Here is a 71,776-nt window from a genome sequence, read left to right on the forward strand (position 1 = left end):
GCTTTGCTCACCACCTCCAGTCCCTGCACTGGGTCACGAGTCCTCCTCTCTGTGTGAGCACCAGCAAAAGCACACATTGTCATGGGCACAAACAGCTCTTGGAGCGTCTGCAAGGCTCCTGTCAGTGCCGGCAGGTGGGTTCCAGAGGCATGCTATAATTAGCAGTTACCTGGACGCAGGGTTTGCTACTGATCCGTGGGGTAAAACACTTCCAGGTCTTCAGGATCAGCGTCAGCCTCTGTCCCCAGCTCCTTCCCACTGTCATCTTTTATGTCGCTCTCTTCTATTTTTGTAAGGGCAAACTCCTTTTGGAGAGAAGAGATTCAGCTCATTAGCAATTGGATCTGGGTAATTTAGTGCTGGCTGAGAATACAAAATTTTTTCCCTCACCAGCAGATTTTTTTTTTTTTGACATCTGAGATTCTTTCCACATGGTTAAATTTAGATTTAAAGTATATTAAAGGTTAAACATGCATAACTAGCATGACATTTGTGCTGAACAAAGCAACGCAGCTTATTTCCTATTCCAGAGCAGGTTGCAGGTTTCAAACCAGCTCTCACAGAGCCTTACCTGTATTTCCTCCTGTCAGAGGCAGGAGCCCTGGCTATTATTAGGGCTATATAACATTGTAAGACCCCATTTTCCCTTGCCTAAAAATATGTCAAACTTTTAACTTTTTCAGCTGAAATTTTCCACACAAGTGGAATGCCTCAAGGCTTGTTGGTTGGTTTGGGGTTTGGTGGGTTTTTTTCGGTTTTGTTGGGTTGTTTTTATTTTTTCTTTTTCTTAAATGCACTTATTTCAGGCTTGGAGAAGATTTCAGCTAAAATAGTTCAGCTGTTTCCAAAATAGGACACGGGAAAAAACACACTGAGCTGCCCACATGATACAAATGTGAGGATCCTCTTCTCCACCCTCTTCCAGTGTTCTCCAAGGCTTTTAAAACAATGAGGCAGGGATTAAATCACCACCTCCATGGCAAGCGCAGCACGAGGCTGGCAGAGGTGTGGGAGAGCAGCCAGCACGAGCGGCTCGATGTTACACCAAGGGAAGAACAGCAGGGAAAAAAATCCTTGCTGTGAGGGAAACCTTGGTGTTCAATGGAAAGCCTCCCTAGGGAGCTGGTGGGAGTCACAAAAAACTCTGGAGAGTGCACAGAAATGACCTGTACTCTCACACCTGGCACTGATTCTGGGTCTGGGCTGTTCTGGTTCCAGTAGGAACAGATGAACTGGTCCAGGCTCATCATCCCCACAGCTCAGTGCCTGCTGAAGGGAATATTTTCAGCTTCTGAGATCACCAATTCAGTCACCACTGAGGAATTTGAGTTAACCACCCTACAAGGAACGATTAGTCCTAATTGTTGGCAATTAAGATGGAGTTACAGTTCACTTCATGAAGTGTTTGGTTCTTAATCCTTAGGATGTTTTCACTGGGAAAAATGTAAGTAAATTCAGAGGTTAACTGGGAAATTCTGGGACACATTCTGCCTTCAGTTCTTCCACTCTTTGGGAAAAAATGCATGCACATTTTCTGTCAGAGTTTGGATGCTCTGCATATAAATATCTGTTTCCAGCCTAGAAGAGTCTTTCTGAGCAACAGAAATGTCAACCTGAGCAAAACACGCAGAGTAGCAACAACAGTGTGGATGTGGCACTTGGGGACGTGGGCTGTGGTGGCCTTGGCAGCACTGGGTTAAAGGCTGTACTCAATGATCACAAAGGTCTCTCCCAACCTACACAATTGCACAATTCCATGATTGTGGTAACACACAAAGAAGGCTGACAAACCCATAGAATGTTTTTATTTCAGCTATGGAAAGCGACTGCGATTTCAGAAATGCACGAGGAACCAGATCTTAACTCCTGCTTTTGCTGAGTGCATCAGGGGCTTGGAATTGTTTAAATTGTAACAAATGGTTAAAGCTCAGGAACAATCACAGCCATAAAAGCCCAGGTTCTGCAGATGAAAATCAATGTTACCATTTTCTGAGCCAAGACTCAACAGGACTAAAAAAGAGTGAGTGGAGCAGTTATTACTTAACTGATTTCCACAGCTCTGTGATTATCCAAGAGGGAGTTAGTGATACAGGCTATTGTAAATTTACCACCAGGCCTCCCAGTGCTGGATCTGTTCAAACACATAACGGAGACAGCTGATGTTTACCAGCTCTGCTCAGGAAAAGTGTGGGGTTTAAACGCTCAGTAAGGATAAAAGGATGTGACTTGGTTCATTTAAGTGCTGCTGTCACTGCCTGGCCACAGTTGCTTTGCAATACCCCATTTTCATTAGCATTTCTAGCAAAAACGGGCAGCACCACACAAGCGATTCTTCATTTACACAGAAATCAGCAGAACCCTTTCTGGTTTGTTTTCATAATTCAAGCAGGAGAAAGACATTTCCTAAAGAATAATGGGCATTTCCTTAAAGGCAAAAATCATCTGTGTTTTATCAGTCTGAAGTCAAGTGGAGCAGCCAAAACTTACAGACACTCTCTGTCCCAGGCTGGAGCAGGAGAGGAGCACAGAGCCCAGCAGCAGCAGCAGGCTGACCCTGGAGGTGCTGGAGAGGAGCCTGGCCCAAGGAGACATTGCCACCAGCCTGAAATGCAAAGCAAAACAAACCCAACAGTATTTTTTTTTCCATTTTTGCAGGTTTCAGGACTCTTTACACAACACTTTGCCACACAGCGTGGGATCAGGGGTGTGACATGGCAGGAGGCACAACACCTCGAGGTGTGAGCACAGGGACTCGTGGGGCTCACTGCTAATGGGGTTTGTGACAGGAAATGCCAAGAACTCATACTGACCCCACAGGGGATGATATCTCTCCTGGAAAATATGAGGAGACCTGCAAGACTTGTTTAAAATCTCTGTGTCAGTGCCATGGATGACAACTGGAGGGAAAAATAAAAAGCTGTGCAATCCCTAGGTGAAGGCTTTTTATGCCTGTGCCTCATTTTAAGCACTGAAGTAGCTGCGTTAATTCAAATTAAACAAAACAACCAGCTGTCCAAGGAGCAGGGGTTCATCTAATCCATATGTAGGTTTTTCTTGAGGAAAACAACATTTTGCAGAGGTCAGCAAGGTTTACTCAGTGGTTCCTACAGCACAAGGCTTTCCCTGCTGCTCAGAGCAGAGGCTCAGCCCAGCCATGGGGCCAGGAGCTGGCTCTGACCATGCTCAGGTGTTCCAGGGAGCAGAGCCATGGCACAGACCCACTCTGATGGGGCACAGAGCCACCCTGATGGAGCACAGAGCCACCCTAATGGGGTACAGAGCCACCCTGATGGGTATAGAGTCACCCTGATGGGGTACAGAGCCACCCTGATGGAGCACAGAGCCACCCTGATGGAGGACAGAGCCACCCTAATGGAGCACAGAGCCACCCTGATGGGGCACAGAGCCATCCTGGTGGGGCACAGAGCCACCCTGATGGGGCACAGAACCACCCTGATGGGTACAGACCCACCCTGATGGGTACAGAGCCACCCTGATGGGGCACAGAACCACCCTGATGGGTACAGAGCCACCCTGATGGGTACAGAGCCATGGCACAGACCCACCCTAATGGAGCACAGAGCCACCCTAATGGGGTACAGAGCCACCCTGATGGGTACAGAGCCACCCTGATGGGGCACAGAACCACCCTGATGGGCACAGAGCCACCCTGATGGGTACAGAGCCACTCTGATGGGGCACAGAGCACATCACGGGGAAATGAGGGCTGCTGCTGCTGCTGTGGGTGCCAGTGCCCGGGCACAGAGCAGTTGTGCCCACCCTGCGTGTGAGCACACACACGTGAGCCCCCAGTGCCTCACACGAGGCTCGGGATCCACCTGCAGCCTTCAGCTCTCTGCTGGGCTAGGGAGTGCAGCAGCCTGCCAGCACACAGGCTGCACAAGTATTTCCTTTGATTGGCTCTAAATTTACATGCTGCTAAATTAAACTAAATGAGGTCTTTTGAAAGAAGATAGGACTGATTAGTTCCATTCAAACACTCCTTCATTACTCATCCCTCCATCAAGTCTGCTCCTACTCCTATCCAGGTTTTAAAGAAGTTCCTCCCCTACACACAGTCCAAAATTGCTTTGCTGTCCATCAGGGTGGCACATCAGATAGCAGAGCTCTCCCTCACTGAAGCAACCACTTTGCGTCCCACAAAGCAGAAAACCTGCTCACAGCAGCACCCACCACCAGCTCCTGGCACCAAAGAGCCTCTGCCCCCAGAAGCCTTCAGGGACGTGGAGGGAAGCCTCCTCTCCTTCCACCCTTTCACTGGTACCTTGTCCCTACACTCCACTTTGTTATTTCTTCCTCTCCCTGCTTGGTTTTTGCCAGAAAAGGAAGAGGAAACCAGGAGAGGGACAGAGCAGAGGTAACAGTGCACCTGATGTACTTCTGCAGCCTCCAAAAACTCCTGAGCCAGGGTCTTCCTGAGCAGCAGCCTCTTCCTTTGAGCCACCTCGACCACATCAACTGGATTTTTCTCATTAATTGGTTTTGGAACAGATCTGGATTTCTGACACCCACAGCATGCCTGAGCAATGAGCATCCCCCTGCTTAACTCACACAGTTCAGGAAAGCATCACCTCCCAGTTCCTACTTCAGTGTCTCCTCTTTCCTAAAGGGTCAAAGAATCACCTCAAGGGCCCACAAGCCCTTATTAAACCACAGCTGGAGTAAAAGAAAAGCTCCCTGTTTTCATAAGCCAACCTGTGGCCAGAGCCTCCAGCTCTCTCCTGGGACATGGCCAAGCAAATCCAGGCTACAGCCAACACCCAGGCTCCTGAGCTGGCACACCCAGAGCACAATGCACAGCCTCAAACTCCCTCTGCTCCCAGATCTTGATCCTTGTGCCCTTCTGGACAGTCCCACGGTCCTGACCTCAGTCCAGTGTGACCACAACACACAATTAATTCCCTCTCACCTCAGAACAAACTAAAGCTTTTTACACAGGAACAGGTTTCTTGGTTGGATTGAGGTTTTCCAATTATAAAACAAGCAGCAAAACTGGAATAATGAAAAATAGATGTATCCCTCAAACTTTATCTGCAAGCCTGGAAATAAAAAGAGAAAAAAAAAAAAAAAAAAAAAAAAAAAAAAAAAAAAGAGAAATTCAACAAAGCAGTGGCTGAAAGCGAACGCACACTCCCAATAAAAATAGAGCTCATGTGTACCGAGGAGGCTGCTAGCAAATGACAGCACAGCCTCTTCCAAGCCTCCAGCCTCCTGCCTGCCTGGCAGATGACATCTGCACAACAATTAGCACTTTGCTCAGTCCCAGGTAGGCAGGAGGAGCCGACATGTGCAACAGGGGCTCTGGAGCTCCTGGAGAGGAGCTTCTGCACAGGCTGACATCTCCTTACAGACAGACACACATAGAGAGCAGGAGAGGATTTCCACACAGAATGTTCTGTGGATACAATGAGAGCAGGAGAGGATTTCCACACAGAATGTTCTGTGGATACAATGACAGCAGGAGAGGATTTCCACACAGAATGTTCTGTGGATACAGTGGATTTCCAGAAACAACTCTCACAGCCTGTGAAGCAGAAAGGGTGGTCGTGGTGACCCCACCTGCACACGGAATGTTTGCTTGGATTTGAGGGCATCTTTGGGGATCCAGCACGTACAGCAGCCAGGCAGCAGCAAAACTGGACTAGGAAGGTCACAAATTCCCCTTGTGCAGAGTGGAGGGGCTGGTTTTTTCTCAATAATCCTTTTTTCAAACAAAATCAGGCACTAGGGAAAGAGCAAAGGGTCAGACTCTGAGAAGTCTCCTCTGCTGGCAGTAACCCTCCTGTCAGAGATGGGGATGTTGCTGGCTGGGAGGTTCTGCTCCACAGCTCCAGAAATCCTGGTCTGCACCAACAGCAGCAGAAACAGCCCAGAGCTGTGCTCCCCATTAGCAGGGACATTCCAGTGAGGGCAGAGCTGTGCACAGGGGGCTGCACAGCCCCGGGAATGCAGCTCCCACAGCCACAGGTGACAGCCCCAAGGCAGCCAGAGAGAGGAGCACATGTCATTGATGCCTCCTGCTGCTGGCAGCACTGCCCCCACAGCCCAGCACAGAGCCCACACTGCCCGTCCTGTGCCACTCCAACAAATCCTCCAGGAGCCTCATCTGAGCCCTGACATGCTGCTCCAGGAGAGCACACAGACATCCCAGAGCCCCTCAGCCCCAGCATCAGCCTCTGGCTTTGCAGCCAGCTGGAAGCAGAATTCCAGAATCACTGAGCTTGGAAGAGACTGCCAGGACCACTGAGTCCAAGTTGTGCCTGATCCCCACCTCGTCCCCTGCCCAGAGCACTCAGTGCCACCTCCAGCCCTTCCTGGGCGCCTCCAGGGATGGGAACTCCAAACCCTCCTGGGCAGCCCCTCCCAATCCCTGAGCCCCCTTTCCATGGGGAAATTCCTGCTGTGCCCACCCTGAGCCTGTAGGCAATTTCCTCTTGTCTTGTCCCTCATTCCCTGGGAGCAGAGCCTGACTCCAACCTGGCTCCTCCCTCCTGGAAAAGGTTCCCCTGAGCCTCCTTTTCTCCAGGCTGAGCCCCTTTCCCAGCTGCTCCTCACCGTTCCATACACTGCTGGGACTCTCCAGCCCCTTCCCAGCTCTGTTCCCTTCCCCGGACATGTTCCAGCCCCTCCATGTTTTTCTTGCCATGAGAGCTCAGAACTGGACACAAGACTGGAGGTCCCTCAGCAGGGCCAGCACAGGGGACAGGCACTGTCCTGCTCCTGCTGCCACCCCAGTGCTGATACAAAAACACCAATTATCTCCAAGAATATGCAATACCAATAAGCTAATCCTTGTTTTCACCTAGGGATGACCTGAGGGAGCAGGACTGGTATTATAGCCTTACAAACTGTCTGCAGGTTAACTCAGGACAGGTTTCTGTCCAGCCAGCCTCACTGAGATGGCAAGGGGAGCACCAGCAGCACACTGTGCCATCCAGCACAAAGCACCAACAGAGCTCCCTCGGTGAGAGCAGGGCAGGGATGGGAACCCCCAGGCACCTCCAGCTGAAGCAGGGCACAAAGCCCTGGCGGCACTCACAGCCTCTGAGGCTGAAGGAGAAGTTTCCTGCAACAGCAGCTCAGGGAATGAGCTCCAGCCAGCCGTGCACGGGGGCTGTGGGACTGGAGAGGCTCTCAGGACACAGAGTGCACTCACAGCGAGCTGAGATCCCCTTCACACACAATGTCCTTCCAATGGTGGCATCCAGGGCCGAGCCCCTGTGACAGGCTGAGTGATGTGCAGTGCCACAGACAAAGAGAAGGAAATGCAGCTGACCTGACCTGCAATTTCCCTCCTCTGAGCAAGAGGGTCCCCAGGTCTGTGAGGAGCACTCATGTTTGCTGGTGTGCTACAGACACCTGGGGAGCACCCTGTGGCCAGCTGTCCCTCCTGCTTGCCAACCGCACAGCTACACCAGCAGGAGAAAGAGGAGGCTTGGAGCTGAAATTCAGCCTATGCCTAGGACAGGAAACAGCTGGACGGCAAAGAGAGGATTATTGGGAGGCCACAGAGGATTACTGGGAGGCCACACTCTAATGCCCTTCCCCAGCCACTAGCTGGGTGTGCACAACCCTGTGCTTTCACACAGGACAACCTGCACACACCATCACCCGAGGCCAATGCCCAGGATGATCCCAGCAGCTCTGCTCCTCCAGGCATCCTGTCCTCAGGAAAGCACCCCTGTGCCTCCAGTGGGTGTCCCAGCCCCACTGCAGTGAGAGCCCCCAGCCCTGCCAGAGGGTCCCACCTGGGCACAAAGCCCCAGCCAGGTAGGGCAGCCCAGGGAGCAGCAGTTGTTTTCCAGCCCACTCACACCTCCAGGATCCCAGTGGAGAGGGTGTAGCTGCCACACAGACCATTCCATTCATGTCGCTTATGAAATGGCTTTAAAAAAACATTTATTCTTCTCGCCTGCTCCTCATCATTTACTCCTACTAGGACTCTGCTCTGGCATGTTAAAAACACTCCTACACAAAGGGAAAAGTTGTGGGAACACCTTCTTGCTGCCTACAGAGAACCCACACAGCAAGGAAGCCACACTTTGAGGCTGGTAGGAATAAACTGGGCTGGCTGGGCCCAGCCTGAGCAGGGGCAGCAGGTCCTGCTCCAAACTTGAACTGGCCCACAGGAGGGAATTGTAACACGGGCACAGGATGGCAGGGGCAGGATAACCATGGCACAAACACATGTTTACAGAGCTTGGCATGTACTGAGCACTGATGCAACCTTTGTAACCGCTGCTAACAAATAATAACAATAAATATCAATAACCCCTCCAGGCTACCTGTGCAGCCATCAGCTCACATCAGCCCCTCGAGCAGCAGCTTGGCCATGGCACCACCCAACACAGCTCTGACAGCCCTGCCAGGTGCCAGGAGCAGGACAGGGATGTGTCCAGCAGCAGGAGACAGCCCAGCAGTGCCTGGGCACGGTGGGGGCAGCTCCTGGCACCAGCAGCTTCACCAGCACTGCCACAGCTCCCCCAAGAGCAAGGGAGGCGTTGTTGTGTGTTGGATAAAGCCAGAACCGCCCCTTCTACGCTGCCACAGCAACCCTGACCCTGCTGTTTATACAGCTCGCACAGTTTAACACTAAGCATCGTTTAGTCTATCATTTAAATTGACTTCATTCATTCATTCAGCAAGCTGCATTCACACAAAACGCTGCTCTCCAGAGGGCAGGAGCACAGCTTTGAGCGGGGGTGGTGTGAAGGCTGAGCAAGGCTGCCCTCACCCTCGTTAGCGGCCGTGGCACAGGGGCCACGCTCATTAGTGCTGCTGGCAGAAGGGGCCACGCTCCACCGGGGCTCAGCACGACCCCAATTCCATGAGCTGCCTTCCCCAGACCCTCCACGCCAGAGACAGACTGCTGAGTCCAGCACGGGGAATCTTCTCTGCCAGCATGGAACATGCAGAAGCAGAGCGTGCCTCGGAGATCAGAGGCTGAATTTATCATTTATTATTTATAAGCAGCGCATCTCTCTGAATTTCTGGCAGCTGCTCTCGCAGGGCTCTGCTCTGCCTGCACACCACATGACACTGACTCCTCAGAGCTCTGGGGTTGGCAGGGACCTCTGGGCCCACATCACAGCACTGGTGCTGATTTGCTCCAATTTAGGACTTCAGGACTTGCCTGGAGATGAGAGTGCACAGGGACCTTCAGGACAAACATCTTTCTAAAAGCTGTCACACTGCCTGACCTCCACCACATGAAACAGCTTTTCCCTTCCTCTTCGCCTCCCCACCACCCCGAATCCCAGCCAAAACACCTCTCATCCTACCCATACCTATTCCCTTCTCCCACTCCTTGCTGCAATTTCCCATGCACAGCACAGACAATAAGTGATGTTTTCTCCCCCCCTCAGATCTATCCTTTCCACCAGTTCCTATTTGCAAGGTGACACGTTGCCTCACACTATCCCAGAAACCTCCTGCTGATGTGGAACACTCTGCCCGAGCTTCCCCACATACACTCTGTACTTGATTACCCCACGCTTGCTGGGAGAAGAGGAACAAAATGCACTCCAGAGCCACTTACTGATTCCTGATTTGAATACGACCATGGCAGCAACACCATTTTTCCCTCCCTCTCCAAGGCTGGCACATGCCATGTCCAGTTCCCAGAGACAGGAACCTCACACCCAGCCCTTCTGTTCTGTCACCCTCAGGAGGGCCCATCTGGAGGAGCCATCACACACTAGGTACCAACACAGTATTCAAAACTACATGCAGAACTTGCAGAAGCACTTCGATCACCCACGGCTCCTGCTGGAAATTTTCCACAGTGTAAGAGTTTATTTTGTGGGCAGGAAGAGAGCAAGAAAATTAATTAAGGCAGAGTAAGAAGAAAAAACTCCTCCTGAAGTGAGTTAAATACACTAAAGCAGCAGTTGTGAGCAGGCCAAGTCCATTTTAAGGGCTATACATTTTCACTTCCACAGTCTTGAAAAGGAAAATAAAGAGACTTAGTTCTGTATGCATATTGTCCACCATTTGTTATTGTCTGTCTATTGATGCTCAGTTGAAAAACAAAATTCAATTAAACCCCACAGTACTGCATTGCCTGCCTTTGAAATATGCCTGCATTAGTGGATCATTACAGTAAATGAAATACAGCTTCATATCGGATTTTTCAAATGACGTCCTAAAACTGTTACAAATTAAATAATACTCCTGCAGAGAGAAATTAAGAAACAGTGTTTTTAGCAAGGGCAAAGAGATGTTTACAGATGAAGTCTGGAATAAGACATGGAGGCAATGAGGCAGAGTTGCCACAGGGCCCTTCCAGACCTTGTTGGGAGGGTTCTGTGTACCAGAAACTAGAAAGGAAAGAGTGTGCCAGGGGCAGGCACAGAGAAAGGGCAGTGTCCCCAACCCCCCAAGAATGTCTGCATGACCAGAACAGGGTTTTGGGGTGTGCTCAGCCCAGAGAGGTGTTTCTGCATGGGGGAGAACTCACCGCAGCCACACACCCTCCACGTCCTCCCCAAACCCGGCCAAAGCAGCAGCAGCCATGGGAGGTGAAGCCTTGTAACCACTCAAAGCATTGAAAGCCTGGACACTCAGTGGGCAAGGAAAGGGATTCAGGAAGGTACTGTTGTGGCAGGATGACAAATACCTACACAGGGAGGAGAAAAGCAACAGGAGCTTTGTTATCTCAGGGTAAGTAAAAGCACAAGTGGGTCAGTGAGTCAGCATTGGGCACAGCAGCAATGCCTGATGTGGAACACAGCAAAGCAGGTGAATATTGTATGAGCCTTACAGCTCTGGCTTCAAGAGATCTTCTCCTTAATAGCACCTGAGCTGATGCCAAGTGTTCTTTGACAATTTATTTACTCCAAGAAATCATTTTCCCTAAATAAGAGGAGCCCGTTACCGCATCCTTCTTCACGTGAGCCTGGAAAAGGCTGCGCCCTGCAGCTCCTGTGGCCTCATCTCCATGGTGATGCACCAACAAACACACACACACTGACTCCAGCAAGAAGGCAAACCTCCCCAAAGGAAAGGCTGAACCTGCTCAAGGGAGAGGCTGAACAGCCCCCAGGGAAAGGCTGCAGGTGGCAGAGCTCTCAGCAGCACCAGGCCTGGCACAAGGTGTGCTGCAGGTGTTGGCAGGCAGGGCTTCCCTGAGAAGCAGAGCAGGTCAGCCTATCAACAGGCTGGAAATAAAACCTAGCAAGGGCACCTCTGGATCCATTTTATAGGAAAACAGCACATTTCCAGCTGCTGTCCATGCCAGGGAGCAGCAACTGAGAGACAAGTTCCTAAAGCTCTCATCAGCCTGTGAATCAATTATTTATAGGAAGAAGGTTCAGCATATAATCATTGAAAGCTGTCAACTTCCAGCCCACACAGAGCTTCCTCTGTGGAAAGGCTGCTGGTCTGTGAGCCAGGGACTCCTCACCCCTCATGTCACAGGATTAAATGAGCAGCTGTGACACGAGGGGATCCATTACACTACAGCCACAATGAGCACTGGCACCTCAAGGCACTAACAGCACTCAGCAACATCGGGCAAAAACCACAGGAACACAGTAAATGCAGCCCAGCATCCTTCCTAAAGGAAAAATAGTGGTGAAAGGGCATTGGGAGTGATGTAACAGGGCTGGCACATGGAGCAGCTGGGGAAGGAGACTCTGACAAGGCTCTGTGGGGCCAGCCTGTCGAAGGCAAGGCAAGCACAGCACTCAAGCACCAGCCCAGTGCTCTGCTACCCCCACAGCAAAGCCTCTGTAGGGATCAACAACTCTCAGCCACTCACCTGCACACCCCCAGTGCTCTCCATCAGGAGACTCTGGCTTTGTGCTTCCCAGGCTGTGGCAAAGCCACCCCTAATGGTTAAGAGCAGCACAAGCAGCTTGCAGAGAGGATGGAGATTGCTGAGGCTCTGCAGCTTCCGAGGGTGGGAGCAATCCTCGAGTGCCACAATCATCAGGCTGTGGGAGCACGCCAGGAGCAGGGCAGACAGAGGCTGAACACGAGCAGGCTTCACACTCCCAGGTACTGCAGGAAACCTGCTCATCCTCAGCTCACCAGCACTCTTTGAGCACAGCCGAATGAGGTCTGAACATTAAAAACACACCAGAGTGCTGCTCCCAGTCTGCTGGAGGAAATAGAGGGAGGGGGATGTCTGATGGGGAGGAGAGGGCGCAGCACAGGCACCTCTGGAAGAGCCCTGCCTCTGCAGTTCAAGGTTAAACACCTCCTTTGCACTCATCTCTGAATCTGCCTCTCTTTAAAGCTGCGCCAGGTAATTAGAATCATTATAACTATTATTAGACCATAATATTATTATAGCATTTTTGCTACACTTGACATCTGTTGGCTGATAGATTTAACTGGTACATAAGAAATAACTGTGCAGAGATTTCTTGAAAATGAGCACCAACACGGAAGACATTAAAGCATTCTGCATTCAAAAAGTTAATTTTATGGAAGGACACTTGAAATAAAAATTCTAAAATTAGGTTAAACCTTTAAAACCTGCCGTTAAACGAATTATTTGGGCTTTAAGTAGGCAACCATTTAAAAAATCCTGACTTTTATTTAGATGCTGGAAGACATATATGTGGCTTGGTATCTCCTTCAGATCAACATATGCATCTTTTTCCCATCTACTCCAGAGATTTCTAAATCATCCTTCCATCTTCCTTTCCCTCTCTCTGCAGCAGGCACTTGAATTATTTGGGCAGAGTCTGACTGCACAGGGAACCAGTATAATCAGGGCTTTTACAACCTGCTGTCTGCAAATCCTATAGAATTATCAGCAAACACACATCCAGAATAAAATACAGCTTCCTGCAGCCCATGAAGCCCAAAGGGCTTTGCAAACTAGACTTGGGATGCAATTTATCCACCACTGAGATTCAGCTATAATCCAGAGTGGAACACAACCTTTCCATCCATATTTAACTACAGCACACAGCCCCCTGGAGAAAAGTGAGGAAGAATCCAACAGAAGCCATAGGAAGGTTTTAGGGAGACTGAATTTTCTGCCCTGGAACTGAAATTAGGTCAGGGCATCCACCAAGTTGGACACAATGATGCTTGTAGGTGCCTTCCATCTCAGAATATTCCATGATTCCATGACCTCTACCATCAGCCACAGACCAATAGAAAGAGGGCACAGCATCTCCATCCTGTTGATGGTGTCCCTGAAGCACAGCTGGATTGAACAGCTGGGTACCACAAGTTACCAGCCTGGAGAGGAGGAAGACATGAACACCCTGTGTTGTCCTTAAATTCAGTGGGGCCCAAATTTCACCCCACAGTTACACTCATGTGCAAAGAAAGATGGAATAGCACTTCAGAAAAGGACCAATTCTTGAACCTCAGGCAGCTGAGCCCAGCAGCTCAGTACTCACAGAACTCAGGGAGGGTAGAGCTAGGCAGAGATGTTTGCTCCAGTGAAATCTATTTCAGCTCTTCCTTCAGCAGTTGGCACTGAGGTGACAGCAGAGGCCTGGTGCAGTGAGGTGTCCTGCAACCACATCCACCATGACACACTATTTAGGAATAAAAATGAGTGTCATTAATTTCTCCAGAGCAGGTAGTTTTATCTTTTCCAGAGAAGAGCAACCACACAAGGAACTTGGAATTGCTTGAGGAGAAAAATGCATTTTTGCTACCTTAGCCACATATAGACAAGCCCAACTCTCACTGAGGAGAGACTTATAGAGAGAAAAGGGGAGCAGGAGATGCTGGACACAACTTCCCCCATGCACAGCCCACTGCTGAGGCAGCTCTGAACGGGAAGCGGGGCTGAGGATTGTCCCAGAGCTGTGACAGCCCCAGCAAGCATCAGCAAGAAGCCCCAGGTGAACAAAGTTTATGAAAGCTCTTAAAAATCACCTCAGCCTTCCGAAGGAGAGCACAACACAGTCCTCCCCTACAGAGACCTGCCCATCACACCTGTGACCAGCACAAAGCAGGTTTTTCACTCTATCCATCTGATGCTTTCAATAGCCAGAGGAGCTGGGTCTGGGCAAGCTCACCTTCATGAGGCCCAGTGCTCATTAATAAGAAAAAAAAAGACCAACCAAAGCAACTCAACCCCACACACTTGAGGGGTAGCCATCAGCAATTCCCTGTCACCACAAGAGAAATCCTTGTGTATGAGCCCTGGGAGCTCAGCCCAGGTCTGCTTCTGTTCAACCTTTCCATTAATAGTTTGAACAAAGAAGAGAAAGCACTTTTATAAAACCTGAAAGGATGCCCAGGAGTTAAGAGCTGGAGGCACTCTGGAGGTCATGATCGGAATTGATAAACTGAAGAAAAGTTCCCAAAACACCAACAAATCAATAGAAAGAAAAGCTAAGAAAACAATGCAAAGAAGTGTACTTGGAAACAGCACAAACAGAGATCAAGCACACAAACAGAGTCCAGGGGAAAGTTCTCCAGACAGAGGGAACCTAGGGAAAACTGGGGACCAGACTAAATGTGCCAGCACTGTGACACCACAGCTCCAAAGAGCTGAACTCCCCTCTGTGATCCAGAAACATAAAATACCCAGTTCTGGGCTCTGTGCTGGTATCAGCTCTGAGGTACACACAAACCAGAGGGTCTGGGCAGCCAGCAGAGCAGTCAGCAGTATAAAACATGCTGCCCTACACCAGCTGTGGAGGGGTTTCTCCATCCCTGCTCCCTCCAGGGCCAGTCCCAGCTCTCAGATTTTAACAGGGTTTACTCACAAGGAAAACCAGCCACAGGACTCCCCACTCTATGAAGGCAAGACACAAACTGGCTGCTCAGTTTGCTGCAAGGACAAGTTAGATGGGCTGTCAGGCTCTGAGAGTGGGATTCCATCAAGGCCCAGAGGGAACTGGGCCCTGTCCAGATCTGCACTACCATCCACCGCTGCCCAGCCTGGAGCCAAGCATCTCTCACCTGGCTCAGGACAGGGGCATGGACAAGGAGGCTGTTCCAGCCCTGTATTTCCTTTTAGCATCCTCCATCTGGCTACTCCTACAGCAGTGACAAAGCCACATGAACAGCCTTCTCTTCCCCAAAATACAACAGAGCTCCTCATCCTGCTGAGGGGCACCCACACAACACAGAGCCAGCACTGCTGTGGCCGTTTCCATTCACGCCTCCCTTATCTCTCACTAACAGAGCTCATCAAGCTTCATTTGCCACCTGCTGCTGCAGCAGAGAAGCCAGCAGGGAGTGGGATGCTGCCCTGGGGGAGGGCATGGTTTCCTAGCTTCCCTCCTCCCTTCCACCCCACTGACCTCTGCAATGCCTGAAGCCCACAGGGGCCATCACCCAGCCCTGCCCACCCCAGACACCTTAATTTGAGGGGACAGTTGTTAAAAGCCATTGCCACAAGGTGTTACAAAGCAGGTGACACCAGAACACAGCTGCACCAAACCCAACCAGCAGCTTGGGAGAAACCCAGCGAGGGGGCAAAAGCTACAAATCTCATGCAAAAGCAGGGCTTAGCTCTCAGGAACGTTTCACATTTCCCAAAGACTCAGAGGGATTTGGGGTTTTGCTGAGCTGCCTCGTGAACCACAGCCAGAATGGATCTCACGGTGAACAGGCGCCGTCTCCCTTGGCAGGGCTGCTTCCCGGAGATCGCCAGCCTTGTGTCACTTCCCACTGCAGGTGCTAAGAATATCTGCGTGCTCATAAAAAATAGCAACCAGCTATTGAGAACTTATCAACAAAGTGCTCAACAAATCTTAATTAAAGCTGATTCACCTCCCTCACGAGCCCGAGTGGAGCGTTATTTCTCAGAGGAGAACGCTGGGTGTAAGAGCTGAGGTGGGTTACAAAAGCCACGGAGGGAGTCAGTAGCACAGAGGATTAGCACATGGAAAGGCTGACTATTATCCCTAAATTTATCCAAATTATCCACTGCCTCACAAATTCTCAAGGTATGGCTGCTGTGCATTCAACCCCATCTGCTCAACCCAAGCAGAAGCAGAGACAGGTGTGGGGGTGCTGGAGTTTGCCAGGTGTTTTATTGCTCAGGCTAAAGGAATTCTCCACTGTAAAAATGAAGAAGGTGGTGGCAGTAGCACCAGCCCTGCTCTTGTGCTGCTTCAGGACACAGGGACAACACTGTGGGTTCAAAGGCTGTTCTGACAGTTCACCAGGAATTGTTTCCAGCTGATTTCTTACCAAGAATCATATTTGTATCCTTTCAAATTTAGTAAATACATGGTCACACAGACTGCAGCCTCCACGAACTCGCAACACTGCTCTCCCACCTCTGGTAGCTGGACTCCTACACTGAAGTTTCTGGGACAGCATTTTGGATACTTCCACCACAGAAATACCCTAGAGGCTGCTGAAAAACCAAGTGGATCAGGCTGGATCATTTTAAGGCAGGATTGGGGGAAAGAAAAGACAGAAACTTAGAAGTGCATCCCTTAACAGTGCTACTCCCAGAGAACAAATGAATTCAAATGATCACAGGGTGCAGGAGCACTGCGGCAGCAGGTTGGGTAAATGACAGGGCATGTCACCATCTTCTAACATCCTCTGGACACTTATCTGCACTTAAAAGGCTCCTGCCAGGCTGTGCACAGACCAGCCTCTTCCACAGACAGCTCCACCACAGAAATGCCTCTGCTGATCACCCTCCTTTGGCAGGCACACTGAGCAGCACCAGCGCAGGCAGCTCTGCCTCTGCGCTGCACTCAGACAGGGTTAGTTCTAGCAAAGAAACACTGCAGAATAAATAACTTAAGAAATTGTGTCTATAGAGCTTGGTGTAAACCCAGACCCTCCTGAAGGTGGGCAGCATCAGAGCTCTGTCAAAGCTCACTCCTAATGCAAGTGTTAGTCAACCACTGAACTTAAACATTTTAAGGCAACATTGCAAACAGTGTTTATATACAAAGTCCCGTTTGCTCAGCGTTCTCCTTCCTGGCCTTGTGGAATGCATCGTTTCACCAGTTCCCCTGCCAGAAAACCATATGCGGGCTTGTACCAAAACAATTAAACCAGTTTTAAAATTCATACCTCCTGTTACAGAGCGCACACCCTGAAGAAACATTTATTTTAATATCCCAGAGCTACTTCAATTTTTCCAGCACGTTTTTATTCCACAGCAGCCTGGGCACACAGCAGGCCAGAGGTCACGCAGCCTCGTGCTCCAGGTGTTGGAAAAGAAATGAAATTTAGCAAAATATTTAATTATAGTGAGTTGTGTGTGAACTGGTTTGTTAAAAAAGCAGTTTTGTAGCCGTTGAAAAGTGTGTTGAGTTTTGTGTGTAACCTAGCAGGTAGTCTTAGGGATTTAATAAATAATTAAACTAGTGCAAGAAAGTAAGAATGCTAACCTGTCTAGAGGCAGCATACAATGCTCTTAGAATAAGATAAGCAGAGGATTAATGATCTTGTTTGTGAACCAAGGAATGTATCACAAGGGGTCTGTGACCAGGCAAGGGGAACGGGGAACTGTTTCTTGGAGGCTAGGCAAGGGGAACGGGGAAACTGTTCCTTGGAGACTTTGTTGTGAATCGCATGTATAAGAGGGAAGCACCCATACGTGAATTTGGGGGCTCGGACTTTAGGGACGTGAGTCCCCCAGTTCCCCGGGCCCTTAATAAAGCACCCACAAAACTTATCCGAGTTTTGTGTCATTTATCAATCGGGCAACAGTTTTCTGGCGACCGCGGCAGGACTCCGAGGGCTGCTGGGGCGGTTCGCGTCCCGATCCACTCCAAGCCGGCACCGAGCACTTCTCGGGGAGTCATCGGTCGTGCCCGACCCCCCGCGCCTGTTGGACAAACTGCATTAAGGTAAGCCCGAAGGTGCTTTATATTGGAAAAAAGGTGATAATTGGATTTGGTGGTTGGTAAAAAGCCTAGGCTCCAGCCATCAGACGTCTAAGGACGCAGGACCGGAACTCGCCTCCTGTTTTGTTTTAGGGAAGGACGGCGAGAAGGTATATTGGTTTAAGGTATATTGGTTTATTGGGATTAATAGTGGAATTAAAGGTTGTAATATGATGTCTTTTAAAACTTTTAAAACCTTAGTGCAAGCCAATGGTAAAATACCTGGAAATACACCATTAGGTTGTATATTGAAACGGTGGAAAAGTGAGGGGTATTATCAAGAATTGGATAAAAGTAAAATGATAGATTATTGTAATCATTGGTGGCCTGAATATGAGATTGGGGAAGCGGGATGGCCGGTGAATGGTACACTGGAATTGGGGATAATGGAATCTTTGATGCAATTTTTAAGGAGGAATGAGAAATGGGATGAAATACCATATTTGGATTTGTTTTTCGTTTTATATCGGAAAGAGGAATGGCAAAAGGAATGCGGTATTTTTGTTTTAGAAGTGAATGATGAAAGGGAGTGTGTGGGATGTAAAGAAAGAAAGGAGCGTAATTTGTATCCTTCAATCGAGGAAGATTTGTCTTATTGTATAGCACCTCCAAGGGTTCCGGTTGCTCCTAATGTGCCCCCTGCTCCCTCTGCGGATATAGCTATAAAAACGGGATCTAGTGAGAGTGATAGTGATGGTGGTGATGGTGAAAAGAAGGTATAAAACAACAGGGAAAAAGAAACTGCAAAAAGACAACAAGCTAGTATTCTGGCTGTAATGCAACAGACAGGGGCAGGAGGAAGACCCATTAGGGGTCGAGGTCGGGGAGGAGCTAATCGCGGACAGAGGGGGTTGGCAAGAGGTCGGGGAGGATTTGGGTTTGCACCTAACATGGGGAGGTTGGATCCAAACCAGTGTGCGTTTTGCCGACAATTGGGACACTGGAAAAATGAATGCCCGGTTAGAGGAGGTATGGGCATGGGAAACATGGGATTAAGGACAGCCCCAGTGGGAAATGCCCCTGTGGGAGAATTCACGGGAGGACCAGCAGAAGTCGCTCAAGCACTAGTTTTGGGAAACTATCAGAATCAAAGCTGACTAGAAAAGGATTTAAGGGTAGTTTTAGAAATAGATGGAAAAGATCAGGAATTTATGGTAGACACTGGAGCTACTTATTCTGTACTCAATAGACGATTGGGACCTTTGAGTGACACAACGGTACAGGTGGTGGGGGCAACAGGGAAACTAGAGGAACAACCATTTTTACAACCTTTAAATCTTAGGTTTGGGGGGAAGGAATTAGATCACCAATTTTTGTATATGCCAAACTGCCCCACACCCCTTCTTGGCAGAGATCTGTTGTCCCGACTTAATGTGAAAATAATATTTGAAGGGGGAAGGGTGAAATTGGAAATACCTGAGGAACAAATAGCAGGCATTTTTGTAATCAAGGAAGTGGATGCCTCTCCTATTCCAGAAGAAATTGAGCAGGCTGTAGTACCCTGGGTATGGGAGTCAGGGGTCCCCGGAAAATCTAAAGCTGCGCAGCCAGTAAAGGTGGAACTAAAGGAAGGGGCCCGACCAGTGAGGATAAAGCAATACCCCTTGAAGCTTGAGGCAAGGAGGGGAGTAGCCCCGTTAATTAAACAATTTTTGGCTCAAGGAATATTACAGGAATGTGAATCAGAGTATAATACTCCAATTTTTCCAGTAAAGAAACCTAATGGTAAGTACCGTTTGGTACAGGACTTAAGGGCTATTAATGAAAGAGTGAAAGACATACATCCAGTTGTTGCTAATCCTTATACTTTGTTAACATCTGTATCAGAGGAGTTTAAATGGTTCTCAGTGATTGACCTTAAAGATGCCTTCTTCTGCATCCCACTGGCAGTAGAGAGTAGGAAATATTTTGCCTTCGAGTGGGAGAGTCCTGATTTTTGGGAGAAAGAAGCAGCTTATGTGGACGAGACTCCCACAGGGATTTAAATGCTCCCCTACTATTTTTGGAAACCAACTGGCCAAGGAGCTGGAGGAATGGAAGATAACCCAGGTAACAATATCCCCATCCTTGTATGTAGTCTTGCAGTATGTGGACGACATTTTTCTGGCTACTAAGGAAAGGGAAATGTGCGTGGAATTAACAATTAAATTACTCAACATGCTTGGCCAAGCAGGGTATCGGGTTTCTAAGGAAAAAGCTCAATTGGTCAAAAATAGCGTTATTTACCTCGGTTGTGAGATCACACAAGGGCAGAGATGTTTGGGAGTAAACCGAATAGAGGCAATATGTGCTATTCCTTTGCCTCGTAACCATCAGGAATTGAGATCTTTTCTAGGAATGGTGGGATGGTGTCGACTGTGGATCATGAATTTCGGTCTCCTAGCCAAGCCACTATATGAGGCCTTGAAGCAGCATCGGTTGGAGTGGACGACACAGCAAAAGAAGGCCTTCCAGGAATTGAAGCAGGCACTAAAGGAGGCCCCAGCCCTAGGACTCCCTGACGTGACCAAGGAATTCCAGTTGTACGTGAATGAGAGGCAAAAACTGGCATTGGGGGTCCTCACCCAGAAGGTGGGATCCTGGAAGAGGCCAGTGGGATACTTTTCTAAACAACTGGATTCGGTAAGTTCCGGGTGGCCCTCGTGTTTACGAGCCATGGCGGCAACAATAATTCTTATTCAAGAGGCCCGGAAATTGACTTTGGGGCAAAAAAGAAAGTGTTTGTTCCCCATATGGTCATGGCCGTTTTGGAGCAAAAGGGGGGTCACTGGCTATCATCCAGTCGAATGTTGCAATACCAGGCCATCCTGAGAGAACAGGATGATATTGAAATAAGGACTACTAATCATGTTAATCCAGCAGAGTTTTTACGCAGTGACCAGGAAGCTGGGGGACTGGTGCACGATTGCGTAGAGGTAATTGAACAAGTATATGCCAGCAGACTCGACCTAAAGGATGAACCATTGGAAGAACCTGAATGGGAACTATACACTGATGGATCCAGTTTTGTCGAGAATGGGACTCGCTATGCCGGGTATGCAGTGGTAACATTGGATCAGGTAATAGAGGCAAAGGCTTTGTTACCTGGAACTTCGGCCCAGAAGGCAGAGGTGATTGGACTCACCAGAGCCCTGTATTTGAGCAAGGACAAAAGGGTTAATATCTGGACAGATTCTAAATATGCCTTTGGTGTGGTTCATGTACATGGGGCGTTATGGAAGGAAAGGGGGCTTTTGAATTCACAGGGAACCAACATCAAGCACCGGGAAGAAGTGCTACAGCTACTGGATGCGGTACACAGTCCCAAAGCAGTTGCAGTAATGCATGGGACATCAGACTGCGGAAGGAGACGTTTACAGAGGAAATCGATTTGCTGATGTTACAGCTCGGCAAGTGGCACGGGAAGTATGGACTCAAATGGCATTGGTACCGGTAAGAACAAATCCGGCTACCCCATACCTGAATCAGGAGCCCAAATATTCAATAGAAGATGGAAAACTAATAAACTTGCTAGGGGCACAGAAGAATCAACTTGGGTGGTACGTTACACCAATGGGACAAATAGTGGTACCTACGCGCATAATGAAATTTATTTTGGAATCAGAACATAATAAATGTCATTGGGGGGCAGAAGTATTGGTAAAATTTTTGAAGAATGAGATAATCTCTAATCAGATGTTAACAATGGCAAAAAGAGTTAATGCAATGTGCCCGGTATGTTTGAAAAATAATCCAGTAGTTAGGAGACAAATACAAATGGGAAAGTTGCAAGTCGAGCCACAACCAGGAGATTACTGGCAAGTTGATTTTTCTGAATTGCCTAGGGCACAGGGATACAGATACTTGTTAGTGTACGTATGTACGTTCTCAGGGTGGCCGGAAGCTTTTCCATGTAGAACTAATCAGGCTAAGGAGGTGGTAAAAACCTTGTTAAAAGAAATAATACCAAGATTTGGAGTACCTTTAGGATTGTCATCAGATAGGGGTCCGCATTTTATAGCCGGGGTAGTGCAGGAATTAGCACGAATGTTAGATATAACCTGGAATTTGCATACCCCCTGGAGACCTCAGTCTAGTGGGCAGGTGGAAAGGATGAATCAAACCCTGAAAGGACAAATCAAAAAGATTTGCCAGGAAGCTAAACTGCACTGGCCTCAAGCTTTGCCTTTGGCCCTACTCAGGATTCAAATTAAACCAAGGGAAAAGGTAGGTGTAAGTCCATATGAGATATTATATGGCAAACCATATAATGCAACTGTATTAAAAGGGGAGGTACATGTGAGTGGGGACCAGGCGATTGCAGAGTATGTTATGTCACTTAATAAGATCTTGAATTCTTTAAGAAATACGTTACAGTGGAATAGACCGCTCACGCTAGAGAATTCTGTCCACGACATCCAGCCTGGGGACGAGGTGTACGTCAAGAAGTGGATCACGGATCCGCTACGGGAATCATGGAGCGGACCCCACCAGGTGATGATGACGACCTACACGGCGGTGAAGGTCCAGGGGATGGATGCTTGGATCCATTACACCAGGGTAAAGAAGGCACCGTTCCAATGGGAAACCCAGATAGTGTCTCCAACCCGGATGATCTTCCGCGCAAAGCCGCCTTCTTAATTATATTACTGCTAGTGATCATGAGACTAGTACCCGTTCAAGGGTCTACTCTAGTACAGGTTGAAGAAACAAAGGTTACAGTCATGGAAGGGATGGATGTTCAATTAACTTGTGTTATCTTTGACAGCCAGAGAGTTGAGGCCGGTGAAGTTATTGCAATATGGCAACGGGGGGCTGAAAGAAGCCGAGGCAAGATAGGAGTCGGTTGGGATCAGGATAAACAACAAGGAAACACGGTACTGAATCTTACCAAGGTAACCACAAACGACACGGGAGAATATACATGTTTGGTCAAAATACAGGATAGTTTTGATTACAAAAGAGTGAGTATGAGGGTTTTGCCATGGACAGGGGATCGTGCTGAAAACATAAAGGTTAATCCAGTATCAATGGCAGTGGACATATGGGATGGGCCACCTCTCAGAATAAATTGTTCCTTCCTAGTAAGATCAAGATATCAAAGGAACCTTTGGGTCAAATAGTGGAAGCAAAATAGGGAACTGACCTGGGACAGAATAGAGGACGAGACCAATTGGTGGGGGAAGGAAGGCAAAGGTTGTGGGTGGTCGAGTGTCACTAATCCTAGAATAGGAAATGCATGGTGGAGGCATGACAGAATGATGTTATCCTTACAGAGACACGGTAGGAGTAGACCGGAGGTTAATGATACAATAGAACAAAATACTGAGCAGGAAAATTTAGTGGTAGGATTAATCAGAGATTTTGGGATCATGCAGAATGTGACTAAAATAACAGCTTGCCTGCCATTACCACAGGCTGCAGGTGAACCAATTCCCTGGGGAATAATACCAGTAACCAAAATGCCTGAAACATTCAAGAATGTTTCATGGTCCTGCCAGTCAGTTCCCAAACCAGTAGATGTATGGAGGGATTTGTTGATGACCATTTGGGCCATGACTAGAGAGGAATGTGAAAAGAAATCCAATCATTATGGTTAGATTCAAAATACCAGGAGGTGTTTAATTGCAACCCCAATAGATGAGCCATGCAATACAGTACGAATAAGAACGAAATCCCAACGAAATGAGATGAGTTGTCAGAATGTCACACAGAATTTTGACACCTGGAATAGTTGGAAGACATTATGGGGACCTAGTGTTTTGGAACACTATAATGACCTTGGGGAAGTACAATGGTGCATCCAATGGTCAGGAGTAAAGAATCAGTCACATTATAGGGCCCTTATCACGTCTACATCTTCCCGAGAGTTCAGACCGCAGAAAGAGGATTGGAATTGTACTGAGGTTTTTACATGTGATACACCGGAAGACCGAATCGGATTGGTACCGGTGAAAATGGCATTAAAGTGGGGATGCGAGTGTAGGGGGTATGATCACGGTTAGCAGAGAGTCCATGGATGGGCCTATAGATTGCAGATATACTACTGTGCATAGCCCTGGAAATCTAGTCTGGGTGTTGGGACACGGACAGTGGACCACACATTTACCTCTAGATGGATCAGTAACACAAATCACCCTAGGGGTTCCCACATTGTGTCCATACTGGAAACAGAACAGGTTGATCCAAAGGAAAGGACTCAGAAAGAGGGAAGAATCCCTAGAGGAGCAGTGGCATGAACCTGGCTCAGGAGTGCAATTTGGATGGATATTGGAGTCATTATTCCCTCCGGTAGCGACATATTGAAACAGGGAAATGCTCAACAATTTGTTAGGACAGACAGAAAGGTTGGCAGCAGCTACTAAGAAGGGATTTAAGGATCTAAATTTGCAATTGCAAGCTACATCAAGAATGACCCTCCAAAACAGAATGGCATTGGATTTGCTACTGTTAAAGGAACATGGAGTTTGTGGTTACCTGAGTAGAAGAATAGATCATTGCTGTGTACACATTCCAAATGTTACACTTGAAGTTGAGAAAGATATTTCTCAACTGGCAGAAGTGGAAACAAAAACCAAGGAAATTGAAAGGGAAGCACAGCATAATTGGATAGGAGCAGTATTTGATTCTTTGGGGCTTCACCTGTCTGGCTGGATTACGTCTGCTATACAGTATGTACTAATGTTTTTAGTATTTTTAGTGACTATATGGATTGTATATAGATGCCTCTTGGGTGTGATTGAAAAGGAAAAGAGGCGATCTCTCCGGTTGCTGAAGGCGATGACCCGCGGGCGGCAGAATGAAGAACACTCCCCCCCTCGTTATGAAGATGTTACTGTCAATACTGTTGATTGAGCATCCTTGCAGCAGGACTGAAGGATGCTCAAAAGGGGGGAAATGTTGGAAAAGAAATGAAATTTAGCAAAATATTTAATTATAGTGAGTTGTGTGTGAACTGGTTTGTTAAAAAAGCAGTTTTGTAGCCGTTGAAAAGTGTGTTGAGTTTTGTGTGTAACCTAGCAGGTAGTCTTAGGGATTTAATAAATAATTAAACTAGTGCAAGAAAGTAAGAATGCTAACCTGTCTAGAGGCAGCATACAATGCTCTTAGAATAAGATAAGCAGAGGATTAATGATCTTGTTTGTGAACCAAGGAATGTATCACAAGGGGTCTGTGACCAGGCAAGGGGAACGGGGAACTGTTTCTTGGAGGCTAGGCAAGGGGAACGGGGAAACTGTTCCTTGGAGACTTTGTTGTGAATCGCATGTATAAGAGGGAAGCACCCATACGTGAATTTGGGGGCTCGGACTTTAGGGACGTGAGTCCCCCAGTTCCCCGGGCCCTTAATAAAGCACCCACAAAACTTATCCGAGTTTTGTGTCATTTATCAATCGGGCAACACAGGCAGGATCCAAACTGTGCCCGTTGGGGGAAACTCACGTGTAAGATTTTTGTTTAAAAGCCCTGAGTGTAAGGGACCCCTGCCCTGCTCCGACTGTGTGCCTAAGTGCCCTTCACAGGGCACGCGTTTGCTGCAGCACTCCAGCCGCACAGGCTGCCCGTCCTGCCGGGGCTGCCGAGCCTCCGGGGCCGCACACACAACGTCCCCAACGGCCCGGCCACAGCCAATGAGGGGAACCGGGCCGGCGGGCAGCCTCCACCCGGCAAGGCCTTACCGCCGGGTCCGCTCGCGCGAGGGCAAAGCAGGGAGGCAGCAGTGGGTACCCCCGAACCGGGACCAGGGCTCCGTCCCGGATCGCAGATCCCCGACCCGGAGCTGCGCCCCGGCTCTCACGGGCCGCCAGCACCACGGCCCCCTGCTACCCCCCCACCCCGACTCACCGCTCCGCACTGCGCACGCGCCGCCCGGCCCCAGCCGCCCCGCCCCGGCCCCGCTCTAGCCAATCAGCGCCGTCCCTGCACGAGCTCCTGCCATTGGCCCCGCCCCTGGCCCCGCCCTACTCACTCAGCACGGCCCCACTCTTGGCCACACCCCCTGACCCGTGCCTGTCTGTCACCACCGCTCTTGGTCCCGTCCCCTGGTCCTGGCCCCGCCCCCTGATCCTGGCCCCGCCTGTGCCCTGTGAGGCGGCGGTGGCGGCGCTGTCTGGGCCCCGCCGTGTCCCGGATTGGATTCGCCGGCCTGAGCCTGAGCCTGAGCCGTGTCCCGGGCCGATCTGAGCCATGTCCCGGGCTGAGCCTGAGCCTGAGCCTGAGCCGTGTCCCGGGCTGAGCCTGAGCCGTGTCCCGGGCCGATCTGAGCCATGTCCCGGGCTGAGCCTGAGCCTGAGCCGTGTCCCGGGCTGAGCCTGAGCCGTGTCCCGGGCCGATCTGAGCCATGTCCCGGGCTGAGCCTGAGCCTGAGCCGTGTCCCGGGCCGATCTGAGCCGTGTCCCGGGCTGGGTTAGCCGGGCTGAGCTGTGTCCGCTGCCCTGGGCTGCGGGAGCCTCCCTGGCTGTGGGAGCGGCGTGTCCCGGGCAGCAACCCCATCCTGGAGGATCTGTCCCTCAGGAGTGAATGCCTGCTTTGGCGCGCCTCTGTGCATCGTGTTTAGTTGGACTAATGGAGGAATTTCTCAGTGGAAAGGGTGGTCCGGCCTTGGCAGGGGCTGCCCAGGGAGGTGTTGGAGTCTCCTGCCCTGCACATGTCCAAGGAAGGGCTGGAGGTGGCGCCCAGTGCTCTGGGCTGGTGACAAGGTGGGAATATCTGGGATGGATGCCTGGGATCAGGAGGGAATAATTGCAATGATCTTGCAATTATTGATATATTGGCTTTACACATCACATCATCCCTGCCACAGGCTACTTCAGCACCCCCTTTATTTTTCACAGGTTTTGAGGAAAGTAGTGAGGTTTCAGGTAAATACAAGGGTGTAAATTCTCAGTCTTGGCACCCCTGGTTGATGCTGAAATGAGGTGAGAAAGTCAGAGAAGGCACAGGGAGCTCACTGGTCCCCTCACCTCATTCACTCAAAGCCCTCTGCTGATTAAAATCATGCCAAAGCATTTCCCACCCCTCTCCCAACTGCAACTGAGTGATGGCATTGCAGAGATGATGGAAAATCAGCCACGAGCTGTGCAGCCCTCCCAGGTAAGGGCTGGGCTGTGGCTGAGGAACAGGCCATGGGATCCACTGCACAGCAGCCAAAACCAACGTGCCAGCCCCAAAATTAAACCTGCAATGCTTAATCATCTAGTGAAAGATGCTCAGTGACATCAGGGGACCTGTCCCTGGGCCACTGTCCCCACGGCTCTGCTCACCCATGCTGTGTTTCACTGCTGGCACCCACAGAGATCCTGGAGGCAGGAGATTGACTGTAAGCAAATCTCAGCTCTCCTTGCCAGTAATTGAATATTTTCAATCTTTCCACGTTGGTTGTAAACATCTCAAAAACATAATCTGGAATCAAATCCCTCAAAGCCTGTCAGGAGTGCACCAGAGCTTTATAGATGTTTATGATTTTTGTTGAGGTTTATAGTTTCTCAGGCAGCTATGTGATTGCTGCCTGGGTGTAACTCCTGGCTTTTGGATGGGGTAAGTACTGCTGTACATCATCCTCTTCCTTCTCCTTTTGGGCTCCACACACCAAGCCAAGGCTGGCAGCCAGGCAGGACTGGTCTCTCTGCTTGCAGCCCAGGAGCCAAATGTCAGCTGGGGCACTGAGAAGGGGATTTTCCCCCTGCTTGTCTCAGGCTGCTGCACACCAGGCACTTTGGGAAGCCTCACTGAGATGCTCAGTCCATCCAGAGAGGAGCACTGCTGCATCCCTGGGCAATCCCAACCAAATCCCACATCTGAAACTGCTCCCACATCTAAGAGATAAGAAAATACACTCTGCATGTATTACCTTCTGCATCTGGAGTTCCTCTCTCTGGTCTGATGGGATGAAGGGCTTTTTCAAAAGGTATTAGAGAAGATGGGTGTGAGAGAGTAATTTGGGACTGGGAGTAATTTTTCATCAGTATACTTAAAGGCAGTCACAGCACTAGGAGGGAGGCCTAATTGTGGAGTTGTGTAATTAGTTTTTATGTCACTGCAATTATTCTGTTGGCTACATATAAAGAACATGGGAAAATGCAGCACTTAATTTTAAATCAAGACTTGATTCTCTTTTAGTAGGTAATTGATGTTGATCACATCACTTAGCAGCAACTATAAAATGTGCTATTTAGATTGTAAAAGGATGGAGAAAAGGACTGAGCAGATAGGTAATTGATGAATCGCGGCAGCGTTGGTGGGAGGCAGCAGGAATCCCTCAGCTGCCTCTGCCTGCAGCTGCTCCTGGGCTTCCTTAGTGCCCAGGGCTTTAACAGGCACTGAGCCCCTGTCCCAATCCCACAGCATTGCTCTGTCCTGGACAGCAGTGGAACAGGGCAGCTGCTTTTCATGGAATTGATCCCTCCTGGGAAAACCCCTTCCTTTAAGAAATCCAGATCTTCTTCCTGGAATTGATCCCTCCTGGTAAAACCCCTTCCTTTAAGCAATCCAAGTTTTCTTAATGGATTTGATCCCTCCTGGTTAAACCCCTTCCTTTAAGGAATCCAGATTTTCTTCATGGAGTTGATCCTTCCTGGTTAAACCCCTTCCTTTAAGCAATCCAAGTTTTCCTTGTGGAATTGATCCCTCCTGGTTAAACCCCTTCCTTTAAGGAATCCAGATTTTCTTCATGGAGTTGATGCTTCCTGGCTAAACCCCTTCCTTTAAGGAATCCAGATGTTCCTCTGGCAAAGGCGTGTGAGTTTGTTCCCAGGACTGCCATATGCTCATCTGGAGCCACCAGGCTCCTCTCCTCTCAAGGCTGTTTGGCTTCTCCAGTGACTCAGTTGTGGCAATGTGTCCCAAATTTGGTCACAACAGCTAAACACTCCCAGATACATAACTGGACATTTAAGTCCACAAGCAAAATTAAGTCCCAAGGTGCCAATGCTGTGAAGCCTCACAGTGCTGCCCTTGACAGGTAACTTAGTTTTTGGTGATGGGTTCATACTAAAAGTACCTGCAAGTAGTTTTGGTTGGGGGAAGACCCAGAGACACGGCCCACAGCAAGGCACAGACATCCAGAGGGTTCAGTTGCCCTTTTCTCTCTGGAAGGATGCCAGGATGAGCATGAGAGGTGTCTCTTCTGGGTACAAAGCAAACTCCACAGGCTACAGGAGACTCTTGAGGTCACATTTCCAGGTGGCAGGTCCAGGCTTTGCACTTGCACCAAAACAGATGGATTTGTGGCCAGACAAGCCACTGCATAGAGTCCTACCAGGATTTTTAAGTGAAACACTTTTCCCCTTCAGCCTTTCCTTCCCCTGAACCTTTTTTGTGTGCTGTAGCAAAATATGAGATGGAATTTGGGCTCCAGTGGGTGTAATTGCTGAACAGCCTGCCCTTGCCAGCCTCACCGCTGCCAGAGCGCTGCCCACAGCCACTTTCCTGCTGTCACAATGAAATGCATTTTTACAGCCCAAGACATGAGTCATGACCCAGCCTAAATTCAGAGCAGAGCATTTTTTAAGTACTTGTGACTCCAAAGAGGCCAGAGCGGAACCCTGGGCTTGAGATAGGATAGCATCATAACTGCAGAGTTTCCCCAGTCACTTTTAAAAATGCTTTTTCTCACCCATTTTGTGTGCTGGGACATGAACACTATTGTAGGACCTGTTCTGCCATGTCAGCATCAGCCTCTCTGAATTGCTGTGAGGATCAGATGAGTCCATCTTGCAGTCTCTTATCACCAGCAGCACAAATCCTATTTCATTCACTGCCAAAATAAGAGACTCATCCAAAGGCTTTTGCCATCAGTCCCTCGGGGGCTCTGGAGCCATAAGTGGGATGCAATGAGCCCGGGGCCATCCCTGCTCTAGAAGGGCTCTGCCGGCGGGGATGCAGCTCGGGGTTCGCGGGTGAGCTGCTGCCCATGCAGCCCTGGTACAGCTCGGGGTCAGGCCTGCCGGGTGACAGCCCCTGAAAGTCCCTGTGCCATGTCCCCAGGAGTGATCTGTCCTGGCACTGAGGGCTCAGCACCCGCTGGGTGACAGCCCCTGACAGTCCCTGTGCCATGTCCCCAGGACAGCTCTGTCCTGGCACAGCTTGGGGTCAGTCCCGCTGGGTGACAGCCCCTGACAGTCCCTGTGCCATGTCCCCAGGACAGCTCTGTCCTGGCACTAAGGGCTCAGTGCCCGCTGGGTGACAGCCCCTGACGGTCCCTGTGCCGTGTCCGCAGCACAGCTCTGTCCTGGCACTGAGGGCTCAGCCCCCACCGGGTGACAGCTCCTGACAGTGCCTGTGCCGTGTCCCCAGGACAGCTCTGTCCCCGTGGGAGCTGTGCCAGAGTGAGAGGGGCGATGCCGGGGGGCTGCCGCCTTTCACCCCCGTTATTAACAGCACCGCTCGGCACCGACGGGTTCTTCACAGCATGCCGGGCCCGCGGGCTGCCCTCGCTCGCTCCCTCGCCTGGTTAAATTTGGATTAAATCAGCGAAGCCAACACAGTGATCAATTCCCAGTGCTCTCCTCCGGAGCCGGGCACAAATGAGGGGAAAGCAGGGAGGAGAATAAAGCCCAGAGTGAGGGCACAGGGACCTGCAGGTACAGGAGGGATGTGAATGGAAACTCAAGTTTTCAGTGCCACCAGCTCAGCTGTGACTAGGCAGGGACAGCGACCCTAGGGACGCTTTTCTAGAAGCCATCATGCCAGATGATCTGGGCAGGGGCCTTTATGGGTGCTCAAGCCAGGATTTAGGTGAAAAATTGGCCAGCACAGAGGGCCATGCAGGCAGCAAGGGGACAATTCAATCCCCTGCCTCCTCCCCATGGAACAGAGCCCAGTCACAGACACACAGTCCTGGTTATCCCTCAGCAAAGTCAGACTCCCTTAGTCTGGAGCAGTCACTCCCTCCCAGGGCTGAAGGTTTCAGATCACTGGACAGCTGTGGGCAGCACCATCCCTGCCTCTCTGGCTGCCTCCCCCAGGAGCCACATCCTGGCTGCCACCTCCTTGTCACTGCATTTGAAGCACGTCCACATCACAGCACACACGGGCTCAGGAGCAAGGCCAGGGACAATTAATAAAACGCCTCCCCTAAGGTGGAAATGAGACCACCCATCTCAGCAGTGTCACACCACTAAAGGAGAGGGGATGGTTATGAGCCATTATTCCCTGCACAAATGGGCTTTAAATCATCATCCATCACCAGCACCCAGCACTGGATGTTCCAAAGGTGTCCAGCAAAGCCTTTGTGGCTCCTTTCCACCATGGCATGGGTGACCACAGTGCCGATCACCTGGAGATCCTCACGGAGCCTCCACACCCACACTCTGCTGCTGCTCTGGGAAGAAATCAGCCCTGCCAAACATCAGCAAGACCAAACGTGCTGCTTTGGGGTCTCAGGTCTATCTCCCTGGGGTGGGATCATAGGAGGGCAGGGTTCCTCAGCTGCCCCACTCCTCCTGGCCTGGCAGGGGAATTGGGTTGTTATAGAGCAGCAGTGAAAGCCTTTTTCCTTCTGGAAGCCCTTGAGGCTGCCAGTCTCAGCTGAGCCGCCACTTGCCAACAGTTTTTAATTTCTTCTCTGTTTCATCTAAACTTTCCAGTGGGTTCCTCATCCATCTGAGCTGCAATGATAAATATGGAAATAAAGAGGCATTTACAGCCCCTCTCTTGGGCTGATTCTGTGTATAAACAAGCTGTGCTCACAGCATCCTCCTCTCCACAGTGCTGATTCAGGAGCAGCAGGGTCTGCCCAGGACTCAGTGGGCACAAGGATTTGGGGGAAATCCCTGGGTCACTGTGGGGAGAAAACTGCAGCAAAAGGAATGGGGCAAGCAAGGCCCACAGGGACTTCTGTAAAGGACTAGAAGGGAAAGAACAACAGCTGAAGAGCTGGATGTGCAAAGCATGAAGAAAGGCTTTAATTTGCACAGAATCTCTTAATCCATTAATCACAGGGACATATGTGTATGAAAACCTCCCTCTCGTTTAATACTATCTCAAGTTTGTCCAAGAAGGTCATAACTGTTTGGCAGGGGAGTGGGAGGGGCGAGGTGGGACAGGCAAAGGCCATGGGCTTGTTTCCAGGGAGAGATCAGGCATTAACAGCGTGGAGCCAGCCCAGGGATGAGCAGGCATGAAAAGCACTGGACATGGCAGTCCAGGAGTCACAGTGGCACTGGGGACACCAGTCCCCTGAAAGAGGATGTCCCAGTGCCTCTTGGCTCTCTGGAGGTTGCCTGCAAAGGCTGGATAAACTTGCCTGGGTGCCTGGAATAGAGGGTTTGGGGGTTTAAGAGCAGACTCTGACATCTTCCCTTCCCCTCCACCACAGTCATTTCCTCTTCATTCGCTGCTCCAGTGTTCCTTTCCTCACCCTACAGAGCTGGATTGTGAGGATCATCCTGGAGGCAGGGGGAAGCTCTGGCAGCATAGCATGGACTGATCCGTCCCCTGATCTTCACCTGATGCTTCTCTCAGGTTTAACCTGTTCTGCTTTAATCCCACATTCTTTCTCAGCAAATCCAGCCTTGCACCAGACCAGCCAAAGTCTCCTTGTGTCCCATGATGGTCCCACAGACCTCAGAATTCCCTGTCAGCCAGTGGGTAAACATAATATCTACAAACCCAGCTGCCTTCCTGGAGCTGTTACCTGTGTTCCTCAAGGGAGGAAAACAGGAAAAATTAGTATGCGGCTTCTTCCTTGAGAAATCAATGCGATCTCAACTCACTGTGAAGTTCCCTGACTGTTAGAGATGCTGCACTGGTAAAATCTAACCCTCAGAGGAGAAAGGGTGGGAAAAAAGAAAGAAAAATAAATTCCAGTGACTAGACAAGTCTAAAATGTTGCAGAAGGCTAAACTGCCAGGGCTGGGGCTTGTTTGGAAGTCCCAGAGTGGAGAGGGCTGTGCAGTCCAGCTGTTTATCACCCCACCAAGAATCAGCTGTAATTTTTAATTCTAATTAGAACTGTTGGATAAAAATGTAATCAAGAGTTTCCATTAGGAAAAAAAAAAGACATTTCATCTAAATTAAAAATTTTGTTTTTTAAGAAAGGGGGTAAACATTGAAAATTTTGTAACAACTCATTTCAGCATTTTCAAGATGAAAAGGGATGTATTTTTGCCGTGAAATGCATCATCAATTCAAATTCTTTTATCTTACAGTCTGAAGAGCAAAAAATAGTTTTCAAATCAAAGCAAAAATGGTATTTTTAGGCATTTTCTTTAAAAAAGCCTATCTGGAGGTTTCTGTCCTAATTAAGAATGATTATTGGTTTTCTTTTTTTCTTAATGGAATAAGCTGTTCCTAGTTAGCTCTGCTCTAAAACATTGGGTTGATGTTGACGTGCCCACCCATCTGCCCCAGCACCTGACCCCAGGGCTGTGCTCACACCACCCCACTCTGCGTGTCAGCACTGCCTGAAATCCCTGGGGTTTGAGTCAGGCTTTATAAAACTCACAGAACTAAAGCAAATTCCTTGCTGCCAGGAGACCTGGTGGGGCACTGGAAGGACACAGGTGTGTTTGGTGGGCCTTGTGCAGGTCTCAATTCATGAGGCAGGCTGATTGTGGTGCCCACACTCGGGCAAGGCAGCTGCAACCCCCCCTTGTACGTTTGACCCTGTGGCTGATGCCATGGAATTGCCACAGATCCCAGCAGGGGTTTGCATCCTGGGGGATCCTCTCCACACGATTAGCAGATCACCTTTATCACACTGAGACAGTGGCTTGGGATCTGGTAGATGAATAGCAGAGCTTGTGGTTTGTGATCTGTCCTCTGGCCAAGGAGAAGCTCAGAAGGAGGAGAGGAGGGTGGAAGAGGAAGGGAGCAAAGCTCAAGGGCTCTGCCAGAGATGAAATGGAAAAAGGAGTTGCTGTGCAGCAGTTTCAGCCCAGAACAGAGGGAACTGCACGGGCTCCTCGAGCTGCCCGAGGGCATTTTGAACAACAAAACCAGCAAGCTCTGACAGGGCCAGGAGACCCAGGCAAGACTGAATGGACAGAGAGGCTGCAGGGTCCCACAGGCAGGGTCCCACAGGCAGGGCACGCTCCTGCCCAGCCACATCCAGAGTGGCACTGCCCTTGCTGCTGCTGCACCGCCCCTCTGGCAGCCTGATCGGGGTTATGTAACCTTTCCTGACTGCTCTTTCCCCCGATCAAGTGAGGTTGCTGCTCCAGCTCCCTGCAAGGAACAGCTGGAGCAGCCTTTCCTGAGCTGCCCAGAGGGACACAGCCAGCCCCAGCCTTCGAGGCAGCTGAGCAGCAGATCCTGCCCCACTGCCACCCCCGGGGAGCTGTGCTGGCAGAGCTGGCACCCAGGACATGGCACCAAGCCCCGGTGGGAGGCTGCAGGCCCTTGGCCAGGGAAGGAGATGGTTGGATCATGGGTTCTTCCTGCAGGGAGCAACTGGTGGGTGAAGCCTGGAGCACCCACTCACACGTGGGAGCAGACACAGGGGATAACACACTGCACTAGTGCTTTATGCACCTAACTCAAAATAAGATTTCTTTTTAAAAAACATATCTAAGAAGAATGATTTTTCTCTCTCTTTTTTTTTTTTTTTTGTTATTATTTTGAAGTTATAAATTATTGAAACAAATTATTCTCACTACTCTCCCAAATCATTCTGAGGCAAAGAAAAGGCAGCTCTACCTTCAACACCTTCAACACTGCTTTGTAACAAAATGAGTCAGATTCGTTTTGCTCATGATTTGCCCTTGGCTCCCTTTGTCCATGTCTTAAACTACATCCTGGCTCGGTCTGATGAGCAGCGTGTCCTCGGAGGCAGAGGAGGCCCTGCAAGAGGCCGAGGTATTGCAGGTCAAGATTAAAGTGCTCTGCATGACATACACTGTCAAAGCTGTAACTGGCTTAACTCAGTGCAATTAGATGGCTCAGAGGTTACACAGTAACGGCAGCAGTGTTTCAGTGCAGCTGATTAAGGCACAGCCCTGGAGTTAAAGGATGTGATTAAAAGGCAGTGTCAGGGCTGAGACCTGGCAGAAGAGCTCAGCAGGCAGGGTTAAATCCACAGCTTCTTCTGGGGTTGGACACCCCAGGGCCTGGAAAAGATCTCCAAGTATCAGCTGAGCCAGCTCAGCTTTTAGGTCTGGAATGCCATCTTGTGATGGCAGTGGGGAGGTGGAAATGGCCCCTCTGTGGAGGCAGAGGAGATGATGGAATTACAGAATGGGTTGGGTCAGAAGAGACCATAAAAATAATTTTATTCCTCCCCCTGCCATGGCAGGGACACTTCCCACTGTCCCAGGCTGCTCCCAGCCCCACTGTCCAGCCTGGCCATGGGCACTGCCAGGGATCCAGGGGCAGCCACAGCTGCTCTGGGCACCCTGTGCCAGGGCCTGCCCACCCTCACAGGGAACAATTCCTGATTCCCAATATCCCATCCATCCCTGCCCTCTGGCAGTGGGAGCCATTCCCTGTGTCCTGTCCCTCCATCCCTTGTCCCCAGTCCCTCTCCAGCTCTCCTGGAGCCCTTTAGGCCCTGGAAGGGGCTCTGAGCTCTCCCTGGAGCCTTCTTTTGTTCAGGTGAGCACCCCCAGCTCTCCCAGCCTGGCTCCATGGCAGAGGGGCTCCAATCCTGGGAGCATCTCCATGGCCTCTCTGGACTTGCTCCAACAGCTCCAGGTCCTCCTGATGCTGGAGCAGCTCTGCAGGGGTATCTCACAAGGGCAGAATAGAGGGGGACATCCTCCCCTCACCTGCTGCCCACTCCTCTGTGGGTGCAGCCCAGCACAGGGGAGTTTCTGGGCTGCCACTGTTGGTTCATGTCCAGCTTTTCATCCATTATATCCTCCAAGTCCTTCTTTGCTGGTCAATGAGCTCTTCTCCCAGTCTGTGCTCATGTGTGGGGTATCCCTGACCTGGGTGCAGCACCTCAAAGAGGAAAAGGCACCATCGAGGCCATGGCTGCCCTGCCTTCTGCTGTGTGGGAGCCAAGCAAGGCTGGTGTCACTCACAGGGCTGTGCAAGCACCAACACCCATGAGGTGTCATCATCACGGGCCCCAGCCATGACAGACACCAGGGGGATAAAAGTTCTTCTCACCAAAGCCTGAACGTGCTTGGCTGTGGGGCTGGAGGTGACCACCATGGTAAATGATGATGTACATCCACAGATCTTTTCTTCCATAGGTTTACTGAATTTTCTTCCTCTTCCCACGGTACTACTCTCTTTTTCTCCAGTGACTGACAGTGTGGCCAAATGGTGTTGAGCCAAAATCTGATTGGTACAGAAGGATCACAGTACCAGCCCTGCAGTGCCAGAGCTGAGCAGTGACGGGGGGCAGGCAGTGAGCCCTGGGCACGGGTGTGTTCAGGGCTGAGGTGACAGTAAAGGATCTCTCTTGCTGCCCCAGGAGCTGCAGACATCAGCTACATGGGGGATGTCCCACCGCAAGCTTGGAGCACACGTCTTTTGAGGCACTACAGCTCCATGCCAGTGCAGATCTCTTGAGTGGATGCACTGTGCCAGCAGACAGTGCTCATGTCCTGGTTTAACCCATCCTGCTAATTTATGGGAGCAAAATCACTCAGATGTGATTCCTCCTTTATGATGCAACTGAACATTCACTCAACAGAGGTTACCCAGGCTTCTGGAGCCAGCTGAGTTGCTTTGAACACAAGCTGCAGGGCTGTGCTGGGATGCAGGGAGCTCAGGGGAGGCTGCGTCTAGACTAGAGGAACTCTCCAGGAGGCTTGCTGGGCTTTTGTTTTGTACTAACTCATATCTCTAATCTGGCTTGGAACAAAGCTTCTCAGTCCTTTCAGGCCTTGCCAGGACACTTGCAGGAGAAAAGGAGGCTCTTTTTAGTGGTCAGCAAGCCAAGATGAACAACAGGGACTGGCTGCAGCTAATGCAGAGAGCACATTCCTGTGACAGAAAAGGGCTTCACCCCCATGGCAGAGCGGCTCTGCTGTGTTTCATCTGGTTTGATGCTTTTCACCCAAAGTTCACAAATGATGTGCAGGCCTTTGTTTGAGCCCCCCTCCAAGGCCAGCAAGCAGAGAAAAAGCTGTGCACACAGAGGGAATCTGTACTGGGAAGTGAGAGACTGGTCCTGGCACTGAGAGTTGCTGAGTTCTGGTATTTGGCATTCAGGAAGCTTTTGAAGTATCTCCCCAATCCTGCTGAAAATGTCTTATTAAAGAGACAAAGCATAATAATTTGGGCCCCATGCTGGGCTAATGAATTAAACAGTTCTAAACTGAAGCTGTGGCTTAGGGTCTTGGCAGAGTCATCATCCATGCCTGTGTGGGCATGTGCCCTTGGCCATGGGCAGCGAGACCCCCAGGAACAAAAGCATGAAGTGTTCTGTGTCTGCTCTTACCTGTCTCTCCCCAGACAGGTTTTGCTGTGTGCACTGGGCATAGCTGGGAAACCTGTTCCTCACCAGGTTCATCAGTGACAGGGGAAGCACCTTCTGCTTAGCACCAGCCTCTGTCCCTGCACACAGCAGTGTCCTGGGCACAACAAGCCCAGAGCTTCCCAGGACAAGGCAGGATCAGGCTGAGCTGGAGAGGAGCACTCCACATCCAGGAAGAATAGCTGCCTGCTTGGGCTGAAAATAGACCATGAAACATTTGAAGAAGACAGAGATGGAGTGGATGATTGCCTGAGGCAAGGCACAGCTCCAGCTGAGTTCACTGCTGAGCTCTGAGAGCATAAGCACATGAGGAGCATGGGGGAGGGATGCCAGGCTTTCTGGAAAGGCCTTCAAGTGTCTCAATGGAGCACAAAGCCCAGAGAAAAACTTCCTTTGAATGGATCCCCAGTGAGGGAGTTACAGTTACACTGCTGTGCCCAGACATGGATACACAGAGCACTGGGCTGATGTTACAGCATCCAGTGGAGGTCAGGGAAGGTGTGGAATTGTGCTTCTCCCAGCAAGGCACTTGGCAGCACCACAGCTTTTTCTCTGCTTATTTCAGGGCTGGATTTTTGTTGCTGGCAGCTGTTTCTGAGCTGACACTTCTAGCTCCTGTGCCCGAAGTGGGACACATCAGGGGCAAGCAGAGGCAGCTCACCAGCCCTCTGCTTCCCATGAGCCGGTGCTTGAGTTCAGTTCTCCCAGCTCCACAGATCGTGTTCCTGCTCCGGCTCTGTCAGGGATGCTGGAAGTGTCCAAGGCCAGGTCGGACAGGGACTGGAGCAACCTGGGACAGTAGAAGATGTACCTGCCCATGGCAGGGAGTGGGACGAGACGACCTTAAAGTCCCTCCCGGTGCCTGATTACCGAGGTTTTTCACCGCCCCGGGGAGAGCGGCCGAAGCGAGCGGGGCGGTGTCTGTGGAATCACCTCGGCAGCATGGTCAGGCCTGCTCCTTTTCTGTCCCCGCCGCCATGTGGAGATGAAGCGGTTCTGGGGGGCTGGGCTTCTTCAGCTCGCTGCCATAAGGGCCAGGAGCGGCTCTGGCGGGCCGGGCTCCCTCGCCATGAGGGCAGGGAGTGGCTCTGGCGGGCTGGACTCCTTCAGCTCGCCGCCGTGAGGGCAAGGAGCAGCTCTGGTGGGCTGGGCTCCTTCAGCTCGCCGCTATGAGGGCAAGGAGCAGCTCTGGTGGGCTGGGCTCGTTCAGCTCGCCGCCAGGAGGGCAAGGAGCGGCTCTGACAGGCCGAGCTCCCTCGCCATGAGGGGCCACCGCCGCCATGAGGTGAGGGGGGGCGGGGTACAGGGCATGGGTGGCGGCGGCAGCGGGGCTGGAGACCGGGGCTCCGGGGCAGGAAGGCGCCACCTGAAATACTCACTGCCTCCTATTTAGCTGTTCGGCCGGGGGACTGGGGATGTTGCTCGGCTGTGCGGTTCAGAATTAATTCCTTAGCCTTTCGCTCGGTGTGCTGGCTTTTGTCCTCTGCCACAAGCCAGGCTGCTGCTGTTGAGCTTTGTGAATACAGATGGAATAATGGCTTATTTGTGATGTTTCTGCTGTCCTCTCTTTAGGCCTTCAGCCGATGACCGATGGCGGTGACCTGCCCGAAGGAGCAGCTCTGAGGTGCCCCGGCCCCGTCGCGTGTGGAACCCCAAACTGAGTTGTGCTGAGCTGTGCTGGGACAGCCGGGGAGGCGCTCCGGGAGGGCACTGGAGCCTGCGAGAGCAGATGTGAAGGGCCCGTGGGACACAGCAAGAGCTCTGGAGCCACATGGGTGAGGTGTGACCGTGAGCCAGCCTGGGAAAATGGGCAAAAATGTTTTGCTGTCTAAAAGGCCTCTGCTGGCTCCTGTGCTAGCCTCAGGTCCTCAGGGTGGAAATAACGTGGTTTATCCAGAAATAAGTTTAGCTTATCTATTCCTCTTGCTGGATGAAGCCTTGATGAGAGTAGGCATCATCAGAAAAGTGCCTCCACGTTTTTTCTGCCATCTAAACCCCCCAGTTTTGGGGTTTTTGTCTCCCAGCAGTAGCCAGCTGCCCATGGCTGCTCAGTGCCTGTGCCAGTGTTATGCTGCTGGGAGAAAAAGGTGCTGCTGAGCTTTCCTGGCACCAGCAAGGCCATCCTGGTGCTCAGTGGTGCCAGGTTTTGGCAGCACTCTGCATGCCTGAGAGTGGAGTAACTCCTGCCCGTGGAGACAAGTGACTAGACTGTACATGTTCATGCAGCAACAGGCAGCTTTATTGAGATCTGACTTATTTATATAGATAAGAAGGCCCATGAAGGTAATCCTCATTGGCTGAGCCAGTTACTACTCAGCTAACCAGCCAATAGCAGCCTGAGTCTCCAATGGCCTGGGCCTGCTCTTACTGGTCGAATTACATAAGCAAGGTAATTATATAATAAATCACTTATGAAGTTGGAATTATTTATACTGTGTGGCCTACAGGCCAGATGTAGAGCATCACAGAGGAATAGCTCATAAATATGGAACTTGTGTGTGTCATAAAACCTCTATAGCTTATAAATATGGAACTTTTGTGTGTCATAAAACCTCTGTTCGCATGATGTTTGGGGCACTCGAATGGAGGAAGGATCCTCCAAGTGATCAGTGCTGCAATAAAAATGAATGCTTTTTGATACTCAAACTGTGTTAGAAAGTTTCTTTTTGGGTGATTTCAGTGTCAGTTCCACAAGGACCTGTAGTTTCACAGTGGCCCCTTGGTTCTAAAGTGTCACGATGGCCTCAGTCCCACAAGGCCCCACAATGTCCAAAGAGTCCCCTTAATTCCATGGGGCCCTGAAGAGCTACAATGGCCCCTTGGCTCCATGAGGCCCTGCAGTGCCACCCTGGGGCAGGAGGCCAGGAGGAACTCGTTCCCCACACGCTGCAGCTCCCTGGGCCAGCTGGCACCAACACCTTCTCCCAGGCCAGCACTGCCTGGCACAGCCAAGGCCGAGCCACACTGCAGCTCCCTGCAAACCACGGCGGGGGCTGCAAGGCCAAAACCCGAGTCACAGACAGTTTGTCACTCTTCCTGACTGTATCTGACCAAGAAATGTCCCATTGTGGGGTCCCCTTTCCTGCAGTCACTGCAGCACTGGGACCATCCCTGGAGCTCTGAGCAAGAGAAATGGCCAGCGCTGCACCTCTGCACTGACTCAGGGATGGTGGGAAATGCTCTCTGGGGTGGCTGGAACCATGGAAAAAGGACAGTTGGGAGCACAGAGGAAAACCCAGCTGGGCTGCTGGACTGGGGCAAGACATCTCTGTCTGGGGGAGAAGTTGGCTGTGAAACTCCCTCCTGTGGATGCTCACGTGCCCAAGAGTTGGGCACTGAAGAGCATCACAACAACTGACAGGAGGATGGGGTGGCCAGGATTAAAGTGCCTCAGGGGGGTCTGGACTGGCCACACAAGGGTGAACCCTGGACACCATCTCCAGGTTATCCCTGACTGTGAAACATGGGCTGAGATCAATCAGGGCCTGCCGGATTTCTCCCGGCTGATTTATGGCCTGGAAAGGCTCGGAGATGGCCTTGGACAGCCCGCGCTTCAAAGGACGAGAAGAGGCTTCAGGTTTTTTCTCGATCTTCAGTATTTATTAGTTGTTTATGTAAAAGATTTTCTTTCGGCCCGACAGAGGTCTGCACAGCATGTCAGCCATGAGCACACTGAGACCCCCAGGGCGGTCACCTATCTTTATACTCAAAGTTACGTATACAATATTTACCTTTTCCCTCCAATACTTGTCACCCTTATTGATCAGTGCACTTCTAGTAATAACCAATCCCAAAGTGCCAACATCACCACAGAAGATGGAGGCGAAGAAGAAGAAGAAGAAGGACAGGACACGCCCCAATTCCTCCATCTTACTTCTCTAAACCCCCCTGTACAGAAATCCTAAACCCTGTGTTTTACACTCTAATTAACTTATCCCTTCACCATTTACCCCAGTGAAACCCTCCCATCCTCATACAGGTGTCGTCTCTCTTGCAGGATCAAAGTCCAGCCACCAGACACTTCTTGCAACATTCCAGGACTCCCGAGCCCCCCAAGGGTGGTCTCGGTCTCTCTGCACATCAGTCCTGAGGTGCTGAGATCCCACAAGGGCCAGGCCAGGCAAAGCCCCTGTGGTGTGGGGGGGCAATGGTGGGAATATAAATCTGGGGCGACACGTGGTCTTGGTAGTAGGTGTAGTAAATTGGGAGCACCATTCCTAAACCACAACAGCCCTGTCAGAACCAGGCCTGTCCCTGCACTGCCCCCGCTCTGCTGCCCCACAGCTGCTGGATCAGGAAGGGCAGAGCCATGGGGGAGGAAAATGCACAGGGACTCCTCCTGGGAGCGACCTTCCATCCTGATACTCAGACCCCAAGACAGAAACCCCCATTGTCAGCTGGGAGGTCACTGTCAGAATCTCTGCCTGTATCCCACTTGGTGAATCTTTCACACTGAGATTTTGGTCCTTCCTTTCAGTTTCTTTGCTTTTTGGGGCTTTTCATGATTCCTCCATAAACATGACAATTCATGTCCCTAATATGGCAATTCTTTCCTTTTTATGAAAGTGTTGGGAATTAGGCCACATTAAAATGCTGGCAGGGTGTGCATAGGTATTTGCAGCCCTGTGGAGAAGCAGTTGGGATATAAGAACCAAAGAAATGTAAAATGGTTTGAGTTAGAAGAGACCGAAAAGAGTCTCTGGTAAAACTCCCATTACCCAGGAACACCTTCACTCATTCAGGTTGTACAAAGCACCTGACCTTAAACACATCCAGTGATGGGGTTTCAATTCTGAGGGCAGCCTATGCCAGTGTCCTGCCACCATCATCAAAAAATATTTCATCCTTACAGAAAATCTAAATCTGCCCTAAGTCACTTAAAAGATACAGTGTATTATTCTGTATTATATTCCCCAATACAATCTTGGGCAAAAATGTACTCAGCCATTCCTGGACTTAAATCACATCTCCAGGGCTGAGCACCTTTGACAAGGCCCAGAGATCTCCCAGGATGGGATTTGGAGGCCCCAAGAACATGATCACTGTATGGGAACTGGAAGTCCTGGGTTCAGTGGAGACTGAGGGCAGAACAAGAACAGCCTGTGAGGATGACAAAGGTGGATTCAAATATATTGGACCTCTTCTTCATAGTGGAAATGAACCTGAGATAGAAATAATGTCACCAAATGCAGCTGTGAAGACCCAGAATGGAAACAAGGAGAGATTAATTTCCCTGCCAGAGCAGGGCTGTGGCACAACACATCTCCCAGAAGGAGCCTGGAGCAGCCCAAGGCTCTGTGTGGGCAGGCAGGGGCAGGCAGGAGGCAGAGCTGTCAGCAAAGGAAGGGCCCAGCCAGGTGGGGCAGCCGGGGGATGCCAGCAGCCTGCAGGGACAGAGGCGCAGGGCAGGGACACCGTGGGACAGCCTGGGCTGCACAGGGCACAGGGATGGGCAGCAGCTGCAACACAGCCCTGCCAGAGCCAACTTGGGCAGCACTTTGGCCATGGCTGCTGGGCCTGGGTCTGAGGCAGGAGCAGGAGACAAGTGACCCTTGCAGGGCTGGGGCCTCATTGCCTCCTTGTCCCTGCTCAGCAGCCTGGCAGGGGCCGCCCCATGCTCCTGCCCTTGGCATTGCACATGCCCACATGCCAGTGCCCATCCTGGGAAGAGCCCTGAGCAAGGAGGGAGGGATAGGATCTGCCTGGCCAGGGGATGGGGCTCAGGCCTTGGCCCTTTGCATTCCTCAAACACATCCAGCTTTGCTCAGCACCAGAAGCACCTTGGCCTTGTTTGTCCCCAGCTGTCATCACTGCCTCCAGTGTTCTGCTCTAACTGCAACCTGGGGACACTTTCCCAGTTGCGTTCTTCAGTGGGACCCATTAAAACTTCTAGAAACTTAAGAGTTTAAATTTAATTTTGAGTTCTTGAGAAGTTTTTTGAAGACACTCTCCGGGGCTGAGTCTGATGTAAACAACACCAAAGCCCCAAGAGGCTCATTTAAGTCCTTGTGCTGTGTCTGTGCTGCTCAGCTTTAAAGGAACAGCTCTTCCCAGGACCAGCTCCTCTCCCAGCCCAGCAGGGCTGAGGGCTCTGCCTGCAGGCACTGAGGGGATAGGAGCCAGGCAGAGACAGGCTGAAGGCAATCAGGATTGGTAAGACATTGAGCTGAGACTTCACTTGGGGAAAGATCTTCACAGCCCTGTGCATGGTGAGTGTGTGGGTGCAGGGCAATATCCCCTGTGCTCCTGGAGGGACCTCCTGAAGCCAGCACACCCCAGAGCCTGGGGGATGTGTCAGGAGGACTCTCCCAGTTTCTCTGTGGCACAGGAGGAGGAGGAGGAGGAGGAGAATGTGCTGCAGAGCGGGGCTGCCCTGGGCACCGTCAGACGGACAGGGCAGGAAGGCTCCTGCTTCCAGGGACGGCTGCAGGGGGTGAAGCTGTGGCTGCAGCCAGGGCTTTCCAGGGCTGTCCTGCAGAGCAGCTCCTGCAGCCCTCAGGGCTCTTGGCCAGCCCAGGGCATGTGCCACCTGCCAGGGGCAGCTCTCAGCCTGCCTGGCAGCTCCTCATGGACACTGCAGGGGAGAAGTTGGAGGTGGAGGGAGCCACCCCTATCAGGGCAGATTCCTCCTGCTGTGGAGATGGTGCTGCATGGCCAGGGCTGCTCTCAGCTTTTTCCTCAAGGGAAGGGAAAGGGGCTGTCAGCTTTGCCTGTGTCACTGACACTCCTGCACTGTCAGCCTGGGCATCAGCAGATGTGCCTCAGATCTCCCTCAGACAATACCTCCTCAGCCTCCTCTCCCTACAGACAGCAGCAGCAGCACCTTGGCTTGTAGCATCTCTGTTTGTCTGCCCTGCCCTTAAGGCCCTACTGCCAGGGAGAGCCCCCTGGGCAGTGCCCTGTGCTGGGAGGGGTCTGCAGGGCAGAGCTGAGCCCCCAGGGCTGGCCTGGGCTCGGGCAGCACTGGCAGGGACAAAGCTTGGACAGAGAGAAACAGCTCCCAGTAGGCACAACTCCAGGCAGCAGAGAGCCAGACCAACCCTTGGTATCCCTTCCTTTTCAGGTGCACAGGGAAAGAGAGAAGGATTTGGAGATAATTATTTTTAAACTGGAGTGTTCAAAAATTGCACAATATTGTTCAATCAAGTTATAAGTGCAATCACCCTGAAACAGAGAGAGGTGAAATGAGCAAAGGGCACCTGTGTGGGATGAGTAGGTCTGATTTCACTGGGGCACAGGGAGCCCTGTTTTCCCTCTTGGTTCCCCGGTGCTTTGGCAGAGAGCAATGCTGAAGATGAGCCAGCAGCCTAAACCTGAGCTCAGAGATAAAAATGTTCAGCAAAGTTCCCCCAAAAAGGAAGTAATTTTGAGGGGATTCATAACAAAAAAGGATAAGTATAACACAGTTAGTTCTTTCCCAGCTTATCAGTGTCTTCTTTCAACAGCCCATGATGCCCAGAGTGAAGAAATGTCTAACAGCAGCTCCATTGGGCACTTCCTCCTCCTGGCACTGGCAGACACGCAGCAGCTGCAGCTCCTTCACTTCTGCCTCTTGCTGGGCATCTCCCTGGCTGCCCTTCTGGGCAACGGCCTCATCATCAGCGCCGTAGCCTGCAGTCACCACCTGCACACGCCCATGTTCTTCTTCCTGCTCAACCTGGCCCTCTGCGACCTGGGCATGATCTGCACCACTGTCCCCAAAGCCATGCACAATTCCCTCTGGCACACCAGGACCATCTCCTACTCAGGATGTGCTGCACAGGTATTTTTCTTTGTCTTTTTCATTGCATCAGAATTTGCATTTCTCACCATCATGTGCTACGACCGCTACATGTCCATCTGCAAACCCCTGCACTACGGGACCCTCCTGGGCAGCAGAGCTTGTGCCCACATGGCAGCAGCTGCCTGGGCCAGTGGCTTTCTCTTTGCTCTGCTGCACACAGCCAATACATTTCCCCTGCCCCTCTGCCATGGCAATGCCCTAGGCCAGTTCTTCTGTGAAGTTCCCCAGATCCTCAAACTCTCCTGCTCACATTCCAGCTTAAGGGAAGTTGGGCCTCTTGTGGTCACTTTTTGTTTAGGTTTTGGTTGTTTTGTGTTCATGGTTTTTTCCTATGTGCAGATCTTCAGGGCTGTGCTGAGGATCCCCTCTGAGCAGGGACGGCACAAAGCCTTTTCCACCTGCCTCCCTCACCTGACTGTGCTTTCCCTGTTCCTCAGCACTGACACATTTGCTCACCTGAAGCCCCCCTCCATCTCTTCCCCATCCTTGGATCTGGCAGTGTCAGTTCTGTACTCGGTGGTGCCCCCAGCCCTGAACCCCCTCATCTACAGCCTGAGGAACCAGCAGCTCAAGGAATCTCTCAGGAAAGCTGTGACTGGATGCTTTTCAGCCTTTTCATTGTCCCATAAGAGCCCTCACAGTGCTTTGCATTGGGAGCGACAAAGGACCTGGCAACACACCCCTGCTTTGGCTCCTGCCGTCTCTCAGAATTCTCTTTCCCTCAAGGGGCTTCAAGTGGGTCAGGTCCTGGGAACGGACAGCAGGTCATAGACCCAAATTAACCAAAGGGATATTCCAGACTGTATGGCACCAGTTCTGGTATAAAAGCTAAGGAAGGAGGAAGAATAGGGTGCATTTCCTATTTACAGTGTTTGTCTTCTTGATAAACCACTCCACCTGGTGAAGTTCTGCTTCCTGGGAAGTGGCTGAACATCACTTGCTGACAGAAGAAGAGAACAAAATTATTGGGGTTTTTCCTCATTGCTGGTGCCTGTAAAAACTTCCTCTTTTGCCTTATCTCAGTCCACAATTTGTCTCCCATAACATTTTCTCTCCCCTGTGCAGCCAAGGAGGGGAGTGCTAGAGTGGCTTGAGAGGCACATGGACTCAGCAGAGGTAACCCACCAGAACAAGCCACAGAAGGCCTGCTTTCCTCTGTCAGCAGCTCTCAGTGCATATCATGAGAGGCCAAGTCTGCCCTTAAGTATATTTTAAATTGCTTTCTGCTTCTGATTCTGTTATAAATAAAAGAAATGCTTTTATCCACCCCCTTCAATTTAATTATCCCTCCTGCTTGTGTGACCCAGAGAAATTGTGTAAGAAGGGAGTCTCACATTGTATCTATGTGAAATAAATTATTATGCAACCACTTTGTAAAAAATTTTATACTATTCTTATCACAGTAGGAATGAACAGAAATGGGCACAGCTTTGTGGCTGCCCCAGCTTTGGCATGGGCCCTGGGCCTGGAGCAGGAGCAGCTCTTGAGGGCCCCAAGGCCGGGGCTCTTGTGCTGCCCTGAGCAGATGGGATGGCAGCAGGGGCTGCAGAGCTCTCAGCATCTCCTGTAGAGGGGAGCAGGGCACCCAGGGAGCCTCCTTTCCCTTGGCCAGGCACCTTTCCCCATGGCTGGGGCTGAGTCCTGTGGCAGCTGCAGCTGCTGCTGTGCCCTTGCCAGGGACTGAGGCCGTGGGGCAATGCCCAGAGCAGCCTGGCCTGAGCAGAGCTGTGGGGCCAGAGATGGCTGGGCTGGGCTGGGCTGGGCTGGGGAGAGGCCCTTGGTGCTTCCCAGAGCTCAGGGCAGCTGGCTGAGCTTGCAGGGAGCTGGGCTGGGCTCAGAGAGCCTGGCCCAGAAACCCTCAGTGTCCATCTCAGCCTGGCTGAGCGTGCAGGGGCCAAGAAGAGCAGCCCAGGGTCTGCAAGTTCTCTGGGTGGGAGCTGAGCTTGTGAGCTCTTGAGCCCTGCCAAGTGCTGGGGCTGCGCCTCCAGCTCCAGAGGAGATGGGACAGATGGGAGCAGAGACAAATCATTCCTGCTGCATTCTTTCTTGTGTTGTCTGATACAGATCACCTGGATCCATATGTAGAGGAGGTGTTTTGTGTCAGATAACACTGGTAAAGGGAGAAGAATAATATTATGTAGCTGAAAATAATATTTCATGCATAATACACACTGAGGAAAAAAAGGCACATATGATCAGAAGATCGTCTGAGTTTTTCAGAGGATGAGAGACCCATTGATGTTCCAGTAGTCAACCCTGTTCAAATACTTTCCTCAGGGCTTCCTTGCGATGAGAGGTGACCACCAGAGCCTGGTCCAGAAACCATCAGTGTCCATCTCAGCCTGGCTGAGCGTGCAGGGGCAGGACCCAGGCCAGGCCTTGTGGGGCAGGGCCAGTGCCTGTGCAAGGCATTGCAAACAGGCAAGTGGCCCAGAGAGGAGGCTGCTCTGTGGCCTTGGTGGCATGGACAGAGCAGGGAGGGGGCCCAGGACATTTGTCAGTGCCAGCCTCTGTGCCCAGGCCTTAGCAGCCCTGGCTGCTGGGCCCAGCTTTGGCCTGGGCTGAGTTTGGCTGTGGCCCATCTCCATCCTCCTGTTGGGCTCGGGGCCTGTTCCCGGCCATGGCCAGCTCTGGCTGCCTCTCTGATGGCCCAGAGGCTGGCAGAGCCCAGGGCAGGGCTGTCTGTGAAGGCCCACGGGCTCTGCAGGAGCTGGCAGAGGCTGCCCAGCAGGGAGGCCATGGGGCACAGAGCCCCAAGGCTGCTGTGGGCACCACAGCACAGGGGCCATTCCCAGCCGCAATGCTCCTGGCCTGGGCTGGGCCTTCACAGGGTCTGGGCCACCATGGCTGGACCAGCACAGGGCCACAAAGGGGCCACGCAGCCGCTGCCGGGGCTGACAGCAAGGCCAGACACACACAAGCAATTGCTGAGCATGGCCTGCGCTGGCCAGGCCTGACTGTGCCAAAGGCAGAGCTCAGCTGTCCTTGGGGGCTGCAGGAACAGTCCAGAGCCCAAAGAGCCTCCATGGCTGTGCTGGAGACCAAGGCTGTAGAAGGGAAATGCAGAAATGCAGGGCTGCTGCAGGGTAGGGAGGGCATTGAATTCCAGCGCACACCTCAGCTCTCTGATGATCCCGGCACCATGCTGGGCCCTGTTTCAGCCTGGAGCAGAGCAGATGTTAACAGGACAGGAGCCCTGCGGGGCTGTCAGGGACCTGCAGCTTACAAGGTGCTCTGCTCTCCCTCAGGTGCTCTCGGAGAGATCCAACCCCAGCTGGGAACCTCAGGGCACAAGTGGCACTGCTTGTTCATAGGCACACAACTGATGTCTGCCTGGAAAGGGGCACAGGTTTTAATACGTGTTTATCTGATAATATACAAGTGAATCTTTATTATCTTGATCATTTGAGTACTATTAAGAAATAGCAATATTTTCCCACCAGGAACGGGAATTTCCTGGAAGTGTACTGATGGCAGGAGAAGCAGTACTGATCTTCCTCTCTACTTGTATGACCAATACTCATTCTATTATTTAATCTCTCTTTTCCATCTGGTGTTTCTACCTCTCCTGTTGAAATAGCCATGTCTGACTACATCTCTTACTAGACCAGCTGGATCCATGTCCTTCCTGCTGCTCTCACATTTCTTCTTCCATATGCTCTCTGGCCATTCAAGTGCCTCTCAGCTGACTGGTTTCATGCTTTGAATCTCAAGGAGTGGCCAAATCTTTAAGAAGTTCAAATCAATATGAATTAAATATGTCATTCTGGTTATATCTATCTCAGTATTACCTTTTTTATGTCTTTGTCTTGAACTGTTTCTGTATAGAAATCCCTTCTGGGTGGTGGACATGTGAAATGCTGCTGGGACATGACAGGGAGCCGAGGGAAGAGCTGTGATGGTTATTAAACTCTTCAAATATTCCTGTTGTGTTTGTTGGCAAGAAATGTTTCTGTGCCTCTGAGTGTCACCAGGCCCTGAATCCAAAGGACACAAACCTGATGAGTTGTGGTTCCCACTGCAGGGGCTGCACTTGGACCTTGGCTCTGCACAGGAGAGCTCTTCATCCCCTTTCTCTCTTTTCCTCCCACTGGGCATAGAGGGAGCTCCTGACTTCAGCATGTGACTCGTGTGTGCAAAGAGCAAATCTGGGCAGAATTGGGGCAGGGAGGGTTTGGGGGGACCTTGGGATCTGTGCTGGGCACAGAAGGTGTTTTCCATTGCTCTGAGACTGTCTGCTGTGGGAAGTGGATTTAATATCCAGCAGAGGAATTACTTTTGCATGTGACGGAGCTGTGCCTTCCCTTGGCTTTGTTGGCTGACAAGAAATTGAACATCCCTCTGTGTCTTGGGCAGCTCCTTCTCCAAGGAAAGCAGGTGGGAGTTGGAGCCAAGGAGCTGAAAGCTGCAGGTGCAGCCTGGGCTGGAGGGAGCTCAGATTTGCACAAGGCTGCTCTGAGTGCCAGGGCTTGGATGGCAGAAATGGTGGGGTGGGGGTAGGGACAGAGTGTGATTGATTGTCAGCCATGGAGGGCCTTGATTTTCATATCTATGCAAACTGCATGAGGAGGCACTTGGATTCAGTGTCAATTGGAGATTGCACACATCAATGAATTAACAGGAAAACAAAATTAACAGGACCTAAAAAGTATTTTCTCACCGTCTTTTTAAATATCATGTGTTCACTTTGAATACACTACTGAGATTTACCTAAATACAAATTATTTGGAAACTGAAATCAAATTGTTCCCAGAGGCTTGGCTTGTTGAGGTGTTCTCAATGTTAATGAGCCCTGGGACACTGAATTCCTGCACTGAAGAGCTGAAGGCTGAACAAGCCTCTGAAGCAGGAAAATTCAGCAGCAGCCTCCAAGGTGCTGAGGATGTCAGCAGCCCCCACTGAGGCCATCCCGGCCCAGAGACCGTGGGGGAATGGGCAGACAAGGAGAGCGTCCCTGGGGCTGGGGCAGCAAAACTCAGAGGCACCAGCGGCTGCAGCTGGGAAATGGAGTGTGGAATGTGGCTGGGAAAGCCCTGCCTGGGCTGTGCCAAGCAGGACAGACAAGCCCTGACTGCCATCCCCAAACAACTCTCTCAAGGAGACATTTAAAAGGAAACTCAATTGTTTGTGTCCTCTGAGTTTATGTGCTGAAGAAATAGCAACAAGAGACTCTAAAAAGTTCAAAATAGCAAAACAACCTTTACTGTCAACTTTAGAAAATCAGAGAAACTTTTGCAAATGTTTAATATGACATTAAATCAACAAAAAACACAGCTCAAAGCATTACCTTGTGCTATTCAACTTCATAAGCTCTAGGCCTGTTCAATTTTAAGTCACTCAAAATTTGAAAGAGGACATATATATGAGAAGTAGACACAGAAAGAGAGACAGACAGAAAAGATACAGAGAAGCATACACACAAACAAACAAACAGAACTACCAACTCCTGGATTCCGGCAGTACTCAGATGGAAATTCCAAGAGGAGGGAGGGTCAAGATGTGTGCTTGCCTTGTGGTCAGCCTTCAATACCTCTTGGTCTTCCTGGGCCCTTCCCCCAGGTTGCACTAGGGGTCATTTGGTCCCTCAGGAGCTGGGCTGGGGCCTCCACAGGTGGCTGTGGAGCATTGCCTGTGCTGTGTCAGGGACTGGCAGACACTGCTGGGCTGGGAGGGAGGCTCTGGGGGGATTGGGATTCCAGGGCAGGGCAGGGCTGGGGTTCCAGGGCAGAGCAAGGCTGGACCTGCCCCTTCCTTCCCAACACATGAAAATTTTCCAGCCAAAAATCTCCTCCAGTCTTTCACAACAGGCAATGTTGGAGGTGGAAATCCCAATTCTGGCCATGGGCACCTGAAGGACATGGGCTAAGAAGGACAGTTGTTTTCCATAGGAAGGAAAGCATGGAGCCCCAGTGTTTCAGCAGCTGGTAAGAAGAGATCCCCAAAATGCCAAGGTCAGTTGGATCAGTCAGGAAGTCAAAAGGAGGCCAAACCAGCCAGACATGTTCCGTGTTCCCTTGGTTTTATGGGGCCTAACAGTGTCACAACAGTGCCTTGATTCCATGGGGTCCAGCAGTGTCACAATGGTCTCACAATGATCCCTTGAGAAGACCTGCAGTGTCACAATGGACCCTTGGGTGTATGGAGTCCAGCAGTGTCACAATGGCCCCTACATTTGATAAGGCCCTGAAGTGTCACAATGGCCTCCGTGGCTCCTAGGCCCCATAATGTCATGTGACTCCTCTGTTCCATGAGCCCTGAAATGTCACAATGGACCTTTGGTTCCATGCAGCCCTGCAGTGTCACAAAGGCTTCTTGGTTTCACGAGGCCCCACAGTATCACAATAGTCCTCTTGGTTCTGTAGGTATCCCCATGGTCACAATGGTCTCTCTAGTTCCATGAGGCCTCACAGTGTCACAAGGCTTTGCTTATTCCATGGTACCTCATAGCATCACAAGAGTCTCCATGATCCCATGAGTCCCCTCAGTATCACAATGGAGCCCTCAGTGCCATGGTGCCCCACAGTGTCACAATGGCCCCTTGCTTCCATGAGGCCTCATGGTGTACCAATGTATCCTTGGTTTGATGAGGTCTCTCAGTGTCACAATGACCCCTACATTCAATGGAGTCACACAGAGTCAGTACACACCCCTTGGTTCCATGAGACCCAGCAATGTCACAGTGGTCTCCATGGTTCCATGAGGCCCCACAGTGTCACGATGGCCCTTGGTCTCACAGGGGCCCACAGTGTCACAATGGTCCCTTGGTTCCATGGGCCCTGTGCTGGTACATTCCCCCCTCCCCTTCTCAGGCTGCCCTGCCAGCTGACAAATGCTCCTTGGGCCTTGGCCTTGGCCAACAGCCCCTGGGCTCAGCTCCTCTGCAGCTCATCACAAACACTGTCTGCTCCAGGAACTGCTGCTGCCCAACCAGCTCCTGGTTCCTGTAGGAGCAGCTCTGGGAACTGTTTCTGTTCCCTCAGTGGCACAACATCCCTGTTCTCACACTGCCAAAGAAAGCTGTTGGTGCCAAGTACGGCCAGGATGGGCCATTGCTGGGACTGAAGCCCCTCTCTTGGGGCCCTGCAAACAGCACTCCAAAAGGAGCCCTTGGAGCTCTCCTGGGCCAGCGACTCCCTCTGAGTGGGGCCTCTCCCAGCCGGGAACTCTCCCGTTTGCTGCACTCGGGGATCCTGAACAACGACGGAGCCTGGGCCGATCCCCCCACTCCTCCAGGCTCAACCCTTCACCCTCTGGGGAGATGCCAAAGGATCCACAGGGAGCATTCCCTGCCCTCAGGGGAATTGCTCACAGGTGCCTTGCACTGAGTGTTTGTGTCTGTGTGCACACCGGACTGCCTGTGTTGGGGAAATGTGTCAGAAATGCTGCTGTCTGAGGGATTTGAGTGCCTTGGATAACTGAGTCAGTCACGCCTGTAGGTCAGGTTAAGTCACAAGGCCTAAGTGAAGATAAATGCTGCTAAGAGTTGTTCTTTTGCTAAGTTGTTACATTTAATATAAGTTATCTGCTAAGCAAAATATTGTAAAGTGTTATTCCGCTGTTAAATTGCAAAGTCATAGGTTTGAGTTAGATTAAATGCTAATCCTGCTACGCTCTGCTCTTTTGCTAAATTGTGAAGTTGAAAGTATCAGTTAAGGTTAAGGTATAAGTTAAGTCCTGTTAAGTTTGAGCTCTGTTAAGCTTTCAGGCCGTATTCATTTTATCCTTGCCCTCACTGTCCTTGTGTCACACACAGACACACAGGGACAGTTCTTGGTTAATTTCTGGTTTGATTGCCTGGATTTGGTTTGGTTTTGTTGTTGCTTTGTTTCCCTGGTGTGCCTGGTTTCCCTGGTTTCCCTGGTGTGCCCAGTCAGGAGCAGAGTGACTCTTGCCAAGGAATTTTGTGCTGCTGTCCCTTAATATTAAATCTTGTTTTTGCTGCTCCCTTGCTCGGGATTTTTTCAGCGCTCTCAAGGCCTCGTTGGTAACAGGGTGAAGGAGCCCTGGCCCAGGCTCTGGCCCTGGGGGACACGGGGACGCTGCTGGGGGGTCCCTGTTCCCCTGTGCCACCCCCAGGGCCCCGGCCCCCCATCCCCATGTCAGGCTCTGGGGTCGATCTCGTGGAACATCCTCTGGGGAGGCTGCGGGGCCGGGGGTGGGGGGACCCAGGGGGACAGGGGACCCCATTGTGCATGAGCAGGGTTGGACTGCTCTGGGGGAACTGTGAGGGGGGCCGGGGCAGAGTGACCTCCCCAGTGACCTCACACAGCCCCTGTGATGTCACACAGCTCCTGAGATGCCACACTGCCCCCGTGATGTCACATAGCCCCTGTGGTATCATGCAATCATCTCTGTGATGTCACACTACACCTGTGATGTTACACAGCTATCTTTGTGATGTCACACTGCCCCTGTGATGTCACACTGCCCATGTGATGTCACAATCTGTTCTGTAATACCACAGCCAGCTCTATGATGTTCCACAGCCACCAGGTGATGTCACAACCCACTCTCTGATGCCACAGAGCCACCCTCTATGTTGACAGGATCTGCTCTATGGCCTCACACCCTACTCTGTGATGGCACAGCCAGCTCTGTGATGTCACCACCCCCTCAGTGATGTCCCAAAACCCTCAAGAACTCAGTTCTATTGAAACCCTGAAGTTTCTTGTATTTGAAGAAATTTCTGTCAGGGACACAACTGAGAAAGTGTCGCCAGCTTCCATACAGAACAGAACATTGGAGGAAGTGATGGCAGCTGGGGACAAGCAAGGGAAAGGTGTCTCTGATGCTGAGTAAAACCTGGATGTGTTTGAGGAATGCAAAGGGCCAAGGCCTGAACCCCAGCCCCTGGCCAGGAAGATCCTGTCCCACCCTCCTTGCTCAGGGCTCTTCCCGGGATGGGCACTGGCATGTGGGCATGTGCAATGCCAAGGGCAGGAACATGGGGCGGCCCCTGCCAGGCTGCTGAGCAGGGACAAGGAGGCAATGAGGCCCCAGCCCTGCAAGGGTCACTTGTCCCATCGTGGCCTCAGTCCCAGGCCCAGCAGCCATGGCCAAAGTGCTGCCCGAGTTGGCTCTGGCAGGGCTGTGTTGCAGCTGCTGCCCATCCCTGTGCCCTGTGCAGCCCAGGCTGTCCCACGGTGTCCCTGCCCTGCGCCTCTGTCCCTGCAGGCTGTCGGCATCCCCCAGCTGCCCCACCTGGCTGGGCCCTTCCTTTGCTGACAGCTCTGCCTCCTGCCTGCCCCTGCCTGCCCACACAAAGCCTGGGCTGCTCCAGGCTCCATCTGGAGGACATGCTGCACCACAGTCCTGCCCTGCCAGGGAAATTTCTTTCTCCTGGTATGCACTCTGGGCCACCCCAGCTGCCCTTGGTGCCATTGTTTCCTTCTCATGCTTATATCCTCAATGAAAAAATATCCAGCATCTGTGGAACCACCCTTCAACCCCTCCCAGGCTATTCCTGTTCTGTCCTCAGACTCCACCCCTCAGCCTCTCTCTGATGCTTATGTGATGAGGCCTCTAAACCCCATCTGGGGAGATTTTTGTGTCCTCTCCAAGGTCTGTGAAAATGGAAAAATAGTGGTCAAAGTTATTTTCTCCCACATCTTGACAAGACAGAAAAAGGGTCAATAACTTTAAACTGAATGAGGGTGGATTTACATTTGTAAGAAAGAGGAAATATTTTACAGTTATGAGAAAGGCACAAAAGTGCAAGTGCATTTACAGAGAAGTTGATGCCCAATCCTAGGAATACTCCAAGATCAGGACTTATGTGCAACCTGACCCAGTGAAACCTTCTCATCCCCAAGGATGGAATTCCTGTTCTGTGATGTGCTGCGTGCCCTCACAACGTTTCTGGCCAGAATGTCTGCTGAGGGCAGCCAGGCTGCTGCAGGGGCAGTGGCCTCACAGCCATCGCCATGGCAGCCCTGTCCCCTGGGCCTGGCTCTGCCCTTTCCTCTGCCCCTGCCTTGGCTCTGCTGCCATGAAGAGTTTTGTCATTAATATCTTGTCCCCAAGGTGCTAGGGCCAGTGGCTTCCCAGTCAGGCTCCTGGGGCAGAAGTGGCTTTTCAGAGCACAGCCAGGAATGAGCCCTGAGGCAGCAGCTCTGCAGTGGTGGCCACCAGCCCCGGCTGCCAAGGGAGGCTTCTGGCCATGGCCTGCAAGCAGCTGCTGCTGCCAAGGTGCCTTTGGTGCCTCACGCTCTCCCTGGCACAGCTCCCAGCGCGGCACTCTGCCCTTGTGCCTGAGCCCTTCCCTGTGCTGGGGCTGGCCTGGGGCTTTTCCTGCAGCGGGACCTGCCCTGCTCATGGCACAGGCAAGGCAGTTCCTGCTGGACAAGGAGGCTCTGTGCCTGCAATGGGCTCCAGCAACTCCAGCAAGGCCCTGTTGACCTCAAAATTGCTTCATAGAACATTATATTCTAATAATTGTTATAGCACCTGTACTGTGGAGTAAATAACTCTGGTTAAGATCTTCCTGTAAAATCATGATCACAATCAATCAGAGCGGTATTTGTATAAATGTATCTGGTATTCTATCATTAATCCTGTGGGACAAATTGAGTTAAAGTTCAATTCTACCTGTCCAATCTTTTACACCTTTGAAAAAGTCTGGGGCTGGGATTGTATGCAGCCACTCCCATTCTCCTCTCTTAGAAGGAATTGTAGAAGTTGAGGGGTCCTGCAGGGGTTAAAGGATCCATGGTGGCTGTTGGATTTCATTTCTCCATCTCATGTCTCAGCAGAAGATTCTGTGGTAAAGAAATAAAGCTTTTGCCTGAAGCTCCCACTGTGCCCATGACAGGAACCCCTGTGAGTGTCTGGGACATCCTGGCCCTTTGCCAGCCTGGGGACTCCTGGGATGTCACTGTGGAGCCCCCGTGAGTGCCTGTGACAGACCGGTGCCTTTGCAGCCCAAGGTCTCCTGGGATGTCACCATGGAATGGCTGTGACTGCCTCTGACCACAAGGCTCTTTACCATCCCCAGAAAGCTCTGGGAGGTCTCCATGGAGCCCCTGTCTCTGCCTGTGACATTCCAGCTCTGGAAGAGCCTGGAGACTCTTGGAAAGTCCCCATGGAACCCCTCTGAGAGCCTGTGACAAATCTGATCCTTAGCAGGCAACCATCACCAGGATCCTGTTGCTATGGTCAGTTTCCATGGCAACCATCACCAGGATGCCCTGTTGCTATGGTCAGTTTCCATGGCAACCATCACCAGCCCCTGTCCCTATGGTCATTCCCTTGGCAGCTCCATGGAGACCCCATGCCAGGGGTGGTTGCCATGGACACCAGCTCAGCCCTGCAGCCACAGCTCGTTGCCATGGCAACCATTGGCAGCCCCATCCCCAGGCTCATGGGATCCCAGAACCACAGAATTGGCTGATCTGGGAGGGACACATCAGGATCCTCCAGTCCAACTGCTGGCCCTGCACAGGACACCCCAACAATGCCAGCCTGGGCCTGAGAGCGCTGTCCAAACGCTGCTGCAGCTCAGAGAGCCCTGGAGCTGGGACCCTTCCCTGGGGAGCCTGGGCAGGGCCCCAGCAGCCTCTGGGCAAAAACCTTTTCCTGACATCCAACCTGAGCCTGCCCCGACTCAGCTGCAGCCATTCCCTCCACTGCTGTCCTTTGGCACCAGAGGGAAGAGATGCCCACAGCCCCAGCCAGGGACCCGCTCCCAAGGCTGTTGCCATGGCCACCAGGGCTGGGACCAGCTGGGATGCTCGGTTTCCATGGGCCAGAATTTAGGAATGGGATTCCCCAATTTCCTGCTTTCGCTAAAACTGCGCTGCCCTCACTGCCCTCCCGCCTCCCATGGAAAGCACAAAAGGCAAATACCCCGGGCTGGGAAAGGAACGATTTATTGGGAACAGCAACAAGATAAGGAAGAAACAGAACAGAAACAATATTGCTAACAGAAGGGATAAATGAAACTGTTTACAGGGAAAACTACAACACAGCTGCCTGGCTCTTCCCAGCAACATATATCCCCCACCTGTAAAGGTCACCCTTCTCCTGAGAGAGACAGTCCCTTTCCTGCCCCTGGCAGTGACCTGAGGTGGGAGTGAATGTAATGACATGCCAATGGCCAGACCCTCATGTTCATCAGTTCCACACCATGTCATTGACAGGGGAAGGAATAGGGACAGGTGTCTTCCCAGCATGGATCACAGGAAACATGGATCACCCAAGCTCTTCCCAACACGGTTTTCTCCTGGGGGATGAAGCTCCTCCTGCAGCTGGGGCATTTCCATCTTCCCTTACTGGTGCCTGCGTTGGTGTCTGGTCAAGTCAGAGCTGCTGGTGAATCTCTTCCCACATGTGGCGCACTGGTAGGGCCTCTCCCCAGTGTGGATGTGTAGATGGGTGACAAGGTGGGAGTTTTGCTTGAAGCCCTTCCCACACTCAGGGCAGCGGAAGGGCTTCTCCTCTGTGTGAATCCGCTGGTGCTGGAGGAGATTCCAGCTGGTGTGAAACCTCTTCTGACACTCCCCACACTCGTAGGGCCTCTCCCCGGTGTGGATGCGTTGGTGCCTGATGAGGGCGGATCCTTAGCTAAAGTCCTTCCCACACTCCCCACACTCATGGGGCCATTCCCCAGTGTGGATCATGTGATGACAGATCAGGGTGCTGCTCTGGCTGAAGCTCTGCCCACCCTCCTGGCTCAGGCTGGGTCTTTCCTACTCAGAGCACTCTGGGCTGGGTTTGCAGCCCATCCTTGTGCGGGATTGCTGGGGCTTTTCCTCCCTATTGGATTCCTGTGCCCTGGAGTCACTCATAACAGCTTCTTCCACGAGGTTCTGCTGTGGGGATTTGTCCTCCCTGGTCTCAATCCTCATCTCTTTGTCTGGGGGCAGAAGGACAAGGAGAGGATGGGATTTGCCTCCGTGCCAGAGGGAAGGGGAAGGAGATCCCCCCAGTGCATCCCCGGCAGGACAGCATTGGCAGCAGGGTTGTCCTGCAGCCAGGGGCCGTGCTGGGCTGGGAGATGGAGCAGGAGAGAGGGGGAAACGGGCACTGACTTCCTCTTCACCTGCCTGGGTATCCCGGGGCATCTTCCTCTTCCTCGCAGCCTCCTTCTCCATCTGACAAAGGTTTCGGGATGGGAAATCCTGTTTTGGGAGAATAACAAGGGATAAGCACTTTGAGTTTTTTTCTGGTTTGAAGGCAAACCTGGGAGACAGTCTAAGCTAGAATTACAATTTAATAAGAAAATGAAGATCAAGGCAATGATAAAGAAACACTGTCTTAAACTGACAGAGTCAGGATATAACCTGACACCCTGTTGGTCAGGGTGGTTGCAGCAGTCCCATTAAATGGTGGCTTCAGTCCTGTTGGAGTGATGAACGTGATTCTGTCCAAGAAGTGATGCTGTAGAAGGGTCTGGTCTTCCTCTGAAGGTCCAGTGGTGGTTATGGAGCTCTTGTCCTCTGGCAATCCAGTAGGCAAGGTGCTGCTGGTGTTGCCAGCCTCAGCTTATATCCAGGTAGGAATGCTTGGATCCTCTCCCTGGGCAGAGCATCCCACAATGGGATGATGGAATTTTATCAGTCCCGCAGTGACACTCAATGGCCCATTCACAGAAGATATCTCCCCTGGAGGGCATTATCAGGGGTGAGTCAAAGAAGAGATAAAGAACACTGCCCCACCTGTTTATAGCAGTTGATGAAGATGGGGATTGAAAACATGCATTTGGTTACATCTTGCATGGCAACCTGAAACAGTGGGACAATCCCTGCTCAGGGAGTGAACACCACCCCCCTTATCCAAACTGGCTAAAGTGTAAATCCCCCACCCCAGGAAGGCCACACACAGAGGGGACAATGTCACACTTACCATGCTCCAGGTGAGGTCTCTGTCCCTGTTACTCCCTTACTCTCCCCCCTTTTCTCTTTCTTTCCATCTCTCTCTCTACCTCACATTTACTGTTCAATAAAATCCACCTTGGATTTGGTCTTTTTAGGACCTTAACTGGGGCAGAGGCATCTCTCCAGCAATTTTCTTAACCAGATTGTGACATTATTTTGCCATAGTGGGTTCAGGGCACTGTTCTCTGACCCCAAGTGCCTTTGACAACAGCATGGTTCCCTCCTATGAGGAGGTTGTGGTTCTCTCTGGAGAAACTCTTGGAAACTTGGACACAGCTTCCTCTGAGCAACTTATGGGAGAACTGATGAGGAAAATGGCTGTTGTAGGTGGCCAGTGAAAAAGAAAATATTTTGTTGTCCTTCTTTGAAATGTTTGTAAAATCACTGTAGGAAAGGGAGCAAATAATACCAGCGAGACTGACAAGGTTCATTCACCCCATGGTGAGGAACATAAGGCTGCTATAAATCCCACAAAAAGCCCAGCTCAAGTACCTAAATTCAAAAATAACTCTGGAATTCACAGGGTTGGGTTCTTTGCCAAATGTGAGAATCAGTATTCTCTTCATCCCTGTCACTTTTGTGACAGCTACAGACAGTTTCCCCTTTCTTTTAATAATCTGTATTGGGCCTAATTTCCACTTTTCTTTTATTGGAACCTGCCAGCAGCTGAGCTGGAGCTGTGCAGGAACCAATGAAACTTGGAATTGCCACAGAATTTCTTCTATTGTCAGTTTATTCCTGTTTGGGAGTTGTTTGCATTTTCATCACATATGACTCTTGGGAAGATCAAATATTCATAAAAGTGTTTTATGTAGGATTAAGTTTGATTTCTGCCTAATTTATTTTGTCCAGTGCCCTGGGGATGCTCAAGGGGTCTCTGTGCCTCTTACCCTCGGGCACGCTCAGGAGGAATTTGTTGCGATTGTCCCCAGGGCGAATCACCTCAGGCCATTCCCCAGGGGGTCTCCATCATTCTCACCCCAGGGAATGCCTGGGGGGTCTCCCTCCCTCTCATCCCTCTGCCAGGGGGTGCTCGGGGCAGTCTCTGTCCCCTCACCCTGGGGGATGCTCGGGGGTCTCTGTCCCCTCACCCTGGGGGATGCTCGGGGGGTCTCCATCCCTCTGGCCTCAGGCAATGCCTGTGCAGGGCTTGGGACCAGGGGCTCTGTGTCCCTCTGACTGCTGAGGGTGCTTGGGACTGGGGGGGCTCTCCGACCTTCTCACATCTGGGGAGGCTGGGGGGGTCTCTATCCCTCTCTGGGGTGACAGAAACAAAGTAAAGTTTGTTTCTGATCAGAAATCAAACTTAACCGTCCAAAAAATGACTTGAATTTGCTTTTCCCACAAGACACTTTTGATGGAAATGCAGAAAAACCCCAAACTTTAATAAAATGACAAAAGAAGCAAATTCGTGGCAATTCCAAGTTCCATTAGTCCTGCTCAGCTCCAGTTTAGCTGCTGGCACATTCTGATAAAAGAAATGTGGAAATTTGGCCGAATTCACATTTTAAAAAGGAAGGTAAAGCTCTGTGTAGGTGTTAACAAGGTTTAGAGGGACAAAAAGACAAAATATTCCTATATTTGGCAAAGCCCTGTAGTCTGTTAAAGAGAAAAGGGGGGTGGGCAAGAGAGAGGCAGAGACAGAGACAGGGCAAGTGTGACATTGTTCCCCGTGTGTGTGGCCTTCCTGGGGTGGGGTTTTACACCTGAGCCAGTTTGGGTAAGGGGGTGGTGTTCACCCCCTGAGCAGGGATTACCCCACTGTTTCAGGTTGCAATGCAAGATGTAACCAAATGCATGTTTTCAATCCCCATCTTCATCAACTGCTATAAACAGGTGGGGCAGTGTTCTTTATCTCTTCTTTGACTCACCCCTGATAATGCCCTCCAGGGGAGATATCTTCTGTGAATGGGCCATTGAGTGTCACTGCGGGACTGATAAAATTCCATCATCCCATTGTGGGATGCTCTGCCCAGGGAGAGGATCCAAGCATTCCTACCTGGATATAAGCTGAGGCTGGCAACACCAGCAGCACCTTGCCTACTGGATTGCCAGAGGACAAGAGCTCCATAACCACCACTGGACCTTCAGAGGAAGACCAGACCCTTCTACAGCATCACTTCTTGGACAGAATCACGTTCATCACTCCAACAGGACTGAAGCCACCATTTAATGGGACTGCTGCAACCACCCTGACCAACAGGGTGTCAGGTTATATCCTGACTCTGTCAGTTTAAGACAGTGTTTCTTTATCATTGCCTTGATCTTCATTTTCTTATTAAATTGTAATTCTAGCTTAGACTGTCTCCCAGGTTTGCCTTCAAACCAGAAAAAAACTCAAAGTGCTTATCCCTTGTTATTCTCCCAAAACAGGATTTCCCATCCCGAAACCTTTGTCAGATGGAGAAGGAGGCTGCGAGGAAGAGGAAGATGCCCCGGGATACCCAGGCAGGTGAAGAGGAAGTCAGTGCCCGTTTCCCCCTCTCTCCTGCTCCATCTCCCAGCCCAGCACGGCCCCTGGCTGCAGGACAACCCTGCTGCCAATGCTGTCCTGCCGGGGATGCACTGGGGGGATCTCCTTCCCCTTCCCTCTGGCACGGAGGCAAATCCCATCCTCTCCTTGTCCTTCTGCCCCCAGACAAAGAGATGAGGATTGAGACCAGGGAGGACAAATCCCCACAGCAGAACCTCGTGGAAGAAGCCGTTTTGAGCAGTGCCACGGTGCAGAATTCCAACTGGGAGGAAATGCCTCAGAGATCCCAAAGGAAGAGGGGCTCCAAAGCCAGTCCAGGGTGCTCTCAGGAGGAAAGACCCACCCTGAGCCATGAAGGTGGACAGAGCTTCAGCCAAAACTCAGAGCTGGTGGTCCATGAGCAGCTTTATGATCAGAAGAAGCCCTACAAGTGCTCAGAGTGTGAGAAGAGCTTCAGGCACAGCAGCACCCTGATCAGCCACCAGATGATCCACACCAGGGAATGGCCCTATGAGTGTGGGGAGTGTGGGAAGGGCTTCAGCTACAGCTCCACCCTCCTCAGGCACCAACGCATCCACACTGGGGAGAAGCCCTACGAGTGTACCCAGTGTCAGAAGAGGTTTCGGACCAGCTCCAGTCTCCTCCAGCATCAGCAGATTCACACAGATGAGCGGCCCTTCTGCTGCCCTGACTGTGGAAAAGGCTTCAAGCGCAACTACACCCTCGTCAGCCACCGGCGCATCCACACTGGGGAGAGGCCCTACGAGTGTCCTGAGTGTCAGAAGAGGTTTTACACCAGCTCTGATCTCCTCCTGCATGAGCAGATTCACACGGATGAGAGACCCTTCCTCTGCCCTAGCTGCGGGAAGGGCTTCAAGCGCAACTCCCACCTCATCAGGCACAAGCGGACCCACACTGGGGAGAGGCCTTACGAGTGTGGGGAATGTGGGATGAGCTTTAGCCATAACTCTAACCTGATCTCCCACCAGAAGACCCACACCAGAGAACAGACCTATGAATGTGGGGAATGTGGGAAGAGCTTCAGTCTGAAGTCTCTCTTGAGCTGCCACCAGAGGATCCACACTGGGGAAAGGCCATACAAGTTTTGGGAATGTGGGATGACCTTTACTAGGAGGCCCCCACTGATCATCCACCAAATGACCCACACTGGGGAGAAGCCCCACAAGTGCCCTGAGTGTCAGAAGAAGTTTCACACCAGTTCTCATCTCGTCCAGCACCAGCGGATTCACACGGTTGAGAGGCCCTTCCGCTGCCCTGACTGCGGGAAGGGCTTCAAGCACAACTACACCCTGATGACCCAGCGGCGCATCCACACTGGGGAGAGGCCCTACGAGTGTCCCCAGTGTGGGAAGAGCTTCACCAGCAGCTCTCACTTGACCAGACACCAACGGAGTCACCAGTAAAAGAAACCCTGCACATGCCCCAACTGCAGGAAGAGTTGCACTCTTCATGCACTGCTCCAGCTTTATCCCCCGTGGGAGAACTCACGTTGGGAAGAGCCCTGGGGACCCATTTTCCCTGTGATCCATGCTGGGAAGACAGCTGTACCTTTTCCTGCCTCTGCCAATGATATGATGTGGGATGGAAGAACATGAGGGTCTGGCCATTGCTCTGTCATTACATTTACTCCCACCTCAGGTCATTGCTAGGGGCAGGAAAGGGACTCTCTCTCTCCCTGAAGAAAAGGGTGAAATTTCCAGGCGGGGGAAATTGTGGCCAGGCAGACCCAGTGAATTGCGTTTAGTTTTCCCTGTAAATAGTTTTTCTCTTATCAATAAAATTTCTGTTCAATTTGTTCCTTATCTTGTTGCTGTTCCAAATAAATCGTTCCTTTCCCAGCCCAGGATCTTTCCCTTTTGTGCTTTCCAGGGGAGGTGGGAGGGCAGTGAGGGCAGAGCAGTTTTAGTGGGAGCAGAAAATTGTGGTACCCAATTCCTGAATCCTGGCTCGTGGAAACCGAGCATCCCAGCTGGTCCCAGCCCTGGTGGCCATGGCAACAGCCCTGGGAGCGGGTCCCTGGCAGGGCCTGTGGGAACCTCTTCCCTCTGGTGCCCAGGGACGGGAGTGGAGGGAATGGCTGCAGCTGAGTCGGGGCAGGCTCAGGTTGGATGTCAGGAAAAGGATTTTGCCCAGAGGCTGCTGGGGCCCTGCCCAGGCTCCCCAGGGAAGGGTCCCAGCTCCAGGGCTCTCTGAGCTGCAGCAGCGTTTGGACAGCGCTCTCAGGCCCAGGCTGGCATTGTTGGGGTGTCCTGTGCAGGGCCAGCAGTTGGACTGGAGGATCCTGATGTGTCCCTCCCAGATCAGCCAATTCTGTGGTTCTGGGATCCCATGAGCCTGGGGATGGGGCTGCCAATGGTTGCCATGGCAACGAGCTGTGGCTGCAGGGCTGAGCTGGTGTCCATGGCAACCACCCCTGGCATGGGGTCTCCATGGAGCTGCCAAGGGAATGACCATAGGGACAGGGGCTGGTGATGGTTGCCATGGAAACTGACCATAGCAACAGGGCATCCTGGTGATGGTTGCCATGGAAACTGACCATAGCAACAGGATCCTGGTGATGGTTGCCTGCTAAGGATCAGATTTGTCACAGGCTCTCAGAGGGGTTCCATGGGGACTTTCCAAGAGTCTCCAGGCTCTTCCAGAGCTGGAATGTCACAGGCAGAGACAGGGGCTCCATGGAGACCTCCCAGAGCTTTCTGGGGATGGTAAAGAGCCTTGTGGTCAGAGGCAGTCACAGCCATTCCATGGTGACATCCCAGGAGACCTTGGGCTGCAAAGGCACCGGTCTGTCACAGGCACTCATGGGGGCTCCACAGTGACATCCCAGGAGTCCCCAGGCTGGCAAAGGGCCAGGATGTCCCAGACACTCACAGGGGTTCCTGTCATGGGCACAGTGGGAGCTTCAGGCAAAAGCTTTATTTCTTTACCACAGAATCTTCTGCTGAGACATGAGATGGAGAAATGAAATCCAACAGCCACCATGGATCCTTTAACCCCTGCAGGACCCCTCAACTTCTACAATTCCTTCTAAGAGAGGAGAATGGGAGTGGCTGCATACAATCCCAGCCCCAGACTTTTTCAAAGGTGTAAAAGATTGGACAGGTAGAATTGAACTTTAACTCAATTTGTCCCACAGGATTAATGATAGAATACCAGATACATTTATACAAATACCGCTCTGATTGATTGTGATCATGATTTTACAGGAAGATCTTAACCAGAGTTATTTACTCCACAGTACAGGTGCTATAACAATTATTAGAATATAATGTTCTATGAAGCAATTTTGAGGTCAACAGGGCCTTGCTGGAGTTGTTGGAGCCCATTGCAGGCACAGAGCCTCCTTGTCCAGCAGGAACTGCCTTGCCTGTGCCATGAGCAGGGCAGGTCCCGCTGCAGGAAAAGCCCCAGGCCAGCCCCAGCACAGGGAAGGGCTCGGGCACAAGGGCAGAGTGCCGTGCTGGGAGCTGTGCCAGGGAGAGCCTGAGGCACCAAAGGCACCTTGGCAGCAGCAGCTGCCTGCAGGCCATGGCCAGAAGCCTCCCTTGGCAGCCCGACCTGGTGGCCACCACTGCAGAGCTGCCGCCTCAGGGCTCATTCCTGGCTGGGCTCTGAAAAGCCACTTCTGCTCCAGGAGCCTGACTGGGAAGCCACTGGCCCTAGCACCTTGGGGACAAGATATTAATGACAAAACTCTTCATGGCAGCAGAGCCAAGGCAGGGACAGAGGAAAGGACACAGCCAGGCCCAGGGGACAGGGCTGCCATGGTGATGGCTGTGAGGTCACTGCCCCTGCAGCAGCCTGGCTGCCCTCAGCAGACATTCTGGCCAGAAGCGTTGTGAGGGCACCCAGCACATCAGAGAACACACACAACAGGAATTCTGTCCTTGGGAATGAGAGGGTTTAATTGTGTCAGGCTGCACAAAGCTCCCGATCTTGGGCAATGCCTGGGATGTGGCATCCAATTCTCTGGAAAAAAAGCTGCAATTTTGTGACACTCTCATAAGTGTAAAATGTATCCTCCTTCTAATAAATGTAAATCCACCCTCCTTCTGTTTAGAGGTATTGACCTTTCTTCTGTAACTGCAAGATTTAGCAGAAAATAAATTTGACCACTATTTTTCTATTTTCACAGACCTTGGAGAGGAACTAAAAATCTCCCAAGATGGGGTTTGGAGGCCTCATCACAAAACCAGTAGGGTAAGTCTGATGGCTCTGGGCTCTGATGTGGAGACTGAGGACAGAACAGGAGTAGCTTGGGAGGGATTGGAGGGTGGTTTCTGAGGGGCTGGAGCTTTTCTTCATAGAGGATATAACCATGAGAAGGAAATAATGGCACAAGTACATCTTGGGAGGCCCAGACTGGCACCAGGAGAAAGGAATTTCCTTGGCAGGGCAGGGCTGTGGTGCATCATGTCCCCAGCAGGAGCCTGGAGCAGCCCAAGGCTCTGTGTGGGCAGGCAGAGGCAGGCAGGAGGCAGAGCTGTCAGCAAAGGAATGGGCCAGCCGGGTGGGGCAGCCGGGGGATGCCGACAGCCTGCAGGGACAGAGGCGCAGGGCAGGGACACCGTGGGACAGCCTGGGCTGCACAGGGCACAGGGATGGGCAGCAGCTGCAAGACAGCCCTGCCAGAGCCAACTTGGGCAGCACTTTGGCCATGGCTGCTGGGCCTGGGTCTGAGGCCACGAGGGGACAAGTGACCCTTGCAGGCCTGGGGCCTCATTGCCTCCTTGTCCCTGCTCAGCAGCCTGGCAGGGGCCACCCCATGCTCCTGCCCTTGGCATTGCCCATCCCCACATGCCAGTGCCCATCCCAGGAAGAGCCCTGAGCAAGGAGGGAGGGACAGAATCTGCCAGGCCAGGGGCTGGGGCTCAGGCCTTGGCCCTTTGCATTTCTGAAAAACATCCAGGTTTGCTCAGCACCAGAGACACCTTTGCCTTTCTTGTCCCCACCGTTCATCACTGCCTCCAGTGTTCTGCTCTACCTGGAACCTGGGGACACTTTCTCAGTTGTGTTGCACAGATGGAGCTATTTAAAGTATGAGAAACTGCAGTGTTTCAATCTCTTTTTGAATTCTTGAGAAATTTTTGAGCCCTCTCTGAGCGACTGGGCCTGATGCAAAAAGCACCAAAGATCCCGAGGGTCATAAAGTCCCTGTGCTGTGTCTGTGCTGCTGAGCTGGGCTGGGCTCCTGGCACGGAGGCAGCTCCTGGCAAGGGCAGCGCTGCAGAGACAGCTCTGGCCAGGAGCAGCTCCCGTACACAGAGCTGTCTGTGACATCATACGGTAGAGTGTGTGGCCATTGAGCAGATCCTGCCATCATAGAGGGTGGCTCTGTGACTTCAGAGAGTGGGTTGTGACATCACCAATTGGCTGTGTAAATTCATAGAGCAGGCTGTGATGTCACAGAACAGACAATGAAATCACAGGATGGTTTTGTGACATCACATTCAGCTGCATGACATTCCAGAGTTACATCCCAGAGTTAGATCTGTGACATCATAGGAGGCAGTGTGACATCACAGGGACTGTGTGACATCACAGGGGCTGTGTGACATCACAAGGGCAGTGTGACATCACAGGGGCTACATGAGGTCACTGGGGAGGTCACTCTGCCCCAGCCCCCCCCACAGCTCCCCCCAGAGCAGTCCAACCCTGCTCGTGCACAGCGGAGTCCCCTGTCCCCCTGGGTCCCCCCGTCCCCGGCCCTGCAGCCTCCCCCAGAGGATGTTCCACAAGATCGACCCCAGAGCCTGACATGGGGACGGGGGACAGGAGCCCTGGAGGTGGCACAGGGGGACAGGGACTCCCCAGCAGCGTCCCCGTGTCCCCCAGGGCCAGAGCCTGGGCCAGAGCTCCTTCACTCTGGTATAAGCGAGGACTTGAGAGCACTGAAAAATCCCTGGCAAGGGATCAGCAAAAACCAGATTTAATAGTAAGTGACAGCACCACAGAGTTCCTCAGCAAGAACCACTCTGCTCCTGACTGGATACTTCAGGCACACCATGGAAACAAAGCAACAACAAAACCAAACAAATTCCAGGCAATCAATCCACAAATCATCAGAGAACTCTCCCTGTCAGTGTGTGACACAAGGACAGTGAGGGCAAGGATGAAAGCAATATGGCCTAAAAGCCTAACAGAGCTCAAATTTTACAGGACTTAACCTACAGCTTTACCTTTGCTGACACTTTCAACTTCACAATTTAGCAAAAGAACAGAGTTTAACAGTATTTACCTTACTTAAAACTTTTGATTTAGCAATTTAAAAGAGGAATAACGCAACAATATTTAACTTAGCTAATAACCTAAATTAAACTCAACAACTTAGCAAAACAACTCTTAGCATCATTTAACTTAGCTTAGACCTTGTGATTTAACCTCACTTACAGGCCTGACTGATTCAGCTATCCAAGGCATTCCAACCCCTCAGAGAGCAGCATTTCTGCCACATTTCCCCAGCACAGGCCCTCATGTGTCCACACAGACACAAATACTCAGTGCAAGGCACCTGTGAGAAATTCCCCTGAGGGCAGGAAATGCTCCCTGTGAATACGTTGGCATCTCCCCAGCAAAGGGCAAAGGGTTGAGCCTGGAGGAGTGGGGGGATCGGCCCAGGCTCTGTTGTTGTTGGGGATCCCCGAGTGCAGCAAACGGGAGAGTTCCCGGCTGGGAGAGGCCCCACTCAGAGGGAGTCGCTGGCCCAGGAGAGCTCCAAGGGCTCCTTTTGGAGCACTGTTTGTAGAGCCCCAAGAGAGGCGCTTCAGTCCCTGCAATGGCTCATCCTGGCCGCACTTGGCACCAACAGCTTTCTTTGGCAGTGTGAGAACAGGGATGTTGTGCCACGGAGGGAACAGAAACAGTTCCCAGGGCTGCTCCTACAGAAACCAGGAGCTGGTTGGGCAGCAGCAGTGGCTGGAGCAGACAGTGTTTGTGATGAGCTGCAGAGGAGCTGAGCCCAAGGGCTGTTGGCCAAGGCCGAGCCCCAGGGAGCATTTCTCAGCTGGCAGGGCGGCCTGAGAAAGGGAGGGGGGAATGGAGCAGCACAGGGCCCATGGAACCAAGGGACCATTGTGACACTGTGGGGCCCTGAGAGACCAAGGGACCATTGTGACACTGTGGGGCCTCATGGAATCATGGAGAGCACTGTGACATTGCTAGGCCTCATGGAACCAAGGAGACTGTACTGATGCCGTGTGACCTCATGGAACGTAGGGATCGCTGTGGCACTGTGAGGCCCCATCAAACCAAGGATCCATTGTGACACTGCGGGGCCACATGGAACTGTGGAGACCATTGTGACACTTTGGGGTATCATGGAACCAAGGGGCCATTGTAGCAGTGTGAGACCCCATGGAGCCAGACATCCATTGTGACTTTGCAAGGCCTCATGGAATCATGAAGAAACCACTAAGACACTTCACAGCCTCATGGACCCAAGAGGCCATTGTGACACTGTGGGGCACCATGGAACCAAGGGACCATTGTGACACTGAGTGGACTCATGGGATCATGGAGACCTTTGTGAAACTATGAGGCCCCATGGAATAAGCAAAGCATTGTGACACTGTGAGGCCTCATGAAACCAGTGAGACCATTGAGATCCTGGAGGTCCCCACAGAACCAAGAGGACCATGGTGATACTGTGGGGCCTGGTGAAACCAAGAGGCCTTTGTGACACTGCAGGCCTGCATGGACCATAGGTCTATCGTGACATTGCAGGGCTTTGTGTCATCAGTGTTCCATTGTGACACTGGAGAGCCAAAGGAGACCATTGTGACACTGCGGGGCTGCATGGAACCAAAGGTCCATTGTGATACAGAGGGGCCTCTTGTCATCAATGGTCCATTGTGACACTGTGGAGCCAAAGGAGACCATTGTGACACTGCAAACACCCAGGATCCAAAGGTCCATGGTGAAATTGCAGGACTCATGGAATAGAGGAGTCACATTATATTGTGGGACTTGTGGAACCATGGAGACCATTGTGACACTGCAAGGGCACATGGAATCAGTGGGGCAATTGTGACACTGCAAGGCCTTCTGGAACCTAGCGGCCATTCTGACATTGTGGGACTCCAATGAACTAAGGGTCCATTGGATCCAACTGCAGATCTTCCTGTAATCAACAAGTCCTTGTGACACCATGCGACACCATAAAACCAAGGGAACAAAGAACAGATCTGTCTGGTTTGGCCTCCCAGGAGCCACATGACTGGTCCAACTGACCTTGACATATTTAGGGTCTCATCTGCTATTGAAACAATGGGGCTCCATGTTTTCCTTCCTATGGAAAAGATCTGTTCTTCTCCTCCAGGCATGCTTGGCCAGAATTTGAGTTTCACCTCCAAATTTCCTTATATCCAGGGATTGTTGCCATAGGAATATTGCCAGGACAAGTCTGGCTGGCAATGGGCTCACAAGGGTCACCTCCCATCTGACCCCAAAACACTTGTCAAGGCTCTGTGCTTTCCTTCCTATGGGAAAGAACTGTCCTGCTTCTCGAGATGCCCATGGCTGAGTTTGGGTTTCCACCTCCAAAATTGCCTATATCCAAAGACTGGTCCCAGACAAAATCTGCCATTACTGACAAATCTGGCTGGCCTTGGCCCAGTGAGTCTCTCACCCACCTTCCAAACACTCGGGCTCTGTGCTTTCCTTCCTATAGAAAAGAGCTGCCCTTCTAGGCCAGGTGCCCATGGCCAGAATGGGATTTCACCTCCAGCATTGCCTGTTGTGACAGACTGGAGAAGATTGTTGGATCAAAATATGTTGTGTGTGGGGGAGGAAGGGGCAGGTCTAGCACTGCCCTGCCCTGTGACCCCAATCCCCCCAGAGCCTCTATCCCAGCCCAGCAGTGGCTGCCAGTCCCTGGCACAGCACAGGCAATGCTCCACAGCCACCTCTGCAGCCCCCAGCCCAGCTCCTGAGGGACCAAATGAGCCCAATTCCCACCTGGGGGAAGGGCCCAGGAAGACCAAGGGGTATTGAAGGCTGACCACAAGGAAAGCACACGTCTTGACCCTACCTCCTCTTAGAATTTCTGTTTATTTTAACACCATTGGAACCCAGGAGTTGGTAGCTCTGTGTGTGCTTCTCTGTATCGGTTTTGTCTTTCTCTCTTTCTGTGTCTTCTTCTAATTTTGTTCTCTTGTAAATTTTAATTGACATAAACAAGAACAGGATTACAATTTGTGGAATTGGATGAGCCAAGGTATTGCTTTGAGAAGTGTTTCTGTTGATTGTTTGTCGTACTGAAAATTTTACAAAAATTTTCTTGATTTTCCAGATTGCCAGTAAAGGCTGTTTTATTGTTTTGAGTTCCTGAGAATCTCTTGTTGGTATTTCTCCAGTGAGTCCAACTCAGAGTACACAAACAACAGTAATTCCTTTTAAATGTCTCCTTGAGAGAGTTGTTTGGGGGATGGCAGTCAGGGCTTGTCTGTCCTGCTTGGCACAGCCCAGGCAGGGCTTCCCCAGCCACATTCCACACTCCATTTCCCAGCTGGTGCCTCTGAGCAACTGGTGCCTCTGAGTTGTGCTGTCCCAGCCCCAGGGACGCTCTCCTTGTCTGCCCATTCCCCCACGGTCTCTGGGCAGGGATGGCCTCAGTGGGGGCTGCTGACATCCTCAGCACCTTGGAGGCTGCTGCTGAATTTTCCTGCTTCAGAGGCTTGTTCAGCCTTCAGCTCTTCACTTCAGGAATTCAGTTTCCCAGGGCTCATTAGCATTCAGAACAGCTTAACAAGCCAAGCCATTGGGAATATTTTGATTAAAGTTACAAAATATTTTGTAGTTAAGTAGCTCTCAGTCGTGTATTCAAAGTGAATACATGATATTTGAAAAGACAGAGAGAAAATATTTTTTTAGGACAAGTTTAGTTTAGTTTCCTGTTGATTTATTGATATGTGCAGTCTCCAATTGACACTGAATCCAAGAACCTCCTCATGTAATTTGAATAGATATGAAAATCAAGACCCTTTATCACTGACAATCAATCAGGCTCTGTCCCTGTCCCCAGCCCACCATTTCCCCCATCCAAGCCCTGGCACTCAGAGCAACCTTGTGCAAATCTGAGCTCCCTCCAGCCCAGGCTGCACCTGTGGCTTTCAGCTCCTTGGCTCCAACTGCCACCTGTTTTCCTTGCAGAAGGAGCTGCCCGAGACACAGAGGGATGTTCATTTCTTGTCAGCCAACAAAGCCAAGGGAAGGCACGGCTCCATCAAATGCAAAAGTAATTCCTCTGCTGGATATTAAATCTACTTTCAACAGCAGACAGTCTCAGAGCAAAGGAAACACCTTCTGTGCCCAGCATAAATGCCAAGGTCCCCCAAAACCTTCCTGCCCCAATTCTTCCCCGAATTGCTCTTTGCACACACGAGTCACAGGCTGAAGTCAGGAGCTCCCTCCATGCCCAGAGGGAGAAAAGAGAGAAAGGGGATTAAGAGCTCTCCTGTGCAGAGCCAAGGT

The sequence above is a fragment of the Melospiza melodia genome, chromosome 7 (assembly GCF_035770615.1).
Source record: "Melospiza melodia melodia isolate bMelMel2 chromosome 7, bMelMel2.pri, whole genome shotgun sequence".
In the NCBI taxonomy this organism is placed as follows: domain Eukaryota; kingdom Metazoa; phylum Chordata; class Aves; order Passeriformes; family Passerellidae; genus Melospiza; species Melospiza melodia.